Here is a 72089-nt window from a genome sequence, read left to right as displayed (position 1 = left end):
GGAGTCGGGCCATAGGTCTTGGGTGAAGGAACCGTTGGTTTTCTCAATGTCTTTGAGATAACAATTCTTTTCTATTTTATATAAATTTTTTAAATATGGGTTCATTTCCAAATACATGCTAACACCCTTATTGTTGAATAAATGACATGAAACTAGTTTCACAGAGTAACGTTGCCTTTTTCTCCTATTGGTGGAAGGATAATAGGTCGATTATACCTATAGGGTAGTTTTAAGTGTGACAACGAGACTAATTTTTTTTTAGTTAAAAATTAGAATTATAACAATCTGCCTAAAACCCTCAGACTAATTTTGCTTCATTTCTAAATGCAAGCCGACAAAGTAGAAAAATGAAAACATGTAAATTGTAAACTCAAACATTTCAAAGAAATAAATAAGTTTTGATGGTACCAATGCTAACCAGAAAACAATCAACCAAATTTATTTCGAACATAGAAAACTTTATGTCTCCATCTTGTAAAGCAAATAAATCAAAATAAAAACATGTAAATTGTAAATTCAAACATTTCAAAGAAATAAATAAGTTTTGATGGTTCCCGTGCTAACCAGAAAACAATCAACCAAATTTATTTAGAACATAGAAAACTTCATGTCTCCATCTTGTAAAGCCAATAAACCAAAGGGCCTAATATAGTAGAGAAATAAAAAAATGTTACCCTCATCTGTGTTGTGTTGTTTCATAAGTGATCGATGGATGTTGACTTTTCACGAGTGACTAATATGATTATTAGTCAACTGAGTTAAGTGGAAATAAATTTTGAAGATGAAATTAAAGTATTAATTTTGATGTCGTCTTTACCTGAGTTTTGGGATATTGTTATTAATGAGATTCAATCTAATGCCATTAGTAATTCACAATGATAATATTCAAAATACTTGACAAAAAAGAATGGTCAACGTAAGATATTTGAAACAAATAAATATTTTGTCCTCTGTGATATATCAAATCACTCATTTGAAATTCCTTAATAATAAACCTGAAGTCTTACATCTATAATAGTGAAAAGTTCCTTAAATAGAAGTCTTATTAGATACTTCTAAGCATTTAGAGATCAACTAGACACAAAGCTAAACATTCTAAAAACGATTAGGGGTTAAACTTTTAAGTTAACTTAATTTAAGAAACTTATGATTTTTATATTATCAAGAGTTTAATTGAGCTACGTCAATTCAATTTAGTGGACCCAAGAATTGAATCAAACCAAACCAACTAGTTAGTAACATGATTTAGTGGAAGCATTTTCACGCAAAGTAGAAGCAATAATGGAGGGTTTGAAATAATATAGTTTTCACCCCTTGTTTCTCGAGTGAATATTGAAATAATATAGTTTTCATGTTAAGTTTTACACGGAAGAAAGAAAGACGGGGATGTAAAGTATTATTTCAATTTGTTTGTAATATACAACAATATATAAATTAACTATAAGAAATATATAAAATTACATGTTCTCCCAAAAGCTTCAATCAACACCGGAGGGTTACTTCTGCAACCACTCTAAAGGTGCTCAAGATCACAACGAGTTAGATAAGACAGCTCTAGAACTTTGAATCCAATAACTTGAGTTTGACTCATGATAGGATCTCCCTTCTTGTGGAATCGGCATAAAATAGGAAAACCATTCCAAAATAAATTTTTACAAGGGGTTCTATGGTGTAGTGGTTAGCACTTTGGACTTTGAATCCAACAACTTGGTTTCAACTCCCGGTAGGACCTTTATGAAATGACCTTGATGTGAAAACACAGAATAAGGAACGACAACACAAGACATTTTAAAACAAAACGTTGTTACCACTTCCCATGAGTGCATAGGTGGCGTTGTCATAAGACATTTTAAAACAAAACGTTGTTACCACTTCCCATGAGTGCATAGGTGGCGTTGTCATAAGACATTTTAAAACAAAACGTTGTTACCACTTCCCATGAGTGCATAGGTGGCGTTGTCATAAGACATTTTAAAACAAAACGTTGTTACCACTTCCCATGAGTGCATAGGTGGCGTTGTCATAAGACATTTTAAAACAAAACGTTGTTACCACTTCCCATGAGTGCATAGGTGGCGTTGTCATAATCGTGGCATCCTGCTAGCAAATCGTGGTGTAGGCTGCTCTCATCTCACCTAAAGAGAAATAGGGGCCTCTATGCATAATGTCTTGGGTCAAGCTTGGAACTTATAAGTTCTTAGGAAATAGCGGCTGCTCTCATCTCACCTAAAGAGAAATAGGGGCCTCTATGCATAATGTCTTGGGTCAAGCTTGGAACTTATAAGTTCTTAGGAAATAGCCCAGCATGATATTGTGCACGTAGTATCTATTAAGAGCAAGGGTACATCTGTGGAATCTATTATTTTAGGGATACCACTTTAGTTATCCTAGGAGGTAAAGTCATATGGATCGTCCTGAGCATTTTCTCCCATATATTGGTTTCGCTAACTTCCAATAACTCCCAAACGTCATTACCTTATATAACCTCTCGGGAAAAGGATTCATACAACATTTCATAAAATAAGATCTACTGAGAAAACCCGAGAAAAGGTCAACTTTTGAGTTGACTTGGACAGTTCAGTTGAACTGGCCGTATCATCGTTTTCTTCCTCTTTACAGGAAGAAGATGCACATTTTTCGCATCGCCGCCATCTGAAACTCGGCCTGTATAGCCACATTTACAGTGTTTCTCTCCTCGATTTCTTCGTGAAACTTAAAGATGGATGTTACAAGAAAGGGCTCGGAATTTATTTGATAACTTCTCGTGGATCATAGCCTAAGATATTCGCTACAAAAGTTCATCCAAAATCTGATTTATCGCTGGAGATAAAACAAAGGATTTCTTATTGGGTAGCCGATTCTAGGGGTTTCAACGCCCTATTTCTTCATTGAACCTCTTCCATATCCTATCTTTAGGCTAAAGGAATTGGTTTGGAGGAACGTCTTTGAGTGTAGGACCTTAATTTCCAGAAATCGTTCTCGGTATGCAACTCACTCGAAACGCTAGATTTTCAATCTCGTGGGTAGCTTATTCTACGACGTTTCAGCTCTGGATTCCTTCATCAAGTTTACTCAACTTCTTCCTCTGAAGCTAGAGGAATCCTTAATTTGAAGGAAAAGAGATCGTAGATAGGAATTTTAACTCTTATCCCCAATTTAATTTTGAAACCTATTTCCTTCAATTTGGCACGCTCTCGAGGTTATTTTTCTTCGTGGTCTTCTATGGAAGCATTCCTTGGAGGTACAGAAACTGATTGGAATCATTCTTGCTCGACGAGTCATCATGTATCCTCGGGTTGGATTTTCAAGTTTTTCTTGAAGTTCTTCAATGGCGGATTGAATTGGGGGAATGGTTTCTAGGCACTTTCAGCACTCTATTCCTTCATAGAACTTGTGGGTAATCTTGTTGAGAAACGGTAGGAATAAGTTTGAAGAGATATTGTGGAGGATTGCTCTCGAATTTGGAAGAAATCTGAGAGTAGGAGACCCATAATCTAAACGCTTATTGCCTTCGATTGGGGGATCGACCTTTCTCGATTCTTATTCCATATTGTTGCTCCTACTTTAGACTTTATAGGAGGAGCTTAAACCGACATTGAGAGCTCCAGATTCTTCGTTATTTAGAAGTTTGAAGTGAAATGGTGGAGGATTGCTCTCGAATTTGGAAGAAATCTGAGAGTAGGAGAAACACAATCTAAACGATTATTGCCTTCAATTCGGGGATCGACCTTTCTCGATTCTTATTCCGTATTGTTGCTCCTACTTTCGACTTTATAGGAGGAGCTTAAACCGACATTGAGAGCTCCAGAATATTTGTTATTTAGAGATCGATCTTTCTGGATAATTTTTTGGTGATATCAACTCCGATCATGGCCTTATCGACCTTGGCTTTGCATACTAGTCGTTGGATGTGATGATCCGTGCGTGTTCGTTCTAGATCATATCAAATTTTGGAGGAGATCCGACGGTTGAGATTTGAGTTCGAAAGATTTTGCTCGGATGGTCACGGTAGATGCTCTGATTCTAATTAGAGTGGCATTTCTGTAATTATCCATTCTTCTAGCGGTATTTTGGTAATTTTCCACTTTTTGAATATTTTATTATTATTTTTCTTGAAAAATCCAAAAAATTTCTACAAATTTCTCATCGCTTTTTTATCATTTTTCCCTTTTTTTTTTTGAATCTTGAGATTCCTTCTAGATAAAGAATTACAAATCAAGAAAGATTTTTGATAATTGATAAAATAACTTTTTTGCCCTTTTGATTTACTTTTTGGTTTCCAATCTTTTTCAAAAGGCCTTTAACTCCGTGAAATCATTTGTTAGGGTACACGAGTGACTTGACTAAGTTCTTTGTTCTTGCTTAATCCTTTAATTTTTTTTCTTTCTATCCATTGGGTCTTTCATGAGTGGCTTATTCTTATGGGAGATAATTTCCTTCATTTTTTTGGTGTTACATATACATACTCGTTACAAACACAAAATAAGAAACGAATTAGTGGAAATTTTTTGTGTTACATATACATACTCGTTACATATAATTTCCTTCATTTTTTTGGTGTTACATGTTTGATCCATGTTCACCACACATGGTTCACGGTGCATAATTTGACTATTCAATCTAACATTAGTGATTATTTCTTTCTAACATTTCAATTAATTAGTGGAAATACCTTTACTTAAAACTTAAAAACTTTCATTTTTAATGTTAGCGGGGATAGCTCAGTTTGGAGAGCGTCAGATTTAAGATTTGAAGGTTACGTGTTCGATCTCCACGTTCACCGTACCTGTTTCTTTTTGCATAACCTGACTATTCAATAAAAAATTAGTCATTATTTCTTTTTAAAATCTCAATGAATCAGCGAAAATACCTTTACTGATGAATTTTCATTTCCAAATATTGCGGGGATAGCTCAGTTGGGAGAGTGTCAGATTGAAGATCTAAAGGTCACGTGTTCGATCCACGTTCACCGCATTTTGTTTAGGTTGTATAATTTGTCTATTCTTTCTAAAATTGGTGATTATTTATGTTTAAAATATAATGAATTAGTGGAAATACCTTTACTTATGAATTTTCAATTTTAATATTAGCGTGGATAGCTCAGGGAGAGCGTCATATTGAAGATTTAAGATCCACGTTCACTGCATTAGCGATTATTTCTTTTTGAATTTTTAATTTTAATATTAGCGTGGATAGCTCAGGGAGAGCGTCATATTGAAGATTTAAAGGTAACGTTTGATCCACGTTCACTGCATTAGCGATTCAGGGAGAGCGTCATATTGAAGATTTAAAGGTAACGCTTGATCCACGTTCACTGCATTATCGATTATTTCTTTTTGAATTTTTAATTTTAATATTAGCGTGGATAGCTCAGGGAGAGCGTCATATTGAAGATTTAAAGGTAACGTTTGATCCACGTTCACTGCATTAGCGATTATTTCTTTTTGCATTTTTAATTTTAATATTAGCATGGATAGCTTAAGGAGAGCGTCATATTGAAGATTTAATGGTAACGTTTGATCCACGTTCACTGCATTAGCGATTATTTCTTTTTAAAATCTCAATCTCAATGAATTAGTAGAAGGAAGATTTAAAGGTAACGTTTGATCCACGTTCACTACATTAGCGATTATTTCTTTTTAAAATCTCAATCTCAATGAATTAGCAGAAGATCTGTTATTTCTTTTTAAAATCTCAATGAATTAGCAGAAGATCTGTCACGTTTTTTATCCAACTGGCATAAGTTGACTAAGTTGCATAACTTTACTATTCAGATGTGATTATTTATTTTTATGTTATTTAGGATGGCTTAGTTGGGAGAGCATCAGATTGATTATTTATACCTTTACACATGAATTTTGATTTTTAATGTTAGCAGGGATAGCTTAGTTCGGACTGAATATCTGAAGGTTACATGTTTACTCCACGTTCACCGCACTTGGTTTACGTTGCATAAAAAATAAACTAGTTATTATTTATTTTTAAAATTTCAACGAATAATGAATTAGCAGAAATACTTTTACACATGAATTTTGATTTTTAGTGTTAGCAGGGATAGCTTAGTTCGGACTGAATATCTCAAGGTTACATGTTTAATCCACATTCACAACACTTGTTTTACGTTGCATAAGTTCATTAAGTTGCATAACTTTATTCAATCTAAAATTAGTGATTATTTATTTTTAAAATATAATGAATTAGCAGAAATACCTTTACTTATGATTTTTTTTCAAATATTAGCTAAGATAACTTAGTTTTGAGAGCGTCAGACTGAAAATGTGAAGGTCAGGTGTTCGATCCACGTTCACCGCACCTGATTCAAGTCACATAACTTCACTCGTGACTATTCAATTTAAAATTAGTGATTATTTCCTTTTAAAATATCAATGAATTAGCTAAATACTTTACTAATGAGTTTTTATTTTTAATGTTACCCGGGATAGCTTCGTTGGGAGAGCATCACTAAAGATCTCAAGGGCACGTGTTTGATCCCACCTGATTCAAGTTGACTAAGTTGCATAACCTGGCTATTCAATCTAAAATTAGTGATTATTTCTTCTTAAAATCTCAATGAAGTAGTGAAAATATCTTATTAACCCATGAATTTTTATTTTTAATGTTAGCGGGGATAGCTCAGTTTGGAGAGCGTTCAAGTTGGCTAAGTTGCATAACCTGGCTATAAAATCTAAAATTAGTGATTATTTCTTTTTAAAATCTCAATCAAGAAGTGAAAATATCTTAACCGATGAATTTTTATTTTTAATGTTAGCGGGGATAGCTCAGTTTTGAGAGCGTCACTGAAGATCTGAAAGTCACGTGAGAGCATCACTGAAGATCTGAAAGTCACGTGTTTGATCCACGTTCACTGCACCTAATTCAAGTTGACTAACTTGCATAACCTAAATATTCAATCTAAAATTAGTGACTATTTAATCTAAATTTAGTTATTATTTCTTTTTAAAATTTCAATGAGTTAGCGTAAATAACTTTACTGATGAATTTTCATTTCAATGTTAGCGTGATAGCTCAATTGGGAGTGCGTTTGTAGATAGCGTGGATTCCTAATTCTTTATTTGACTATAAATGCTGTATAAGACATTTATTAAAATGACTCATTTTATTGCATGGACCAATAAAATTGATCTTCCCTTAGAATTGTCAATACATAATACTCTCAATGTTGCTAAGTTGAGTCCTTCTAATGGAGGTGATGATTTTTCTTATTCGAGGACGAATCCTAAAGAGGGGGATGATGATAAGAATCACAGTGTACATTCTACTCTCAATGTTGCTGAGTTGAGTCCTTTTGATGTAGGTGATGATTTTTCTGATTCGAGGACGAATCCTATTGAAGAAGGGGAATGATGATAAGAATCACGGTGTTCCAACTGGACCTATTACACAACCCAAAGCCAAGAAAATTCAACAAGTATTCATACTTCATCTACAAAATTGGATAGGCTAGGTTCAACCATCATTTCATGTGTGACAAGCTGATTCATTTGAGTCAAGACCATTTGGAGATTCAAAAGTAAATATTTGCATGGTTGAAGTAGCGGATGAAGTTGCAAGCATCATTTCATGAGTGGTTAGAAAACTTTATTTCTTATTTTAATTTCATAAAGTTTGTAATGCTCAAATTGACTTCGTCTTCTGTGGAGATCGAAAGGGATCGAGATTAAATCACGGCCACTAACTTCTTTTGTGGGGAGACTATAAATACCCACACATTATTATGTAAAAGCATATTTGTGATCAATGAAATTGATCTCTCAAGTTGAGATGATCCCCGTGTAGAAATTCGAGTATATCTTTGTCATTTCTAAGTTTTATGCAATTCTTGTGATACATTGCATCTGAGTCATTGAATCAAGCCTTGATCAAGTTCGATTGTGGAGTGACTCAATTTAGAAAAAGGTTTCATAATCTAATTCTAGCTTTATCTCTAGGTTGATCCAAATTTTGTATAAGAAGGAGCGTCGATTGCATCGATTCCATCAACAGTCTTCCCATGAGTTTATGGTGCATGACCCATTTTTTATACCATTCACCTTCGAGCGCCACCATAGTTTTGCATCGTCCATGAGATGCATTGCGACCAACGTAACTCTTAGGTCCTATGAGCAAGTTCAAGTAACCTTCAAGTATTGTTCTACGTCAAAAATAAAGCTTTTTAATTCCTTAGCATCCCGGTTTCCATTTAAGGGGTTGTGTTCTTGGATTTTAAGTTTGTTAAGCCCACATGAACTTGGCTTGGGGTGTGGTTCTCTACAGCCCAACTTGTCAAACTCACTCAGGTGCTCATCTCAATCATGATGCCGTTCAACAAGAGAGACCTCGAAAACGACTGGATTATCGCATTAACCATTTGAATCACCTGCTCATCTCAACCATGACGTCGTTCAACAAGAGAGACCTCAAAAACGACTGGATTATCGCATTAACCATTTGAATCACCTGCTCATCTCAACCATGACGTCGTTCAACAAGAGAGACCTCAAAAACGACTGGATTATCGCATTAACCATTTGAATCACCTGCTCATCTCAACCATGACGTCGTTCAACAAGAGAGACCTCGAAAACGACTGGATTATCGCATTAACCATTTGAAATTGAACAAAATATCTATAACATAACTCTAACAAAGGTACGAAGTTCATAAAAGTCTTTTTAGTCTAAGATAGAAACTGTAAAATAAAATGAAATAATAAAATAATAGTCCATTACAAGGAATTGAACCCGGGTCTCGTGGGTGAAAGCCAAATATCCTAATCGCTGGACGACAATGGATTTTTGGTGTAGATGTCCTGAAGTCTTTTGTCAGATCGCTGAAGAGTTTTAGCATGATCTTTTGCTTAATGTCTAACTCTTCGACACGTCCTTCCCTGTGTGTGTTAGAGTTCTCAGGGCTATCGTGACGTTTCAAGCTGTTCGATTGTGTGGCTCTTTCTTCAAAAGAGTCAATATAAAATGTTAGGTCTTTGATTGGCAACCCATCCAGGGGAGTGTCGATTGCATCGATTCCATCAACGATCTTTCCATGAGTTTATGGTTCATGACCCATTTTTTATACCATTCATCTTCGAGAACTACCATAGTTTTGCATCGTCCATGAGATGCATTGCGGCTAACGTAACTCTCAGGTCGTATGAGAAAGTTCTTGTAGCCCTCAACTCTCAGGTCGTATGATAGAGTTCTTAGAGCTTCCGCGACATTTCGAAGACATTGGGGATGCTCTAATCCTCAGCGTGGACAGTTCGATTGAATCCTGGATTTTGGATTCAGGTGCATGTTTTCATTAGTCTCCAAATAAAGAGTTGTTCTGAAATTTCAAGTCTGGAAATTTCGAGAAGGTGTATCTTGCCGACAACAAAGATTTGGAGATTAAAGGAAAAGGAGATGTCTGCATAAAAACTCCAGCAGGAAATCAGTGGACATTAAAGGATGTCAGATATATTCCTGGTCTCTGATGGAACCTGATCTCTATTGGTCAGTTGGACAGCACAGGTTATGCAACAAAGTTAGGGAAGAGTTCGTGGAAGATTATGAAGGGTGCTACGGTGGTAGCACGTGGCTCAAAATATGGAACCTTATACACCACTGCAGCGTGTACGTTGTTGTGCGATCCTAACAGGCCCTTCTATCTTGGATAGAAATTTGTTACATTTTTTGAACCGACATTATGTCTAAGGGGTCACTAAGGTTAAAATCCTACAAAATAGATCCATGGCTCAATGGTAGAGAATTTGACCAGTCACCCGTTTGAACTTGGTTGGACCCTTTTATTTTGGAGAGACACTTTTTACACTTTTAGACTGACACTCTGTAGAAGGGGTCATTAAGGTTGAAATCATGCAAAATGGGTCCATAGCTCAGTGGTAAAGCATTTGAAGGAACCCTTGGTTTTCTCATTGTCTTTGAGATAACAATTCTTTTCTATTTTATATAAATTTTTTAAAGATGGGTTCATTTCCAAATGCATGCTAACACCCTTATTGTTGAATAAATGACACGAAACTAGTTTCACATAGTAACGTTGCCTTTTTCTCCTATTGGTGGAAGGATAATAGGTCGATTATACGTATAGGGTAGTTTTAAGCGTGACAACGAGACTAATTTTTTTTTTTTAGTTAAAAATTAGAATTATAACAATCTGCCTAAAACCCTCAGACTAATTTTGCTTCATTTCTAAATGCAAGCAGACAAAGTAGAGAAATGAAAACATGTAAATTGTAAACTCAAACATTTCAAAGAAATAAACAAGTTTTGATGGTACCAATGCTAACCAGAAAACAATCAACCAAATTGATTTCGAACATGGAAAACTTCATGTCTCCATCTTGTAAAGCCAATAAACCAAAGGGCCTAATATAGTAGAGAAATGAAAAAATGTTACCCTCATATGTGTTAGTGTTGTGCCATAAGTGATCAATGGATGTTGACTTTGACCAATTCCTACTATTTTTTTTTTCTATATTTTGAAACTATTTTAAACACTTTTTTCTTGTACTCCTTATAATTTTAACTTTTAAGGTTGTAAATATTTGTGCACGGGTGACTATTATGATTATTAGTCAACTGAGTTAAGTGGAAATAAATTTTGAATATGAAATTAAAGTATTAATTTTGATGTCATCTTTACCTGAGTTTTGGGATATTGTTATTAATGAGATTCAATCTAATGCCATTAGTAATTCACAATAATAATATTCAAAATACTTGACAAAAAGGAGTGGTCAACGTAAGATATTTGAAACAAATAAATATTTTGTCCTCTATGATATATCAAATCACTCATTTGAAATTCCTTAATAATAAACGTGAAGTCTTACCTCTTTTATAGTGAAAAGTTCCTTAAATAGAAGTCTTATTAGATACTTCTAAGCATTTAGAGATCAACTAGACACAAAGCTAAACATTCTAAAAAAAAATTAGGGGTTAAACTTTTAAGTTAACTTAATTTAAGAAACTTATGATTTTTATATTATCAAGAGTTTAATTGAGCTACGTCAATTCAATCTAGTGGACCCAAGAATTGATCCAAACCAAACAAACTAGTTAGTAACATGATTTATTTCAATTTGTTTGTAATATACAACAATATATAAATTAACTATAAGAAATATATAAAATTACATGTTCTCCAAGAGCTTCAATCAACACCGAAGGGTTACTTCTGCAATCACTCTAAAGGTGCTCAAGATCACAACGAGTTAGATAAAACAGCTCTAGAACTTTGAATCCAATAACTTCAGTTTGACTCATGATAGGATCTCCCTTCTTGTGGAATCTACATAAAATAGGAAAACCATTCCAAAATAAATTTTTACAAGGGGTTCTATGGTGTAGTGGTTAGCACTTTGGACTTTGAATCCAACGACTTGGGTTCTACTCCCGGTAGGACCTTTGACAACACAAGACATTTTAAAACAAAATGGTGGTACCACTTCCCATGAGTGCATAGGTGGCGTTGTCATAATCGTGGCATCCTACTAGCAAATCGTGGTGCAGGTTTCTCATGGTACATATACCATAGCATCCCACCTAAAGAGAAATAGGGGCCTCTATGCATAATGTCTTAGGGTCAAGCTTTGAACTTAAAAGTTCTTAGGAAACTTATAAGTTCTTAGGAATAGCGACCAAGGGTACATCTGGGGAATCTATTACTTTAGGGATACAACTTTAGTTATCCTAAGAGGTAAAGTCATATGGAACATCTGGGGAATCTATTACTTTAGGGATACAACTTTAGTTATCCTAAGAGGTAAAGTCATATGGATCAAGGGTACATCTGGGGAATCTATTACTTTAGGGATACAACTTTAGTTATCCTAAGAGGTAAAGTCATATGGATCAAGGGTACATCTGGGGAATCTATTACTTTAGGGATACAACTTTAGTTATCCTAAGAGGTAAAGTCATATGGATCGTGATGAGCATTTTCTCCCATATCTTGGTTTCGTTAACTAAAGTTTTCCAATAACTCCCAAACTTCATTACCTTATATAACCTCAGGAAAAGGATTCATACAACATTTCATAAAATAAGATCTACTGAGAAAACCCGAGAAAAGGTCAACTTTTGAGTTGACTTGGGCAGTTCAGTTGAACTGGCCGTATCATCGTTTTCTTCCTCTGAACAGAAATAAGATGCACATTTTTCGCATCGCCGCCATCTGAAACTCGGCCTGTACAGCCACATTTACAGTGTTTCTCTCCTCGATTTCTTCGTGAAACTTAAAGATGAATGTTACAAGAAAGGGCTTGGGATTTATTTGATAACTTCTCGTGGATCGTAGCCTAAGATATTCGCTACCAAAGTTCATCCAAAATTTGATTTATCGCTGGAGATAAAACAAAGGATTTCTTATTGGGTAGCCGATTCTAGGGGTTTCAAGGCCCTATTTCTTCATTGAACCTCTTCCATATCCTATCTTCAGGCTAAAGGAATTGGTTTGGAGGAACGTCTTTGAGTGTAGGACCTTAATTTCCAGAAATCGTTCTTGGTATGCAACTCACTCGAAACGCCAGATTTTCAATCTCGTGGGTAGCTTATTCTACGACGTTTTAGCTCTGGATTCCTTCATCAAGTTTACTCAACTTCTTCCTCTAAAGCTAGAGGAATCCTTAATTTGAAGGAAAAGAGATCGTATATAGGAATTTTGACTCTTATCCCCAATTTAATTTTGAAACCTATTTCCTTCAATTTGGCACACTCTCGAGGTTATTTTTCTTCTGGTCTTCTATGGAAGCATTCCTTGGAGGTACAGAAACTGATTGGAATCATTCTTTCTCGACGAGTCATCATGTATCCTCGAGTTAGATTTTCAAGTTTTTCTTGAAGTTCTTCAATGGCGGATTGAATTGGGGGAATGGTTTCTAGGCACTTTCAGCACTCTATTCCTTCATAGAACTTGTGGGTAATCTTGTTGAGAAACGGTAGGAATAAGTTTGAAGAGAAATGGTGGAGGATTGCTCTCGAATTTAGAAGAAATCTGAGAGTAGGAGACCCATAATCTAAACGCCTATTGCCTTCGATTGGGGGATCGACCTTTCTCGATTCTTATTCCATATTGTTGCTTCTACTTTAGACTTTATAGGAGGAGCTTAAACCGACATTGAGAGCTCCAGATTCTTCGTTATTTAGAAGTTTGAAGAGAAATGGTGGAGGATTGCTCTCCAATTTGGAAGAAATCTGAGAGTAGGAGAAACACAATCTAAACGTTTATTGCCTTCAATTGGGGGATCGACCTTTCTCGATTTTTATTCCGTATTGTTGCTCCTACTTTCGACTTTATAGGAGGAGCTTAAACCGACATTGAGAGCTCCAGAATCTTCGTTATTTAGAGATCGATCTTTCTGGATAATTTTTTGGTGATATCAACTCCGATCATGGCCTTATCGACCTTGGCTTTGCATACTAGTCGTTGGATGTGATGATCCGTGCGTGTTCCTTCTAGATCATATCAAATTTTGGAGGACATACGACGGTTGAGATTTGAGTTCGAAAGATTTTGCTCGGATGGTCACGATAGATGCTCTGATTCTAATTAGAGTGGCATTTCTGTAATTATCCATTCTTCTAGGGGTATTTTGGTAATTTGCCACTTTCCGAATATTTTATTATTATTTTTCTTGAAAAATCCAAAATTCTTCTAGGGGTATTTTGGTAATTTGCCACTTTTCGTCTGGTATTGCTTTGACATTCCCATTGAAAATGTCCTAGCTTGTGACAGTTATAGCACTCCACTATGGCCTTGTTGAAGGTCTGTCTGCCTCGTCCCCTTCCTCTGCCTCTAAAGCTTCCACGACCTTGACTCCGTCCTCCAGCAGACTGCACAACTGGACTCTCCATCGACATACTTTTATTATGACACACGTAGAAGACTGCTGCTTCTAGTTTTAACTAGTTTAGGGCATGACTCTGATACCAAAATGTTAGGAACAGAAAAAGAAAACTGGAAAGATCAGAAGAATCGGGAGAAATCTCTCATCCAATTGAAGAATGACTAAATCAAATCTAATTCAAATAACTAGATAAAATCTAATCCAAATAACTCGATCAAATCTAATCCTTACAGTTATCATATCTATTTGGTGTCATATTTATGTCTCGTATCTATATCTCATTTTTATTTTTGTGACTCTGAGATATTTTGCTTTTATAAATAGATATCTTCACGAAAATAAGTTTAATTTATGTTGAGATGGAGAATAAAAATTGACACTTAAGGACGTTGATACTTGGGACTTTGATTCCTCTTGGTGTGAAGCTTGCATCTTGCAATTACTTGGGTAGAGAATGTGTTTCACTTAAAATTCACAAAGAGAAAATAATCAAATAACTGCCCAGTGGGTGCCAATTCTACCAATTTATGACCTACCAGGCGATCGGTTATATAAATAGGCAAATGGGCCCTTATGAATAGAAATAGTATGCCCCATGTGGGTATAATGGTAGATGCTCCGTCCGGACCAAGTTACTATTCTTTCTTTTTCGACCAATTGGGGCCCTCCCTTCACCACCGCCATGGGGTTCTCGTCTACAGGGTTCATAAGTACTCCTCTTACTACGAGACGCTTACCTAGCCAACATTTAGATCAGGCTCTACCCAACCCACACTTTTCTGGGTTACCCCAACATTCCCCACTTGTCCGAATATTGCTGAGCCAGCCATTTTCAGATATCAAACGTACCTCCCCATAAGAGAAGGTGTAATTTGAATGTGGTTGATTTCCCCTCTTTTGCAATCCGCCATATTTGAGAGAGGATAACTTTTTTTTTTTTTTAATCTTCGAGAAATAAGAAAGAATAAAATTTAAACATGGCAGGAATGACATCTTCTTGAATCTTTGTTTTGTTCTCTTAAATGTATATAAAAAAAAAAAATAATAAATCTTATATATTTTTAGATATAATTTAAGTACCTATTTAATAAAACTCCATCCAAACTTCTACTCATAAATTTAATTTTTATTTGTATACAACTGTTAATATGTAAGAAAATACACGTACAAAATGTTTATACTATTGGTAATACACTAGTCTCGGTTGTTTGACTAAAACAATGCAACCATTGTCCAAACTAAAGAATTTGATTCGAGGCTATCTCCTAATAGAGTGAGGCTCAATTAGACTTTGTTGTAAGATTCGACCATATCAATTTGAATAGCGTTCTCCAACTATAAATATTGAACTCCAAAGTATTCACGAGCAAAGTAAGTTTGTTGAAACTATCTATAAAAGTGTTCCAAAGTGAGTCGTGGAGAAGATTTGCCTTAAAATCTAGTTCCAATTAAGGATGTCAATGATGAAGAAGTGCAAGCTGTTGGAAGGTTTGCCGTGGAAAATTTCAGGGGTGGTAGATATAATTTAATTTACAAGCGTGTGGTGAATGGTCTTTTCAGTCCCATATAGGCCTTGACCCCAAATTTTATAGTATTGTGATAGAAGCTATAAATGACAATAATATAAATTGGTCAGATATTGCAATTATGAAGAAGTTTCGTCATATGCATCGGACGCTACTAGATTGCTTTCTTTACTTACAATAAGTCCTCCCTCTATATGTGCTTGTGGGACATTACTCTCTTTTATTTATAAAAGTGGCATAGCCGTAATGATATAATAATCCTTATATAAGTATCTTTCCTTTCTCTATATGTGCTTGTGGGACATTACTCTCTTTTATCTATAAAAATGGCATAGCCATAATGATATAATAATCCTTATATGAGTATCTTCTCTTTTTCTCTCGTATCCACGGATACATAACATGTTAAATTAACTCATACTTAAAAAAATAATTTCTGTCTTTTGGAGATGCGGGGTATCGATCGCTGTACCTCTTGCATGCTAAGCGAGCGCTCTACCATCTGAGCTACATCCCCACAATTTTTGCATCACAAAATCCTAAATTTCCCGTCATCAATAATAGTGAAAATGAAGAAATATTGCTACCCAACATGTCATGAATAAGGAAAAATTGAAAAGAAATAATATATTTAATAATAAATAGTCTTATTTTTTGAGGTGTGGGGTATTGATCCCCGTACCTCTCACATGCAAAGGAGCGCTCTACCATCTGAGCTACATCTCTACAATTTTTATGTCACAAAACCCTAAACGTCTCGTCATGAATAATAGTGAAAATGAAAAATATCGCTACTCATTATGTCATAAATAAGGAAATATTGAATAGAAATAAAATAGTAATAACGAATAGTTTCTTTTGGAGATGCGAGAGCTCTCGCATGCTACAATCCCACGATTTTACATAAAAAAACTCTAAACTTCCCGTCATCAATGATATTGAAAATGAAAAACTATCCCCGCTCATTATGTCATTAATAAGGAAAAATTTAAAAGAACTAATATATTTAGTAATCGTTTCCTTTGTTGATGCATGGTATCGATCCCAGTAATTCTCACATGGGATGCAAACGCTCTACCATCTAAGCTATATCCTCAAGATTCTTACGTCACAAAATCCTAAACATCTCGTCATCAATAATAGTGAAAATAAAAAAATAACGCTATTCATTATGTCATAAATAAGGAAAAATTGAATAGAAATAAAATAGTAATAACGAATAGTTTCTTTTGGAGATATGGGGTATCGATCCGATCCCCGTACCTCTTGCATGCTAAGCAAGCAATCTACCATCTAAGCTACATTCCCACAATACTTATATCAAAAAACCCTAAATGTCTCGTCATCAATTCTAGTGAAAATGAAAAAATATCTCCGCTAATTATGTCATAAATAAGGAAAGGTTGAATAGAAGTAAAATATTAATAACAAATAGTTTCTTTTAGAGATGGGAGATATCCCCTTACCTCTAACATGCTAAATGAGCTCTACCATCATAAGCTACATCCCACCATTCTTGCATCATAAGACCCTAAATTTCCGATCATAAGCTACATCCCCACAATTGTTCCCACCATTCTTGCATCATAAGACCCTAAATTTCCCATCATAAGCTACATCCCCACAACCCCACAATTGTTGCTACATCCCCACAATTGTTCCCACCATTCTTGCATCATAAGACCCTAAATTTCCCATCATAAGCTACATCCCCGCTACATCCCCACAACCCCACAATTGTTGCTACATCCCCACAATTGTTCCCACCATTGCTACATCCCCGCTACATCCCCACAACCCCACAATTGTTGCTACATCCCCACAATTGTTCCCACCATTCTTGCATCATAAGACCCTAAATTTCCCATCATAAGCTACATCCCCACAACCCCACAATTGTTGCATCATAAAACCCCCTAAATTTCCCATCATAAGCTACATCCCCACAACCCCACAATTGTTGCATCATAAAACCCTCAAATTCTCATGCAGGGTATGATCCCCATACCTCTCTCATCATAAGCTACATCCCCACAATTCTTGCATCATAAGACCCTCAAGTTCCCATCATCAATAATAGTGAAAATGAAGAAAATCTAGAGATGCAAGGTATTGATCCCCATACCTCTTGCATGCAAAGCGAGTGCTCTACCATCTAAGCTATATCCCCATAATTCTTATGTCACAAAGTCCTAAACATCTCGTCATCAGTAATAGTGAAAATGAAAAACTATCCCGGCTCATTATGTTCTAAATAAGAAAAAATTTAAAAGAAATAATATATTTAGTGATCGATTCATTTGGAGATGCAAGGTATCGATCTCCGTACTTTCCACATCCGAAGCGTGCGCTCTACCATCTGAGCTACATCCCCACGATTCTTACATTAAAAAATCCTAAACCTCCCGTCATCAGTAATTGTGAAAATGAAAAATATCTCCGCTCATTATTTCATAAATAAGGAAAGATGTAATAGAAATAAAATATTAATAACATAGTTTACATATGTGTCACTTGTGTTATTTTAATGTATTTATTTACTTGGTAAATGTCTTTCATACTACAATCTCTTGAAGGGGCATTTTGAGAATCGAACTTTCATAGCACTAGACCAAATGCCCTTGTTATACCACTTGAAATGTATGTATGAAGCCTTAGGCCTAGGTATTAAGGGCGTATTGCAGGAAACACGTGCAGTCCTCGGATGTAGAATTTGTCTTGGAGAATAAAGCCTTGGGATGGGATGTTAAGAAAGACTATGAGTATTAAGAGCATGATGGTAAGTGTAAAATGTCGAATATGAAGTTAAGTTGATTTCGTATATGAAGTCCTTAGATAAGAAAAGATTTAGACATAGGCGCATTTCAAGAATTGAACTCAAAACAAATGCCTCTTCTTAAACACCCAATATTTTTAGCTTCTACTCAAATATATTTTTCTCTTAGTAGTTGGAGGGCTATAAAACGAAAAGTTCAATCGTTATAATATACAAGGGTTATCAAATAAACCAACAACCCAACAAAAGAAACAAACTAATCAATTTTGGTTGGACTGATTCGGTTCAGTTCATTAGCTTGTTTGATTTAATTTTTCTATTTTGCCTCGTATGACAAGAAAATAAAGTTGTATTGAATGCACCTTAGTTTCATTTATGACAAACTCATATGAAACATAATTGCATTAATAGTACTCACAGTTGGAGTCTATAAGCATTTCATGAATTTCAGTGCAATTCATGCTTCATTAAAGATGAGATAAACTTTAGTTAGGTAAGGGGAACTTTAAATTACTTCATGTGGAGCTTCAATTAGTATATGCTAGTTACAATCTTTAGGATTGACTAATTGGACACGAATTCATGGATTTAAGGAAACTTTTGTGTAATTATCAACTACAACTTATGTTTTCAAATTTTGAGGACATAATTTAGGTAGTTGTTTTGATGAGTCGTAAACTTGTTCCTTTGTATAAAATGGATTTAGTTGAACTATTATTATCGATAAGATGGAGAAAGAAATTGTCTTTGAATTGACTAATAGACCTAGGTTCATCGTTGTTGTCTTTTAACTTGTGATTTTGCAAAAAGCTTAACTAATATGAACTGTCATGTCACAAGAACTTTAAGGTAAATCAAGAATATACCCTACACATCATTCAAGATGGCAATAAAATTTAGTTAAATTGAACGCACTTTAGTTTCATGTTTGGTGTGCTCAAGATAAAACATAATTGTATTAATGATATTGAGCCTGGAGTCTATAAGAATTTAATGATCTTAGAAATTACTGTTTTATTAGAGGATACCAACTTTATTTATGGTACTAGGAGTTCAAGAATCTAGATTTGAATCTGGTTAAGGAACAGTAAGATTTGAGAGTTTTGAATTAATTTACAACATTTTCTTATTTTATATTAATTTACTTTTATTTTTATTTATTTTCACTCTCAATTTTAGTTTTTATTTGAGTTTTGAACCCTTAAAAGTTGGGTTGTGACAGATTGGTATCAGAGAAGCCATATTTTAAATTATATAGATTTTTTCTTAGGATAAAGAGTCGTATATCTCTATGACTCAGCTCGATGACACGTCTCTCCGCGACCAAGTAAGCAGTATATGATATGTTGTAAAACTTGTATGAATTTATTGTATGTTTTGATTTTCGTGGTAGTTATAAAATGTCCTTGGACGTTAAAGAGTGAACGTTAACTATATAAGACAATACTGGATCAACGTTATAATGTCTAGATATGGTGAGGAGGAAAAGAGTGGTCATGAGATATATGACTAGCCTTAGAAAAACAGAGAGTTGTCGTTGCACAGGGCTAGACCTCTAATCCATGAAATTTTGGTACTAGAAATGAAGAAACTGGAGATGGTCCCTAAACGTCTGTATGGACCATTTCCAATCGCACTTTCTTTGGTTCCCTGACAGTGTCAACCAGATTAATCCTACGGCGTGACAATCCTTGAGCTTCCACTCCTCCGTGGTCATGGTATCCAGCTTCACCCCCAAAATGGGTTCCTGAATATCTTTCTCGTACAGATAATCTTCAATCTGCATCTTCTAGAAATTGATATCGAATCCATCAAACTTTTCAATTCCAATCTTTGAACTTTCCATCTTCACATATCGGGGTGAATCTCTCCTCGCTCTGATACCAGTTATTAGAATCACACAACAATGCACACACTTGATCTAAATGAACACAAAGAACGTGATAGAGAAAATGTAAGAAGAAATATTGACTATTGGAGAAGAAATATTGACTAATGATTTTGTATTAATGACTTCTGGTATGCAAAGAGAGGATATGGAGAATGAGAAATGTACATTTAGGAAGCACTGACTAATGGGTATACATATGATTTCAGTTTATTATATATAGCTTCACTATATGTAACCGCCTACTATATAGAATTATTTAGTATATATATCTCTATCAGATTTTTACTATAAATAGTCATCCTTCATATCCAACCTTCTAGAGCCCAAATAGTCAGGAATTGACATCCTGCTAGAACACAAAGTCATGTACATGCCCCTAGAAAAATGCCTAGTAGTAACGGAGTCTAACCCAACGATCATTCAGACAAACATCCATCAACCAAGAGGGGTGAAAATGATGATGATAGTACAGTTGAGAAAGAATCTTAGCCATGATGAATCTACACTTGCTGCCATTGTTGTATTTGAAAAGGGGAGCTCAAGTGTGCCAACCTCAACAAAAACTTTATTGCCACTACATGAACACCACGACCCAAAACAAGAAGGTCAGATATTGGGTTTAACCCCACCAAGAGAGATAAATCACAAGATTAGTTTTATGTCGCCTACCACAAATAGATGTCATGCGGCTCAGCCTGAGCTAGTTGAATTCTACAAATAGCAAAATGGCATGTTCACAGTCGGGTTTATTTGACCTGCAAAGGCTCTTGTCAGTGATCACTCAAATGCTTGGCAAAGCCACCAAGCCAACACCTCTACTGAAGAAGGGAGACAAAAACAAACCACTAAAGCAACACATGTTCACGCAAAAATACCATCCAGACGGATGTAAAGAAGGGTCGACCACGATAATTTCAAAGCAAATAGAGAGTTATGATAAGTTAAGGTCAGATCAACTTTGAGTTCAAAGCAACAAGAACCAAAGACTGGTGCGAAAATTCTATGGACTAGTCAAAGTTATCCACAAGATTAGGAAGACATCATATAGGATCCAATTGCTCCTATAGATACAGACTAACCCTGTTGTCCACGTCAGTAACTTGAAACGTTATTATTCCGACCAAGAAAACATCAAGTAAAAGCAGGTGGTATAACATCATGCAAAGAAGAAATTGTTTCAAGCGAAGAAAGTAGGATAAACACCAACAGAGAAGACTTGATGAGTTAACAAACCGAGAAGTGATTTTCAATAGCTCCTAGTAGGTTGGAAAAGACTCCTCAATACTGTGATCAGCTAGAAGTGCGTCGGGAGACCTAAAGTCAGCCTCATCCTACAACGTTGAGTTTATGAAGAGCTGGTTGATAGAGATATTGACAAATTGTGTAAGGGCAGATGTCACGGTCATAATTGGCTTGGTTGGTGGCTTTTTTAGATGTCTTCTTCAGTAGAGGTGTTGGCTTTGGGTTCGTATCTCTATCAACCAAACTTTGGGCTAGTGAGTCTTGAATTTGGGTTCGTTTGAAAAAATTTGGTTCGTTTTTTAGTTCAAACGAACCCAAATTAAACCTACTAGTTTCTTCTTCATTGCACGACTCACTCCTATTCTCTGTTCTGCCTCTTCTTGCTCTCTGAAACTTCTTTAAAGGCTATTGTTCACCGATTATTTGGGAGCATCTTCCTTAAAAGAATTGTGACCATAGAAGACCTATGTAGAAAATTTGTACCCCCTTTCCTAAAACATTTAGCGGATAACATACCCAAAACAGATGCGCTGACAAGAATGCGCTACACCTCGTAGAAAATTTGTACCCCCCCCCCCCCCCCCCGGAGCAAATGGATCCACCCAATCGATGAACACTCAAACCAAACTCGCCCATCCTTTTTGGCACAGGGACGCGAGAACCAATCCGAGTAATCTACAGTGAGGAGACCCCTTAAAGTAACAAGCAAGAATGGCTAGGTTGATAGCAGGGTTAAAGAAAAGGCGAGTATGAAAAGACGTATCGCATAACCGTCCCTGTAAGCAGCTTCATTCTTTCTTGATCTATGAACCGACTTTATGAAAAAAATCAGTCTTTCGGCTGAAAGTGTGACTGTTGGGTATAGATAAGCAGGACCTCTTGGTTCGAGGGAAACCGGAGATGTTGGTTAAGAAAGCTAAGCAAGCAAGTACAAGACGGACAAAATGCACATACAAATTGATTGACATGATCCTCTCCCTCTCTCTTTGGCTAGTTGGCTAGTTGCACGATAAGCGGAAAAGCATACCAGGTAGGGAAAGAAAGGTTGCTCGATCTCCTGTAAGACACACCCTCAACGGCGAGCTCACCAGGCAATGCTATAAGTCTGATAGAAGTCCAAGATTTCGTCTACTACGGACCAGGAAGCTCTTGGAGGAGCTAACATGAAATGAGAAATACATTCGATTACAGCAACTAATAGATAGCGAACTTTTTGGTAGAAACTGAATGATCCCTTGGCTCGGGCAAGAAAAGGAAAAGGTAGTCGTACTCCTACCTTTTCCGTCGGACGATAGGAAAGTTTGAGCTGAAAGATTGAATCACACCTGGTAAGAAAGGCACGCTTAGCAGGTTTCTCCAAACGTATAAACAAAAAGAGGAAGCAACCGGTCCTAAAGAGGTCAACGCATATGTGCTTTTTCCTTTCGTTTAGCGAGATAGCTTACCAGCTCTTTCGGCTCATAGCAGCAGTATGAAAAGCGAAATCCTCATCCTAAGTCGAGTCCACATTGCCATACGAACCAACATCGGCTAAACCAAGAGCTACTATTTTTTCTTTAACGAAAGCGGATCTAACAGTTTCGAAAAACCCAACCTCTTTTAAAGAAGGAGTCGCTCTGCCTTGATCACTGTGGAGATATGCAGCTCCCGCTTTACCTTTGCCTACCGTGAAAAGGAAAGTTCCCTCATGATAGGCCCTCCCAGCTCCCGAACGTCTTTCTATCAATCGAGAGAGGTATAGAATAGTACAACAAACCAACAAGACAAGAATGGACTCATAAGATGGGCGGTCAGGGAAACGATTTCATTTGTGTTATCCGCCAAGGAAATGATCAAGAAATTCTCTATACACGGCTGAGAGATGACCGTATTGTTGCACATCCTGAATAAAGTACCGTAGGCAAGCGAAGCTTTTGAAAATGAAAGCGTGTAGAACTCAGATCCATTTTCTCTTCGATTCGTAAACTTCGGATCTGATCATCCTTTCGTCTCCAGGTGACTGAGAGAGAATTTAGGCCTGGCGTGCATCCGATTCGGTCAACAATAAGGTACAAAGCGGATTGATAAAATGGGCTTGAAGTTCCATTGTCGTTAGGTCGAAGATCTCTACTAGGTTTAGTGCACTTTGGTAGTTGCGAATGTTTCCGTAATCGAATGTCTTCTCATTCGACATTCTCTCTTACCATGCACTCATACTCGCCAGGGTTGAGGAGATAGTCCGTGAGCTAATTGGGTTTCGAGATTGCATATACAAAAAAAAGAGCTCGCTTTCGACTTTCTCCTCGGCGTTTTATGCCCGATTCTGGTTCAGGAAAGGGTCTCATCTCTTTCATTGGAGCACATTGATGCCGAAGGAGTCTTCGGAACCGGTGGAGAGGCTATGATGACTTCAGGCTATTCAAATATCATGGCTGATACCACAAAGAAAGGGTATCTAAGTCACACTAGTGGAATAGATTTTTCATAATAATTATCTCGATATATGATACCAAAAACCTGCCTGATGACTGATAAGGTAAGGGGTTTCAAAAGACAAAAGAATGACAATTCTACGTGTGATAGAAAAGGAGATCTTTTTTTTTTCAGTGTGCGTGGTTCGCCTGCCTTCCTGGCCAGGGATAGGCTGTGGGGATTTGCACTTCGGCCCCTTAGAATACCACATCAAGGTGACAGGATTCGAACCTATGGCTCTCTGAAACTTCTTCATCGGTTATTTGGGTGCATCTTTCTTAAATAGATTGTGACAACAGATGACCTATGTGACAACAGCGGACCACATGCCCGCCTTCCTGACCACGGATAGACTACGGGGATTTGCACGTCGGCCCCTGATAATACCACATCAAGGTGACAGGATTCGAACCTATGGCTCTCTGAAACTTCTTCATCGGTTATTTGGGCACATCTTTCTTAAATAGATTGTGACGACAGATGACCTATGTGACAACAGCGGACAACATGTCTGCCTTCCTAACCACGGATAGACTACGGGGATTTGCACGTTGGCCCCTAAGAATACCACATCAAGGTGACAGGATTCGAACCTATGGCTCTCTAAAACTTCTTCATCGGTTATTTGGGCGCATCTTTCTTAAAAGAATTGTGACGACAGATGACCTATATGACGACAGCGGACAACATGTCTGCCTTCCTGACCACGGATGGACTACGGGGCTTTGCACTTCGGCCCCTGAGAATACCACATCAAGGTGACAGGATTCGAACCTATGGCTCTCTGAAATTTCTTCATTGGTTATTTGGGCGCATCTTTCTTAAAAGAATTGTGACGACAGATGACCTATGTGACGACAGCGGACAACATGCCTGCCTTCCTGACAACAGATAGACTACGGGGCTTTGCACTTCGGCCTCTGAGAATACCACATGGTGACAGGATTCGAACCTATGGCTCTCTGAAATTTCTTTATCGATTATTTGGGCGGTGACAGGATTCGAACCTTTGGCTCTCTGAAACTTCTTTATCAGTTATTAGGGTGCATTTGACGACAAATGAAAAGTTCCTATAAATAATACAACAATTTACAATGCTCTTTTTGAAGTCCAGCGCTTCCAAGAATATGTTTCAGTCTCTATTCTCATCTTCTTGGTTTAATGTTTAAAAACCACATTTTAAATCATATTATCTTGCATAATTCATTTTGATATAATATTGTTGGGGGCATTTTGAGAATCGAACTTGAGACCTCTCACACCCAAAACGATAATCATACCACTTAGACCAAATGCCTTTGTAGTAGATTTATAATTCTTAGTTGCTAGTCTATATATTTTCCATGCCTCAATATATGAAAAATTTATAGAAGTTGAAGGTGGGTTGCACCGCATTCCTTTGGGTTAGGCCCCATTGATAACTATTTTGTTTTTTTGTTTTTTTTTCTTTCAAAATTGTGCTTTTTTTCTTTTGGAGGGGCATTTCGAGAATCAAACTCGAGACCTCTTGCACCCAAAGCAAGAATCATACCACTAGACCAAATGCCCTAATTAATGACTATATATTAAGTTGTTTATGGAATGTATCATCATTATTTCATTTATTTTCTTTGTTAATGAAATCCACGAGCAATTATTATTATATCTTTTAGATCTAGACCGCTGTTAAATTATTTACATAGGGTTTGCGATAATTACTGTAGAGAGAAGAAAAAAGAATATAAGTTAATTAAAGAATAGAAGTTAATTAGGGTAGAGAGAAGAAAAAATAATAGAATTACTATAGAGAAAAGAAAAAATAATAGAATTACTGTAGAGAGAAGGAAAAAGAATAGAAGTTATTTTTATTTGATAGAAGTTAATTACGGTAGAGAGAGAAGAAAAAAGAATAGAATTACTGTAGAGAGAAGAAAAAAGAATAGAAGTTATTTTGGAGTTCTTAATTTTTATTTTTTATTTTCTCGTGTAAGTTTTAGTTTGATAGTTTCATTTGAGACATATATTACACAAGTAAATGATATTAAGCGCATTGTCATTAAATGATAATATACTAGGTTGAGACATATATCATGGAGTACACAAGTAAATGATATTAAAAGAGCATTGTCATTAAATGATAATATACTAGGTTGAGACATATATCATGGAGTACACAAGTAAATGATATTAAAAGAGCATTATCATTAAATGATAATACACTAGGTTGAGACATATATCGTGGATTTTTTATTTTCTAGTGTAAGTTTTAGTTTGATAGTTCCATTTGAGACATATATTACACAAGTGAATGATATTAAGAGCATTATCATTAAATGATAATACACTAGGTTGAGACATATATCGTGGAGTACACAAGTAAATGATATTAAAAAAGAGAATTATCATTATAAATGATAATACACTAGGTAGTCTCATCTTTTGATGACATGAACATAGGGGCATTCCGAGAATTGAACTCGGGACCTCTCGCACCCTAATCGTGAATCATACCACTAGACCAAATGCCCTTTCTAAAAAAAATGCAACATTTTTAGCTCCTACTCAATATATTTTTTTCTCTCAAGTTTGAAATCTATTTTCTTGAGCGGTTGTTGGACTATAAAACAAAGAGTTGATGGTCTAGTATTTTACTTGTATGTAAGGCTTGTAATATTGAATTGTTCTAATATGCAAGTGTTATCAAATAAACTACAACCCAACAAATGAATCAAACTAATCAGTTTGGGTTGGGTTGGATTTATTCGGCTCAGTTCATCAGTTTGTTTGATTTAATTCTTCTATTTTGCTTCGTATGACAAGAAAATGAAGTTGTATTGATTGTACCATAGTTTGATTTATGACAAACTCATATGAAATATAATTTCATTAATAGTACTAAGAGTTGGAGTCTATAAACATTTCATGAACTTAAGTGCAACTTATGCTTCATTAAAGACGAGATAAACTTTAGTTAAGTAACTGGAACTTTAAATTACTTCATGTGGAGCTTCAATTACTCTATGTTAGCTACTATCTTTAGGATTTACTAATTGGACAGAGTTCTTGGATTCAGGGGATTGTTTTATGTAATTTTCAACTACAACTTATGTTTTCAAATTTTTAGGTCATAATTTAGGTAGTGGTTGTATATTATGGATGAACACTAGAGTTTCTATCCCGTTCACCACAACTATTCTAGTTTTTGTTTGAAGGCTACAATTGTCATCTATGTTGTATGGCAATAAAATTTGTTTAGATAAAATTTTAGTTAAAGTTTCATATTTTACTTCTTGCGAGTAAAAAATTTGTTTCTTCGCATAATATGAATTTAGTTGCAAAGTTTTTAGGAATTAGATGGAGAAAGAAATTTTCTTTAAAATAATAAATAGACCCAAGTTCATCTATGTTGTTGTCTAATTGTGATTTTGCAAAAAGCTTAACTAATATGAAATATCGAGGTAAATCAAGAATATATTCTACACGTCATTCAAGATGACAATAAAATTGAGTTAAATTGAACGCAGTTTTAGTTTCATGTTTAGTAGGTTCAAGATGAAGCATAATTGTATTAATGATATTGAAGAGAAATTCGTGTTTTATTAGAAGAGACCAACTTCATTTAAGGTACTAGGAGTTTAAACTACTTCCATTGTAATTTCAATCACTCCACAATGATTACAAATTTAGGGTGGGCTAATTGGACATCAATTATCAACTTTAGGTTATAATTTAGGTAGTAGCCATTATAATATTGATAACTCTCTAAAAGTAGAGTTATATCAAGTCTTTTTATAGTTAATATTGCACCCTTATTCACAATTTTCTCATTTATTACCCATTTATTGTACTTAGTGAGCATGAAATCGTTTATTGCGGTCTAACATGAAAAAAAAAATATGATTTGGCATAAATCGATCTTAATTGTATATTTAATTGAGTTATATGGTAAAATTTCAGACATTTATGCTAAACCATGTGGGAGTAGCAAATTTGGAAACAAATGGGGGATGACATGAAAATTTTAAATTCACATCATCAGTCCAAGTGGGTCATTGACTACCCAATGAGGAACATCCTATGTGGACTACTTATTCCTTTTCAGCCCTAAAGGGGAACGCATGCTCAATATAAAAGGAAAAGAAAGACCAAGAGGAGAGGAGACACATTTTGGGGGAGAAAATCGAATTACACACCAGCAGCCTCTGCTGTGAAACCAGAGAAGAAGAAGAAAACACTTATCCAACTAATCCAGCAGCTGTTGACAGCAGAAAGAAAAGGAGACCAACAAGGATTGATTAGGGCAAAGAGGTGGACGTGAGAGCTCAAGAGAAGGGAACTTCCATTGACGAATGGCAACAAACCGGGATAACTCTCTATTTTCTTATTCCATCAATTTTACATGATGAAGATGCGGATTCCTCTGTTTAATTCAGTTTGTATGGAGAGCTAAACTTAATAGGGGAGGAGAGAGAGTTTTATATAGTTTAAGTATGTTGACGGTATGATTTTAGTTTATTAAAGAGTTGTTGTTAATAGCCCTAAGCAATTCTCCTAACGTTCTATTAACCACCTTAGTTTGCTCGTTAATCTGAAGATGACATGTAGTTGAAAACAATAATTTGTTACCCAATTTATGACTTAATATTCTTATAAATAATAGCCCTAAGCAATGCTCCTAATGTTTTGTTACCGAATTTATGACTTAGTATTCCAAAAGTGACTTAAAAATTTAACATCCCTATCTTTTTTTGTGCAGCAAACATTGGCAACATTGACTACAAAACTTATAAACATCATGCTTCATGGCAAAGGTCATATGGATCGTGATGAGTATTTTCTCCCATATCTTGGTTTCACTAACTAAAGTTTTCCAATAACTCCCAAACTTCATTACCTTATATAACCTCTTGGGATAAGGATTCATATAACATTTCATAAAATAAGATCTGCCGATGAATTTCATAGCATTTGAAGGTCAGGTCATGAACCGAAGGTAAATTACCTTAGGGGCACTATGGTCATTTTACACGCTTTCTTGGTTTACCTACTTATCCTTATCTAATGACCACCAAATTTCATATCTGATCTCAACATACTATAATATGCCCAGTATTAAAATTTGATAGGCAGCAGAGCTCATATAGTGGGTTATTTTAACGTTACTTAAATCTCGAGCTATTTGATCGGTTTGGGGTCTTAACTCACGGTTCTTTGGGTTTTTCTTTCATATATCCTTAATTCATACTTGGTTTAGGGTTCATATGAAAATCCAAGCGATTTATACAAGTATTTCTTAACAAAAAGTCCAAGGTGGCTACTTGCCTCGTCGTCGACGTTTGGGACGTCTATTCTTGAGCTTCCAGTATCTAAATTACTTCAAAATTTCCTTCCACGTACTCCTTATTGTGTCTAGTTTCTGAAACCATAAGATTTTCTATGAGAATCGGTCTAGAATGGGGTTAAAATTGAGAAAACCCGAGAAAAAGTCATATTTTGAGTTGACTTGGACAGTTCAGTTGAACTGGCCATATCATCGTTTTCTTCCTCTGAACAGGAAGAAGATGCGCATTTTTCACGTCGCCGCCATCTGAAACTCGGCCTGTACAGCCTCATTTACAGTGTTTCTCTCCTCGATTTCTTCGTGAAACTTAAAGATGGGTATTACAAGGAAGGGCTAGGGATTGATTTGATACCTTCTCGTGGATCGTAGCCTAAGATATTCGCTTCCAAAGTTCATCCAAAATCTGATTTATCGCAGGAGATAAAACAAAGGATTTCTTATTGGGTAGCCGATTCTAGGGGTTTCAAGGCCCTATTTCTTCATCGAACCTCTTCCATATCCTTTCTTCAGGCTAAAGGAATTGGTTTGGAGGAACGTCTTTGAATGTAAGACGTTAATTTCCAAAAATCATTCTCGGTATGCAACTCACTAGAAACGCCAGATTTTTCGATCTCTTGGGTAGCTTGTTTTACGATGTTTCCTCTCTCGATTCCTTCATCAAGTTTACTCAACTTCTTCCTCTGAAGCTAGAGGATCCTTAATTTGAAGGAAAAGAGATCGTAGATAGGAATTCGACTCTTATCCCCAATTTAATTTCAAAATCTATTTCCTTCAATTCGACACGCTCTCGAGGTTACTTTTCTTTGTGGTCTTCTATGGAAGCATTCCTTGGAGGTGTAGAAACTGATTGGAATCATTCTTGCTCGACTAATCATCATGTATCCTCGGATTGGATTTCAAGTTTTTCTTGAAGTTCTTCAATGGTTGATTGAATTGGGGGAATGGTTTCTAGGCTCTTTCAGCACTATATTCCTTCATCGAACTTGTGGGTAATCTTGTTGAGAAATGGTAGGAATAAGTTTGAAGAGAAATGGTGGAGGATTGCTCTAAAATTTGGAAGAAATCTGAAAGTAGGAGACACATAATCTAAACGCTTATTGCCCTCGATTGGGGGATCGACCTTTCTCGATTCTTATTCCGTATTGTTTCTCCTACTTCAGACTTTATAGGAGGAGCTTAAACCGACATTGAGAGCTCCAGATTCTTCGTTATTTAGAAGTTTTAAGAGAAATGGTGGAGGATTGCTCTCGAATTTGGAAGAAATCTGAGAGTAGGAGACCAACAATCTAAACGCTTATTGCCCTCGATTGGGGGATCGACCTTTCTCGAATCTTATTCCGTATTGTTGCTCCTACTTCAGACTTTATAGGAGGAGCTTAAACCAACATTGAGAGCTCTAGAATCTTCGTTATTTAGATATCGAACTTTCTGGATAATTTTTCGGAGATATCAACTCCGATCATAGCCTTACCGACCTTGGCTTTGAATACTAGTCGTTGGATGTGATGATCAGTACGTGTTCGTTCTAGATCATATCAAATTTTGGAGGAGATCCGACGGTTGAAATTTGTGTTCGAAGGATTTTGCTTGGAGTGGCATTTCTGTAATTATCCATTCTTCTAGGGGTATTTTGGTAATTTTCCACTTTTCGAATATTTTATTATTATTTTTCTAGAAAAATCCATAATTTTTCTACAAATTCCTCATCGCTTTTTTATCATTTTTCGCTTATTTTGAATCTAGAGAAGAACGAAAAATACTAGATTAAAAATAGAGGTTAGTCCATGGCCCACACTCCAAAGTCCAATCTCATCCACGACCAACTCTTAGTTACTTGAAAAAAAATGATAAACATGGATTGAGTAAAACTTAGTAAGTAGCCTACTCGTAGGTTCTTAATCGCGACCTTAAGCTAGGATATTACTTCTTGTTATGTTTTCAGGATCTTAGAACTTAGAGGTCATCGTGTCATGTATCATATACTGATCCTGAAAACCTTATGCTAAAATAACCTTCAATTTTCTCCCCATGAACACATGAGTGGTGTCGTCATAATCATGTAATCCTACTGGTAAATCGTGGTGCAGGACATCTCGTTTAGCTGATGGGAAAGGTAAGCCTATCATAACATCCATCTCATGATACATATTGCAGGACATCCTACCTAAAGAGAAATAGGGGCCTTTTAGTACACATCATAATGCAGATACTGGTTACTTATGGGTATGGATCCTAGCAACTTATTTAGCATGTTATTCACATAGTTCTAGGTACTTGGTACATGGATTATTGATGAACCTAGGTTTATACATAATGTCATAGGTTAGGCTTTAGGAGTTGAGGTTTTAGCTTAGGAAAACATTAGAGGGTAACCTAACGTGGACTAATTCGTGTGAAAACCTACTAGCACTTTGAGGACCTCTTTCCTTCACCAAACTTATGGGTAAACTTATTTAGAAGGTGCAGGAACAAGTTTGGAAATGAATAGTGGACTATAGTTCTCGAATTCTAGGTAAACCCATGAACACGATACCCCAAAACAAAAAACTTGTATCTCTCGATTGGGTACTCGATTAAGCTTGCTTCTTGCCCCTAATAGTCTACCCTTATTCATAATTTATAGACGGATTTTCCACTACCATTGAAACGTCTAGAATTTCTATAATTTCATTCTTGATTTTTCTGAATCTTCTGCCAAAAAAGTCTTCTCCGATCGGAGCCTTCCTTTTTTAAGCAACTTGTAATTCTTATTCTATAAAAAATTTAATGATTCGGGAAGTTTATACAAATTAGAAAAAGTATCATTTTCTCAATGTTTTTTCAATTTTACTTGTTCTTTACTTCTAGATACAACCTAGTAGGGATTATACACTGTCTCTTATTGGTGACCTTGAGTGTTGCAAATTCTCCTCTCCTTTGAAAACTTTCAGTCAACAAAAGTGTTTATTCTAAAATAGGTCAAGGTAGAAGGTTATTCTTTGCCTTCTGTTTCCCAAGTGGCTTCTTTTACTCTATGATTCTTCCATAGGACCTTAACAAGAGAGATTTCCTTGTTTCTCAATCATTTGACTTTCTTGTCTATTATTTTAATCGGGTCTTCTTTATACGTTAGGTCATCTCTCAAGAAGAGAGTTTCATGAGCCAGTACGTGTGAACGATCTAGGGTATACTTCCGTAGTATGGATACATGAAAGATATTATGTACTGCAGACAAGTTTGGGCATTGCCCGATTCTATAGGCCACAGATCCAATCCTTTCTAATATCTCAAAGGGACGGATAAACCTAGGGCTTAGCTTCCCCTTTTTACCCTACCTGAGCACCCCTCTCATGGGGTGCTACCTTTAGGAATATATGATCCCCTATCTACAATTCCATGTCCTTGCGCCTTAGGTCTGCATAGCTTTTCTCTCGGCTTTTTGCGGTTTGTATCCTAGCTTTAATCTTCTGAACTGCGGCGTTGGTACTTTGCACCAACTCTGGCCCAATAGTTGTCATTTGCCCCCCTTCTTCCCAAAAGATAAGGGATTGAAATCTTCGTCCATAGAGAACATCGTATGTGGCCATTTGTATGGTAGCTTGGCAAGTATTATTATAAGTGAATTTCATAAGGGGTAGGTACTTATCCGAGCTTCCTGCAAAATCCATCACATATACCCTCAACATGTCTTCCAATATTTTCTTGAGCATTTCTGTTTGACCATCTGTTTATGGGTGGAATGTCGTACTATAACTGCGTACCCAATGCCTTGGAAAATTTTAAATCTGGCATCTCGATCTAATACTATTGCCTTTTGTTGAATTTCTAGAAGCGTACCTAATACCTTTACTGATAAATATTCATTTTTAATGATAGCAAGAGTAGCTGAGTTGGGAGATTGTTCGACTGAAGATTTGAATGTCACACGTGTTTTATCCACGTTCAACACACCTAATACAAGTTTATTACCTGACTATACAATCTAAAAACATAACTTGCTTATTCAATCTAAAATTAGTGATTATTTCTTTTTTAAATATAATGAATTAACGAAAATACCTTTACTTATGAATTTTTATTTTTAATATTAGCAGGGATAACTCTGTTGGGAGAGCGTCAGACTGAAGATTTGAAGGTCACGTGTTTGATCTCCACGTTCACCGCACCTGATTCTAGTTGCATAACCCGACTATTCAATCTAAAATTAGTCATTATTCCTTTCTGAAATCTCAATGAACTATCGAAAATACCTAACGTGTTCTAGTTCACCGCACCTTAAACAAGTTGGATAACTTGAATATCTTATTAAAAATTAGTGATTATTTCTATTTAAAATTTCAATGAATTAGCGAACCAAAGTAGTTCAGGAGCTGATCCTCCAGTTTCCCCATAGTTAGAAGCTCCAGCTCCGTATCAAGGTCACGGTCGATATCGTCCGCATCTTACTGTTCAATCTAATCTGTCTCATTCATCTTTCGGTTCGGCTTTACAGTGAAAGAAAGAAATCCGGGATTTACTCATGAATTTTTATTTTTAATGTTAGTGTGGATAGCTCAGTTGAGATAGCGTTAGATTGAAGGTCTCGTGTTCGATCCATGTTCACCACACATGGTTCACGGTGCATAATTTGACTATTCAATATAAAATTAGTGATTATTTCTTTCTAACATTTCAATTAATTAGTTGAAATACCTTTACTTAAAATTTAAAAACTTTCATTTTTAATGTTAGCGGGGATAGCTCAGTTTGGAGAGCGTCAGATTTAAGATTTGAAGGTCACGTGTCCGATCTCCACGTTCACTGCACCTGTTTCTTTTTGCATAACCTGACTATTCAATAAAAAATTAGTCATTATTTCTTTTTAAAATCTCAAGGAATCAGCGAAAATACCTTTACTGATGAATTTTCATTTCCAATGATTGCGGGGATAGCTCAGTTGGGAGAGCGTCAGACTGAAGATCTGAAGTTCACGTGTTCGATCCACATTCATCGTACTTTGTTCAGGTTGTATAATTTGAATATTCTTTCTAAAACTAGTGATTATTTATGTTTAAAATATAATGAATTAGTGGAAATACCTGTACTTATGAATTTTCAATTTTAATATTAGCGTGGATAGCTCAGGGAGAGCGTCATATTGAAGATTTAAAGGTAACGCTTGATCCACGTTCACTACATTAGCGATTATTTCTTTTTGAATTTTTAATTTTAATATTAGCGTGGATAGCTCAGGGAGAGTGTCATATTGAAGATTTAAAGGTAACGTTTGATCCACGTTCACTGCATTAGCGGTAACGCTTGATCCACGTTCACTACATTAGCGATTATTTCTTTTTGAATTTTTAATTTTAATATTAGCGTGGATAGCTCAGGGAGAGTGTCATATTGAAGATTTAAAGGTAACGTTTGATCCACGTTCACTGCATTAGCGATTATTTCTTTTTGAATTTTTAATTTTAATATTAGCGTGGATAGCTCAAGGAGAGCGTCATATTGAAGATTTAAAGGTAACGTTTGATCCACGTTCACTGCATTAGAAATTATTTCTTTTTAAAATCTCAATCTCAATGAATTAGCAGAAGATCGATTATTTCTTTTTAAAATCACAATGAATTAGCAGAAGATCTGTCACGTTTTTTATCCAACTGGCATAAGTTGACTAAGTTGCATAACTTTACTATTCAATCTAAAAGATGTGATTATTTATTTTTTATGTTATCTAGGATGGCTTAGTTGGGAGAGCATCAGATCGATTATTGGAAGATCTTGTGTTCAATCTGCATTCATTCGCACCTTATAGTTTTATGAATTTTTATTTTTAATGTTAGCGGGGAGAGTGTCAAACTAAAGATTTGAAGGTCGCATGTTTAATCTCCACGTTCACAGCACCTGTTTCCATTTGCATAAGCTCACTATTCAATAAAAAATAAACTAGTTATTATTTATTTTTAAAATTTCAACGAATAATGAATTAGCAGAAATACTTTTACACATGAATTTTGATTTTTAGTGTTAACGGGGATAGCTTAGTTCAGACTGAATATCTGAAGGTTACATGTTTAATCCACGTTCACCGCACTTGGTTTACGTTGCATAAGTTCATTAAGTTGCATAACTTTATTCAATCTAAAATTAGTGATTATTTCTTTTTTAAAATATAATGAATTAGCGGAAATACCTTTACTTATGATTTTTTTTTCAAATATTAGCGAAGATAACTTAGTTTTGAGAGCGTCAGACTGAAAATGTGAAGGTCACGTGTTCGATCCACGTTCACCGCACCTGAATCAAGTCACATAACTTCACTCGTGACTATTCAATTTAAAATTATTGATTATTTCCTTTTAAAATATCAATGAATTAGCTAAATACTTTACTAATGAGTTTTCATTTTTAATGTTAGCCGGGATAGCTTCGTTGGGAGAGCGTCACTAAAGATCTCAAGGGCACGTGTTTGATCCACGTTCACTGTACCTAATTCAAGTTGACTAAGTTGCATAAACTGGCTATTCAATCTAAAATTAGTGATTATTTCTTTTTAAAATCTCAATGAAGTAGTGAAAATATCTTATGAACCCATGAATTTTTATTTTTAATGTTAGCGGGGATAGCTCAGTTTGGAGAGCGTTCAAGTTGACTAAGTTGCATAACCTTGCTATAAAATTTAAAATTAGTGATTATTTTTTTTAAAATCTCAATGAAGTAGTGAAAATATCTTAACCGATGAATTTTTATTTTTAATGTTAGCGGGGATAGCTAAGTTTGGAGAGCGTCACTGAAGATTTGAAAGTCACGTGAGAGCATCACCGAAGATCTGAAAGTCACGTGTTTGATCCACGTTCACCGCACCTAATTCAAGTTGACTAACTTGCATAACCAAAATATTCAATCTAAAATGAGTGATTATTTCTTTTTAGAATTTTCATTTTCAATGTTACAGGGGATAGCTTAGTTGGGAGAGCTTAATATTGAAGATTTGAAGGTCAGGTGTTGTTCGACCTTCACCACACCTGATTCAAGTAATATAACTTACTATCTTATCTAAATTTAGAGATGATTTCTTTTTAAAATTTAGATGAGTTAGCGTAAATAATTTTACTGATGAATTTTCATTTTAATGTTAGTGTGGATAGCTCAATTGGGAGTGCGTTTGTAGATAGGGTGGATTCCTAATTCTTTATTTGACTATAAATGCTCTATAAGACATTTAGTAAAATGACTCATTTTATTGCATGGAACAATAAAATTGATCTTCCCTTAGAATTGTCAATACATTCTACTTTCAATGTTGCTAAGTTGAGTCCTTCTGATGTAGATGATGATTTTTCTTATTCGAGGACGAATCCTAAAGAGGGGGATGATGATAAGAATCACAGTGTACATTCTACTTTCAATGTTGCTGAGTTGAGACCTTTTGATGTAGGTGATGATTTTTCTGATTCGAGGACGAATCCTTTTGAAGAGGGGGATGATGATAAGAATCACGGTGTTCCAACTGGACCTATTACACAACCCAAGGCCAAGAAGATTCAACAAGCATTCATATTTCATCTACAAAATTGGATAGGCTAGGTTCAACCATCATTTCACGTGTGACAAGCTGATTCGTTTGAGTCAAGACCATTTGGAGATTCAAAAGTAAATATTTGCATGGTTGAAGTAGCGGATGAAGTTGCAAAAATCTCCAAATAGACCAAACGTAACGTGTTGGAATTGTGGAGAAAAAGGTCACTTTCGGACAGGTTGTACAAGACCAAAGAGAAAGAAGAATCACAAATTTGGAGATGTGATGATTCTATAAATTCAGCAGAAGACATTGGGGATGCTCTAATCCTCAGTGTGGACAGTTCGATTGAATCCTGGATTTTGGATTCATGTGCATCTTTTCATTCGTCTCCAAATAAAGAGTTGTTCTGGAATTTCAAGTCTGGAAATTTCGAGAAGGTGTATCTTACCGACAACAAAGATTTGGAGATTAAAGGAAAGGAGATGTCTGCATAAAAACTCCAGCAGGAAATCAGTGGACATTAAAGGATGTCAGATATATTCCTGGTCTCTGAAGGAACCTGATCTCTATTGGTCAGTTGGACAGCACAGGTTATGCAACAAAGTTAGGGAAGAGTTCGTGGAAGATTATGAAGGGTGCTACGGTGGTAGCACGTGGCTCAAAATCTGGAACCTTATACACCACTACAGGGTGTATGAACATAGCTGCTGTTGCTGAGAGTGCTTCAAATTCAAGTCTACAGCACAATAGACTTGAACCTATGAGCACGAAAGGAATGAAGAGGCTGGCTGCGAAAGGAGTTTTAGAAGGTCTGAAATCTGTTGATGTGGGTCGTTGTGAGAACTACGTTATGAGCAAGCAGAAACGAGTTAGCTTCACAAGGACCGCCAGAGAATTGAAGAAAGTGCGATTGGAAATGGAACCAGATGTGGAGCACGGTTCCAAGACCACAAAGAAAGTGGGAGTTGAGCTTGAGTTGCAGGGAAACTCACCTAGTGATGTTGTAGCAGATACTCAAGAAACTCCTGAGACCACTGCTGAGGAACCAGATGTGGAGCAAGGTTCCAAGACAACAAAGCAAGTGGGAGTTGAGGTTGAGTTGCGGAGAAAATCACCAAGTGATCTTGTAGCAGATACTCAACAAACTCCTGAGGTTGTTGCGGAGGAATCAGCAGTGGAGCAACTGACACTTGAACTAGTGTTGAGAAGATCATCCTGTACTATCAGAGTACCAGATATGTATGTACCTTCATTACACTATCTGTTGCTGATGAAAGGGAACCACAACCCTTTGATGAGACCCTACAGTTGGAGGATACAACCAAGTAGGAGCAAGCCATGGATGATGGGACGTCTAGGCTTCAAAAATGCGTTGTACTGACATTGAGTACGTGGCAATAGTTGAAGCTGGAAAGAAGACGATATGGATGATTGACTATCTGGAAGAATGGGCAAGAAGCAGCACGAAGATTCTTAACATAAATAGTCATAGTGTCATACAGTTGGCGAAGGAACCCGGTCTATCATTTAAAGAGAAAACACATAAGACGATACCATTTCACTTGCAGGTTAGTGAAAGATGGTGATGTGTTTGGAGAAGATAGAGGGTGCAAAGAATCCAGCAAACATGTTGACAAAATGTGTTGATGTTGGAATATTGAGGTTGTGCAAAGTCTCAATTGATATGGTGCCATGAAGACCATGAAGATGCTCATGGTCGTTTGAAAATGAAATTCTTGGTTGACTAGATCAGTCTCCAAGTGGGAGAATTGTTAGGTTATGGAGCCAGCGGCTTATTTATAGCTTGGTCAACGGTTATATCCGGTGAAGCTATATTTGGTAAAACTATATCCAGTACAGCTATATTTGGTAAAACTATATCCAGTAAACCTATATATGGTAAATAGCTATATATAGTAGATGGTTAAATCGAGTAAAACTATATATAGTAAATGGTTATATATAGTAGATGGTTAAATCTGGTAAACTTATATATAGTAAACTGAACTATATATAATATACCATCAGCTTTGAAAAGTACTTTCTATTCTCTGTAATTCTCTCTTACTGTACATACGTGAAGTCATCAATAGAAAAATTCTTTTAGCCAGAGTTCTCCTTGCAGTTTTCTCTATCTTGTTCTTTGTGTTCATCTAGATCGAGCGTGTGCGTTGTTGTGCGATCCTAACAGGCCCTTCTATCTTGGATAGAAATTTGTTACACTTTTTGGACCGACACTATGTCTAAGGGGTCAATAAGGTTAAAATTCTACAAAATGGATCCATGGCTCAGTGGTAGAGAATTTGACCGGTCACCCGTTTGAACTTGGTTGGGCCCTTTTATTTTGGAGAGACACTTTTTACACTTTTAGACTGACACTCTGTAGAAGGGGTCACTCAAGTTGAAATCATGCAAAATGGGTCCATAGCTCAGTGGTAAAGCATTTGACTGCAGATCAAGAGGTCACCCATTCGAATTTGGTTGGGCCCTTTTATCATTTTTGTGAATGTTTGCTGAATCCACCACACTTAAATGGTGGTGAGAGTTCTCTTATTTATAATCATTTACAGAATACATAAATATGGTTCGAATTTGGTTGGGCCCTTTTATCATTTTTGTGAATGTTTGCTGAATCCACCACACCTAAATGGTGGTGAGAGTTCTCTTATTTATAATCATTTACAAAATACAGAAATATGGTAAAATACAAATAATATGGAAATAGCTATAAAAAGAAAGAATAATAAATGAATACAATATATTTGCCTCTAATAAAATGGCAAATATGGTAACCCGTAATGTAAGGCAAATATCTAGATATTTGCCTTATAATGAACGGTCAACTATCCTTAACACCCCCCCGCAAGTTGAGCGTCGGATTTGAACGAACGTGAAGCTTGGATCTGAAAAATTCAAAGAGAGGTCAAGAAATACTCTTTGTGAAGATGTCAGCAACTTGGAGATGAGAGGGTACATATTGTGTGCGAAGTTTGCCAGCGATAACAAGTTCTCGAAGGAAATGATAATCTAGTTCAACATGTTTGGCCCGCTTGTGAGAAACGGGATTAGAGCTAAAAAAAAATAGCACTTTTGTTGTCACATAAGAGTAAGGGCTGCTGTAAGATAGGGACCTTGAGGTCATGCAAAAGATGCGTAACCCAAAGAAGTTCAGCAGCAGTTGTGGCAAGAGCACGATACTCAGATTCACAGCTGGAGCGTGAGACAGTAGGTTGCTTTTTGGCACTCCAAGAAACGAGATTGTTACCAAGGTAAATAGAATAGCCGGATGTAGAACGACGAGTATCGGGACAACCAGCCCAGTCAGCATCCGAATAAGCGACTAGCGTACTAGGAACAGTGAATGGACGAAAGGTAAGACCAAAGTGAAGTGTACCTTTGACATAGCGAAGAATACGTTTGACAGCAAGAAAGTGATCTGCAATAGAGGCATGCAAGAATTGACTGACAGAATTGACAGCATAGGCAATATCTGGACGCGTAATAGTCAAGTATTGAAGGGCGCCAACAAGAGATCTATAGAGAGTAGGATCAGAGAAAGGAGAACCATCAGCAGTTAGGTGTTAAGAAACAACCATGGGAGTGTGAACTGGTTTGCTATCGAGCAACTGAGCACGAGTAAGAATATCTCGATCATATTTTAATTGACTAATAAAGAGACCATCAGGAGTGGGTGAAGCTTCAGTGTCCAAAAACCAATCAGCAGCATCGGGTCCAGCAATAGAACATGACGTGTTAAAGGCTTCAGCAAGGTGAGCATGAGAAGAATCAGGTCGAACATACCGTTGGTTGCAGCGGTCAGCATAATGGCCCTCTTTGCGGCATATTTGGCAGTGAGGTGGTCGACGACCCTGACTTGAGTGGGTTCGTCCTCGATTAGAAGAGTTGTTTTTGTGAGAATAAGAACGACCTCGTTGGTTGGTAAAGGAAGCAGGGTGGCTTCCATGGGTGCGACCACGATTAGTGGCTGTGAATGCTGTAGGAGTGGTGTCAGAGGACTCAAGGGAGCGTTGAAACAACTCAAAACTTTCAGCTTTAGAGACTAAATCTGCAAAACAGGGGATAGGCGTGAGAGCCATCTGAGCAGTAGAAAACGCTGAAAATTCGGTGCCGAGTCCACGAAGTAACCAGTGCACTTTATCAATGTCCTCGACGGGTCTGCCAATGGCATGAAGTTGGTCACAATTTTTTTGAAGGCACGGGCATACTCAGCAACAGGTTTGGTGCCACGTTTCATCAACTGCAAGTCATCCTTGAGTCTCAGTTCACGAGCTTTCGACTTATCGCTGAACGTAGTTTCCAACGCAAGCCAAACATCACGTGCAGTAAATAGACCAACGACAACAGCCATGGCTTCCTCAGTGAGAGAGGAGAGCAGGAGACAGAGAAGTCGTTGATCGGCTGCTCTCCATGCCAAATATTTGGGGTTGATTGTTGAGGAGGAAGAGGAGGTTTCTGGTTCAAAGCGAGGTGGTGGAACCATAGTTCCATCGACATAGCCCCGCATGTCTTGACTCTCAAGGAGAGGGAGAAGTTGGCTTTTCCAGAGAAGATAATTGGAGGAAGAAAGTTTGATGGTGATCATATGAATTAGAGTATTGAAAAGAAGATGATGATAAGAAGATTCAGAAGCCATAGAGAAGACAGGATCAGGTTGTTAAACCGAAAGGGCTCTGATACCATGTGAATGTTTGCTGAATCCACCACACCTAAATGGTGGTGAGAGTTCTCTTATTTATAATCATTTACAGAATACGGAAATATGGTAAAATACAAATAATATGGAAATAGCTATAAAAGGAAAGAATAATAAATGAATACAATATATTTGCCTTTAATAAAATGCCAAATATGATAACCCGTAATAGATATTTGCCTTATAATGAACGGTCAACTATCCTTAACAATTTTACTTTGTTTTCAACCTCTCTTTTAACTTGCAATCCGTGCTTGGAGAACACACCGAAATGTGAGTTTGTAACCCATCCGTTAGGGTTCTTGGAATGATTCTCTAGATTATCCCTTCCATGTTGGGAGTCGGGCCATAGGTCTTGGGTGAAGTTGAGATAACAATTCTTTTCTATTTTATATAAATTTTTTAAATATGAGTTCATTTCCAAATGCATGCTAACACCCTTATTGTTGAATAAATGACATGAAACTAGTTTCACATAGTAACGTTGCCTTTTGCTCCTATTGGTGGAAGGATAATAGGTCGATTATACCTATAGGGTAGTTTTAAGCGTGACAACGAGACTAATTTTTTTTTTTTTTTTTTTTAGTTAAAAATTAGAATGATAACAATCTGCCTAAAACACTCAGACTAATTTTGCTTCATTTCGAAATGCAAGAAGACAAAGTAGAAAAATGAAAACATGTAAATTGTAAACTCAAACATTTCAAAGAAATAAACAAGTTTTGATGGTACCAATGCTAACCAGAAAACAATCAACCAAATTGATTTCGAACATAGAAAACTTCATGTCTCCATCTTGTAAAGCCAATAAACCAAAGGGCCTAATATAGTAGAGAAATGAAAAAATGTTACCCTCATATGTGTTGTGTTGTGACATAAGTGATCAATGGGTATTGACTTTGACCAATTCCTACTATTTTTTTTTTCTATATTTTGAAACTATTTTAAACACTTTTTTCTTGTACTCCTTATAATTTTACCTTTTAAGGTTGTAAATATTTGTGCACGGGTGACTATTATGATTATTAGTCAACTGAGTTAAGTGGAAATTAAAGTATTAATTTTGATGTCATATTTACCTGAGTTTTGGGATATTGTTATGAATGAGATTCAATCTAATGCCATTAGTAATTCACAATGATAATATTCAAAATACTTGACAAAAAAGAATGGTCAACGTAAGATATTTGAAACAAATAAATAGTTTGTCCTCTATGATATATCAAATCACTCATTTAAAATTCCTTAATAATAAACTAAGTCTTACATCTTTTATAGTGAAAAGTTCCTTAAATAGAAGTCTTATTAGATACTTCTAAGCATTTAGAGATCAACTAGACACAAAGCTAAACATTCTAAAAAAGATTAGGGGTTAAACTTTTAAGTTAAGTTAATTTAAGAAACTTATGATTTTTATATTATCAAGAGTTTAATTGAGCTACGTCAATTCAATCTAGTGGACCCAAGAATTGAACCAAACCAAACCAACTAGTTAGTAACATGATTTAGTGGAAGCATTTTCACGCAAAGTAGAAGCAATAATGGAGGGTTTGAAATAATATAGTTTTCACCCCTTGTTTCTCGAGTGAATATTGAAATAATATAGTTTTCATGTTAAGTTTTGCATGGAAGAAAGAAAGACGGGATGTAAAGTATTATTTCAATTTGTTTGTAATATACAACAATATATAAATTAACTATAAGAAATATATAAAATTACATGTTCTCCAAGAGCTTCAATCAACACTCGAGGGTTACTTCTGCAACCACTCTAAAGGTGCTCAAGATCAGAACGAGTTAGATAAAACAACTCTAGAACTTTGAATCCAATAACTTGAGTTTGACTCATGATAGGATCTCCCTTGTTGTTGAATCGGCATAAAATAGGAAAACCATTCCAAAATAAATTTTTACAAGGGGTTCTGTGGTGTAGTGGTTAACACTTAGGACTTTGAATCCAATGACCTGGGTTCAACTCCCGGTAGGACCTTTATGAAATGACCTTGATGTGAAAACACTGAATAAGGAACGTAGTATCTATTAGTAAAGTCATATGGATCGTGATGAGCATTTTCTCCCATATCATGATTTCGCTAACTAAAGTTTTCCAATAACTCCCAAACTTCATTACCTTATATAACCTCTCAAGAAAAGGATTCATACTGATTTCGCTAACTAAAGTTTTCCAATAACTCCCAAACTTCATTACCTTATATAACCTCTCAAGAAAAGGATTCATACCGTGTTTCTCTCCTTGATTTTTTCGTGAAACTTAAAGATGGATGTTACAAGAAAGGGCTTGGGATTTATTTGATAACTTCTCGTGGATCGTAGCCTAAGATATTCGCTACAAAAGTTCATCCAAAATCTGATGGCTTGGGATTTATTTGATAACTTCTCGTGGATCGTAGCCTAAGATATTCGCTACAAAAGTTCATCCAAAATCTGATTGCTTGGGATTTATTTGATAACTTCTCGTGGATCGTAGCATAAGATATTCGCTACAAAAATTCATCCAAAATCTGATTTATCGCTGGAGATAAAACAAAGATGGATGTTACAAGAAAGGGCTTGGGATTTATTTGATAACTTCTCGTGGATCGTAGCCTAAGATATTCGCTACAAAAGTTCATCCAAAATCTGATTTATCGCTGGAGATAAAACAAAGGATTTCTTATTGGGTAGCCGATTCTACGGGTTTCAAGGCCCTATTTCTTCATTGAACCTCTTCCATATCCTATCTTCAGGCTCAAGGAATTAGTTTGGAGGAACGCCTTGGAGTGTAGAACCTTAATTTCCAGAAGTCGTTCTCGGTATGCAACTCACTCGAAATGCCAGATTTTCGATCTCGTGGGTAGCTTATTCTAAGACGTTTCAGCTCTGGATTCCTTCATCAAGTTTACTCAACTTCTTCCTCTGAAGCTAGAGGAATCCTTAATTTGAAGTAAAAGAGATCGTAGATAGGAATTGTGACTCTTATCCCCAATTTAATTTTGAAACCTATTTCCTTCAATTTGGCACGCTCTCGAGGTTATTTTTCTTCGTGGTCTTCTATGGAAGCATTCCTTGAAGGTACAGAAACTGATTGGAATCATTCTTGCTCGACGAGTCATCATGTATCCTCAGGTTGGATTTTCAAGTTTTTCTTGAAGTTCTTCAATGGCGGATTGAATTGGGGGAATGGTTTCTAGGCACTTTCAGCACTCTATTCTTTCATAGAACTTGTGGGTAATCTTGTTGAGAAACGGTAGGAATAAGTGTGAAGAGAAATGGTGGAGGATTGCTCTCGAATTTGGAAGAAATCTGAGAGTAGAAGACCCATAATCTAAACGCCTATTGCCTTTCCGAATATGCTCTGATTCTAATTAGAGTGGCATTTCTAATTAGAGTGGCATTTCTGTAATTATCCATTCTTCTAGGGTTTTTTTTGTTAATTTACCACTTTCCGAATATTTTATTATTATTATTTTTTTAAATCCAAAATTTTTCTACAAATTTCTCATTTTTTTTTTTTTTTATCATTTTTCCCTTTTTTTTTTTTATCTTGAGATTCCTTCTAGATAAGGAATTACAAATCCGGAAAGATTTTTTATCTTGAGATTCCTTCTAGATAAGGAATTACTTTTTCGTTTCCAATCCTTTTCAAAAGGCCTTTAACTCCGTGAAATCACTTGTTAGGGTACACGAGTGACTTGACTAAGTCCTTTGTTCTTGCTTAATCCTTTAATTTTTTTCCTTTCTATCCATTGGGTCTTTCATGAGTGGCTTATTCTTATGGGAGATAATTTTCTTCATTTTTTGGGTGTTACATATACATACTCGTTACAAACACAAAATAAGAAGCAGACTTAAAAGAAGAACAAAAAATACTAGATTAAAAACAGAGGTTAGTCCATGGCCCACACTCCAAAGTCCGCTCTCATCCACGACCAACTCTTAGTTACTTGAAAAAAAATGATAAACATGGAGTGAGTAAAACTTAGTAAGTAGCCTACTAGTAGGTTCTTAATGGCGACCTTAAGCTAGGATATTACTTCTTGTTATGTTTTCAGGATCTTATACTGATCTTGAAAACCATCTCCTAAAATAACCTTCAATTTTCTACCCATGAACACAATTTTCTCCTCATCTATCTTTTTTTAAACACTTTTGAAAATTACGTAGTTTTGAAGTTTTTTTTTTTTTTTTTTTTTTTTTTTTTGAAAATTCAACCATATTTTTTTAAAAAACAAATTAATAGTTTCTATAGATTTTTTTTTTTAAAGATTAAGTGTATTATTGAAACTTCTAAAAAAATTATGAGTATTTTTTTAGATAAAGTGCAAAGTTCAATGGTATTTTTATTAATTTAGCTTATAATTTAAAAAAAAAAAAAACAAATTTTTGTTGATTAAGTTAATATTAATTTTATTAAAATACATAACACAACATCAAAATTAATTTATTAGGAATAAAATTAAAACTAAAAAATCAATTTATTTTAAACTAAAAAATTAATTTATTTTAAAACTAAAAAGTTAATAAAAGAGTAATACATCCACAAACACACATATATATTTCGAGAGAGAGGGCTTTATTATAAGTAGAGATAGCATTCTAGTAGTTGTATTGCTACTTGGGGACAAGGAACTCGAGAACTTCTTTAAAAGTTCTGCACCTTTGTAATAGAAGACCAAGGAATATCATCGTTCTTTATAACTTCTATCACAATAATATAAATTTTGCGAGGACAACGTTCTCTAGTCATACCAACCAGACCGTTCATCACACGCTTGTAGATGAAACGATGTCCACTATTCTCGTTATTCTTTTCAACTACGAACCTTCCTGCATTCTGCACTACTAGGATATTGACATCCTTAATTGGTACTAAAGCATCTAAAGGCAACCCTTCCACACGGCTCATTCTAACACCTTTGGTAAATAGTTCCAAGAGACATTGTTAGGCCGATTTTGTTCATGAATACTTAAGAATTTGATATTTATAGTTGTAGTTGAATGCTACTTAAATTGATGAAGTGAAATCTTACAATAGAGTCTAATAAAGCGTTTGTCCATTAGAATAGGTTGGAATTAAATTCTTTATAGTTTGAGATAATAGTTGTATTCTTTAAGTCATTGAGACTAGTGTTACTAGTACTTGTTAGTATATTTGAGTATAAATATTAAAATGATTAGTTATTAAATATTGTTTGAATTAAAGCGTTTATAATTCAAATGATCTTCATAACCTAATTCATAAAAAAAAAAAAAATAATTAGGAAGCATTTATGTGCTAGATTAAAATAAGATGCATAAAAAGAACTTGCCATAATTACTTTATTCATGAACTTTTAATCTTAAAAGTAACTTAAAATATTGCAATATTGTGATTCAATAGCCTATTATGAAATTAGGCCCGAACTAAAAAAATAATATTTTTAAAAGATGGAAAAATTCATGAGCCAACCAAAATATGTATTCAAGGATGAAGAATTCACAACAACAATCACAAACAATATTATTAGCATCTTGTGTTTTTGTTTGTCACATTTCCAAACATGAACAAACCTCAATTTCGAGTCCGTGAGTATTATGGATCATAATCAACAGTACTTTGCAAGTAGCTTTGAGCATTCACAAAAGGTCGAAAGTTGAATTTCTTTAGAATGGTAACCAAATAACCGATGATTATTGTTGAATTTCCAAAAAATACACCACAAATTTCATTTATAGATATAAATGGAACCATTGATATAAAACCGTGATTATATAATTGCATCATCACTAACAAACCCACCTCAGAGTGATCATCTTCACCGAGGCTGCAAATTAAGAAGCCTTCCAGGATTACTCAAAAGTGAACTTTTAAGACAAATGAAGCTATATTTGAGCAAGAAAAATCATGTTACATGTGTCTGGGATACCACAGAGACACCAATGCAAGCAATCGCTACCACCCGAAGTTTCTTTGATATTGTAGTTGGATCTTTGAGACTCATCCCTCAGATGTGAAAGAGTAGTTATATCCAACATTCTTAATTGTGTGCCTCTTACAGTACTCTCAACAAATGGATCGTTTGATCTATTCTACTCTACTTTACTTCCTCTTGATAACGGTGTGGTATTGACACAACTCATATTGCTGATAATCATCACTTACATCCAAAACAAGAGTATAGCGGTCGACTATCGTCAAGGACCCATTCACCATTTCCATTCCTACCGACGGAAAAGTTTTATTACATTCATTTCTTTCTCCTTTCTAACTTCTTCATTCTCACATTAAACTTTTTTTTATTTCAAAAAATAAATAAATAAACGTGAAAAGGGAGAAAGAAGGAAGAAGAAAAGAGAAAACCCTTCATTTTGAAAGCTTATCAAATACTCTTTGACCGATGTAAAGAAAGCTCGAGAATAATTTATTCTCACGTCCCTCTTAGACACTTGTTGGATATATATCTGTCCTTCACACGTCGTATCATAATCATATCATGTCGTAAAAACTTCGTGATTATATCCTTCCCTAATTTATCATAGCCTTAACGTCCTTAGACATATCATAGTTGTGTCGTTACCTGAACGTACCTTAGTCTTAACGTTACAGGAACGTATCCTAACGCTATCGTTCTATCAATCTATCATAATCCTATCCCTTTCTACCCAGAACCTAATCGTATTGTTTTATGAATCCATCGTGACCATATCGTTGTTATCAATCTGTCATACCCATAACACTTCAATACGTAACCAAACCATAACGTTTCATGAACATGTCTTACTCCTATCGTTACATTACGTTTAGTGCATCCTTCTCGTATCCTATCTCAAATATACCATTGAACACATGCTACCGTAAGTATTATCATACAATTCACATATTATAACATATCATAAGCATATCGATTCACAAACATTTCATACATATCAATATATATGACACTTGCAGAACCACGAGCACAGTCAACATCAAATATAACCATACGGATGGTAAGGCCACCTACCTGATTAGCTTAGGCTGGTGTCCCCAATTTATCCTTAAGAAAGTTCGATTTATCTTTTGTATTAAAGTCAACCTATGTGAACATGACATCAATTTCAATCATTTCTCTAAATTTTATGATGCTCTAGTGTTAGATTTCATGGGAAAATTGCACGAGTAAGATCTTGAAATGTCTATATATCAAAACTATTTAACACTTTCCAAATCTTGATTTTTTGGCTGTTTGTGTGTTTTTTTTTTTTTTACTTGTGTTCCTAATCTTACTCTGATGTGTTTGTTACATTTTTTTTTTTTAATTATGTTAGCAATTAGCCAATTTAATCAATTCATCCTTTATGTTTTTTTTTTTTTTTTCAATTATGTTAGTCATTACTTTTCGCTAATTTAATGTATTCTATTTATTTTATTTTTTTTTATTTTTTTGCTATTGATGGACGTATCTTTCTAAAAACATACTAAATAAAACTAAATAATTGGTTAAGAGAGGATATGAGATATAACTTAAGGTTAAATCTCTTTCCATATGAGAATAACTCATTCTCATGTCCATCTTTGCTACCATGTACTAAATTAATGATTTTTTTTTCTCTTGGGTCAAAACCATCTTTAAAGCACAAAATTGAAGTTGTAGTTAGTCAATTATAATATTTTACATGCTAGTTTTCAAACTACTTTAAATGGGTGTAAAGAGAGCATGAGAATAACTTAGTTTCACTAATCTGACACGTGTTGGCCATGTACTGAATACTTGTTAATACAATGGATACATTACAAATTTATAATCCATCGTATCAGACACTTGACTTTGAATATATTTTGAGAGTGAAACATACATTAAGCTTTTTTTAAGTATACAAATATATAAACTTATTTATATGAATTTATTTCTAATATAAAGTTGATAAATTTTTTGAAATAAAAGAATGACATGTTACTGTTAGTAACAGAAAAAGAAAACGGTAAGATCAGAAGAATTGGGAGAAATCTCTATCCAATTGAAGAATGACTAAATCAAATCTAATTCAAATAAATAAATCTAATCTAATCCAAATAACTCAATCAAATCTAATCCTAACAATCCCTCCCTTAAACTGAACACGAATAGTAATCAGTTTATATCTACGACCTCATACCAAACTTCCACCAGGTAACTTCATCAATTCCCATGTGCCATTTCTATTTATTGCTCCAGATCCCTCGCTTGCCTCCATTTCTCACTCTTCAATACTTCTCTAAAGTTTACAAAGTTTGGAGATTCAGTAGGGGTAAACATGGCTGAGCTTCATCATCTTCTTTACAAAAAAAAACTTCTCCTATTGCATAGTCTCTCATCCAGACTGGTGGTCTCTTAATCCTTGCCTTATTCGAGCTAGGAGAGCTTGCTTCAGCCAAAGAGCCAGATGAAATATTTTCCTCTGCAGTATTTTCATCTGCCGCTTCTATATCATTATTTTCATCTGTCGCTTCTATATCCTTATTTTCATCTAACGTTTCTATATCATAGAGTCTGTAAGCTTTTGACTCTTCACTAACTCCCAGCAAAACATAACTCAAACTCTTATCATCTAGCTTAGTTATCTGAGCTGCCTTCTCTTTTTGTCTCTGAATCAACTCGAGCTCACAATATTGTTCTTCTCCCTTCCGCTGCAGCTCCAGAACTAATCGTCGCTGTGCTTTTTCTACCCTTCTTCTATTCTCTTCCAGCATTTTATCTAGCTCTTCTCTCTCTTTTCGTGCTTGTTCTTTTATTTTTCTTGTAGCAGTAAGAGCGGCTTCTTTCTCTTTCTCAAGCTGCACATCAACATCATCAAACAACTTCGTGCGACCTTCCTCTATTTGCCTCTATATTTCTAATTTAGTCTCTTCAGAGATTAGCCTTTCTTCAACATTCTTCTGAATTAGTTCTTTCATCCTCCTAGCTGCATCTTCTTCTAACTTCTTCAACTCTGTTTCACGCCTTTTCTTCTCTTTTTCCTCTTTCTTAAGCTTCTCTATGGAATGATTCCGATCAGTGGATGCACGACTAGGACTGGAACTGGACGATTTGGGGAAAGGAGATAACGAGGAAGACCTACTTCTGCGTTGGCGGCTGAGGGAACTTGAACGGCTGCTTCTCCTGGAATTGGTAGTGGAATGATAGGGGGAAGAACTTTGGATCCCTTCTGCTTCTCTGACTATGGCGATAGGAATTGGAGCGGTGAGTGTCTGACAAAGACCTTGAACCACTTTTCCCCAAAAGTTTCAATTGAGTTTGAACGGCTGCTACAGGCTGAGATATAGCATGCAATACGAACATTCGATTCAAAGACATCTTTGTCTCCATGATTAAGCCTCTCTCAGGATGAAACACCTTGCATGTTCCATTTTGAAACAAAAAGGTAACGCCTTTGCTTGCAATTTACCAATACTCAACAAATTGTTCCTCATGTCTGGCACATAGAACACTCCTGTGAATATCATTATGATTCCATTCACTTCCAGCAGTACATTACCCTTTCCAGTTACAACCATGCTTGAGTTGTTGCCCAGCTTCACTGAATCTCTGAAACTTCCATCAAAATCTGAAAAATATTCCTTCTTCCCACACATATGATTGCTACATCCCGAGTCAAGGAACCACATATCTTCTCTATTGGCCTTATTCATATTCACGTAAGCCTCAGCGACATCTCTTCTTGACTCTCTGCATAGTTTGTCTCCTTCTGCTTGCTTTGACATTCCCATTGAAAATGTCGTAGCTTGTGACAGTTATAGCACTCCACTGTGGCCTTGTTGAAGGTTTGTCTGCCTCGTCTGGTATTGCTTTGACATTTCCATTGAAAATGTCCTAGCTTGTGACAGTTATAGCACTCCACTATGGCCTTGTGAAGGTTTGTCTGCCTCGTCTGGTATTGCTTTGACATTCCCATTGAAAATGTCCTAGCTTGTGACAGTTATAGCACTCCACTATGGTCTTGTTGAAGGTTTGTCTGCCTCGTCCCCTTCCTCTGCCCCTAAAGCTTCCACGACCTTAACTCCTTCCTCCAGCAGACTGCACAAGTGGACTCTCCATCGACATACTTTTATTATGACACACGTAGAAGACTGCTGCTTCAAGTTTTAACTAGTTTAAGGCATGACTCTGATACCAAAATGTTAGGAACAGAAAAAGAAAACTGGAAAGATCAGAAGAATTGGGAGAAATCTCTCATCCAATTGAAGAATGACTAAATCAAATCTAATTCAAATAACTAGATAAAATCTAATCCAAATAACTCGATCAAATCTAATCCTTACAGTTATCATATCTATTTGGTATCATATTTATGTCCCGTATCTATATCTCATTTTTATTTTTGTGACTCTGAGATATTTTGCTTTTATAAATAGATATCTTCACGAAAATAAGTTTAATTTATGTTGAGATGGAGAATAAAAATTGACACTGAAGGACGTTGATACTTCGGACTTTGATTCCTCTTGGTATGAAGCTTGCATCTTGCAATTACTTGGGTAGAGAATGTGTTTCACTTAAAATTCACTCAAGAGAAAATAATCAAATAACAAACCATATTTGAGAGATGATAACTTTTTTTTTTTTTAATCTTTGAGAAATAAAAAAGAATAAAAATTAAAACAGGGCAGGAATGACATCTTCTTGAATCTTTGTTTTGTTCTCTTAAATGTATATAAAAAAAATAAAAAAAAAAGTAAAAATCTTATCTATTTTTAGATATAATTTAAGTACCTATTTAATAAAACTCCTATCCAAACTTTTACTCATAAATTTAATTATTATTTGTTTATACTATTGGTAATACACTAGTCTCGGTTGTTTGACTAAAACAATGCAACCATTGTCCAAACTAAAGAATTTGATTCGAGGCTATCTCCTAATAGAGTGAGGCTCAATTAGACTTTGTTGTAAGATTCGACCATATCAATTTGAATAGCGTTCTCCAACTATAAATATTGAACTCCAAAGTATTCATGAGAAAAGTAAGTTTGTTGAAACTATCTATAAAAGTGTTCCAAAGTGAGTCGTGGAGAAGATTTGCCTTAAAATCTAGTTCCAATTAAGGATGTCAATGATGAAGAAGTGCAAGCTGTTGGAAGGTTTGCCGTGGAAAATTTCAGAGGTGGTAGATATAATTTAATTTACAAGTGTGTGGTGAATGGTCTTTTCAGTCCCATATAGGCTTTGACCCCAAATTTTATAGTATTGTGATAGAAGCTATAAATGACAATAATATTCATTGGTCAGATATTGCAATTGTGAAGAAGTTCCGTCATATGCATCGGACGCTACCGCCATCCTATAAGCTCTTATCTTTTGAGGAATTCATCAAATTCCCTCTTCACAAGTAGCAGTATAACTACTAGATTGCTTTCTTTACTTACAATAAGTCCTCTCTCTATATGTGCTTGTAGGACATTACTCTCTTTTATCTATAAAACTGGCATAGCCATAATGATATAATAATCCTTATATAAGTATCTCTACAAGTATCTTTCCTTTCTCTATATGTGCTGGTGGGACATTACTCTCTTTTATCTATAAAAATGGCATAGCCGTAATGATATAATAATCCTTATATAAGTATCTTTTCTTTTTCTCTCGTACCCACGGATACATAACAAGTTAAATTAACTCATACTTAAAAAAATAATTTCTCTCTTTTGGAGATGCGGGGTATCGATCCCCGTACCTCTTGCATGCAAAGCGAGCGCTCTCCATCTGAGCTACATCTCCATGATTTCTACATCATAAACCCTAAATGTCCCATCATCAATAATAGTGAAAATAAAAAAATATCAAAATATTAATAACAATAGTTTGGTTTGGTGATGCGGGGCATCGATAATTGTGAAAATGAAAAAATATAATAATAAATTAAATACTTTCTTTTGGAGATGCAGGTTATCAATCCCCGTACAACTCGATCCTCAAGATTCTTACGTGGGATGCAAACGCTAAATGTCCCATCATCACATGGGATGCAAACGCTCTACCATCTAAGCTATATCCTCAAGATTCTTACGTCACAAAATCCTAAACATCTCGTCATCAATAATAGTGAAAATAAAAAAATAACGCTATTCATTATGTCATAAATAAGGAAAAATTGAATAGAAATAAAATAGTAATAACGAATAGTTTCTTTTGGAGATATGGGGTATCGATCCGATCCCCGTACCTCTTGCATGCTAAGCAAGCAATCTACCATCTAAGCTACATTCCCACAATACTTATATCAAAATACCCTAAATGTCCAGTCATCAATTCTAGTGAAAATGAAAAAATATCTCCGCTAATTATGTCATAAATAAGGAAAGATTGAATAGAAGTAAAATATTAATAACAAATAGTTATTTACCATCATAAGCTACATCTCCACAATTGTTGCATCATAAAACCCTCAAATTCCCATCATCAATAATAGTGAAAATGAAGAAAATTTGGAGATGTAGGGTATTGATCCCCATACCTCTCGCATGCAAAGCGAGTGCTCTACCATCTAAGCTATATCCCCCAATTCTTATGTCACAAAGTCCTAAACATCTCGTCATCAGTAATAGTGAAAATGAAAAACTATTCCAGCTCATTATGTCCTAAATAAGAAAAAATTGAAAACAAATAATATATTTAGTAATCGATTCAAATGGAGATGCAAGTATTGATCTCCGTACTTTTCACATGGGAAATGAACGCTCTACCATTTGAACTACAGCCCTATGATTCTGACATCAGAAAACCCTAAACGTCCCTTCATCAATAATTGTGAAAATGAAAAAGTATCTCTGCATATTATGTCATAAATAAGGAAATATTTAATAGAAATAAAATATTAATAATAAATAGTTTCTTTTGGAGATGCGAGGTATCGATCCTCGTACCTCTTGTATGCTAAGTTATACCTCTCTTATGCTAAGCGAAGCTACATCCTCACAATTCTTGCATCACAAAACCCTAAATTTTTCATCATCAATAAGTGAAAATGAAGAAATATCGCTACTCAACCTATCATGAATAAGGAAAAATTGAAAAGAAATAATTTTCAATAATATATTTAATAATAGATAGTTTTATTTTGGAGATGCGTGGTATCTATCCCCGTACCTCTCGCATGCAAAGCAAGCGGTCTACCATTCGAACTACATCCCCACGATCTCACGTCACAAAATTCTAAACATCTCGTCATCAATAATAGTGACATGAGAAATTATCCCTGCTCATTATGTTCTAAATAAGAAAAAATTTAAAAGAAATAATATATTTAGTGATCGATTCATTTGGAGATGCAAGGTATCGATCTCCGTACTTTCCACATCAGAAGCGAGCGCTCTACCATCTGAGCTACATCTCCACGATTCTTACATTAAAAAATCCTAAACCTCTCGTCATCAGTAATTGTGAAAATGAAAAATATCTCCGCTCATTATTTCATAAATAAGGAAAGATGTAATAGAAATAAAATATTAATAACATAGTTTACATATGTGTCACTTGTGTTATTTTAATGTATTTATTTACTTGGTAAATGTCTTTCATACTACAATCTCTTGAAGGGGCATTTTGAGAATTGAACTTTCATAGCACTAGACCAAATGCCCTTGTTATACCACTTGAAACGTATGTATGAAGCCTAATGCCCTTGTTATACCACTTGTATGTATGAAGCCTTAGGCCTAGGTATTAAGGTCGTATTTTGTCGTATTGTGAAGTCCTTGGATGTAGAATTTGTCTTGGAGAATACCTTGGAGAATAAAGCCTTGGGATGAGATGTTAAGAAAGACTATGAGTATTAAGAGCATGATTGTAAGTGTAAAATGCCGAATATGAAGTTAGGTTGATTTCGAATATGAAGTCCTTAGATAAGAAAAGATTTAGACATAGGGGCATTTCAAGAATTGAACTTAAAACCTCTTGCACCCCAAGTGAGAATCATACCACTAAACCAAATGCATTTTCTTGTATACCAATTATTTTTAGCTTCTACTCAAATATATTTTTCTCTTAGTAGTTGGAGGGCTATAAAACGAAAAGTTGAATCGTTATAATATACAAGGGTTATCAAATAAACCAACAACCCAACAAAAGAAACAAACTAATCAATTTTGGTTGGATTGATTCGGTTAAGTTCATTAGTTTGTTTGATTTAATTTTTCTATTTTGCCTCGTATGACAAGAAAAAATAAAGTTGTATTGAATGCACCTTAGTTTCATTTATGACAAACTCATATGAAACATAATTGCATTAATAGTACTCACAGTTGGAGTCTATAAGCATTTCATGAAGTTCAGTGCAATTCATGCTTCATTAAAGATGAGATAAACTTTAGTTAGGTAAGGGGAACTTTAAATTACTTCATGTGGAGCTTCAATTACTATATGCTAGTTACAATCTTTAGGATTTACTAAATGGACACGAATTCATGGATTTAGGGAAATTTTTGTGTAATTATCAACTTCAACTTATGTTTTCAAATTTTTAGGACATAATTTAGGTAGTTGTTTTTATGAGTCGTAAACTTGTTTCTTTGCATAATATGGATTTTGTTGAACTATTATTATCGATAAGATGGAGAAAGAAATTGTCTTTGAATTGACTAATAGACCTAGGTTCATCGTTGTTGTCTTTTAACTTGTGATTTTGCAAAAAGCTTAACTAATATGAACTGTCATGTCACAAGAACTTTAAGGTAAATCAAGAATATACCCTACATATCATTCAAGATGCAATAAAATTTAGTTCAATTGAACGCACTTTAGTTTCATGTTTGGCGTGTTCAAGATAAAACATAATTGTATTAATGATATTGAGCCTGGAGTCTATAAGAATTTAATGATCTTAAGAGAAATTACTGTTTTATTAGAGGATACCAACTTTATTTATGGTACTAGGAGTTCAAGAATCTAGATTTGAATCTGGTTAAGGAACAGTCAGATTTGAAAGTTTTGAATTAATTTACAACAGTTTCTTATTTTATATTAATTTACTTTTATTTTTATTTATTTTCACTCTAAATTTTAGTTTCTATTTGAGTTTTGAACCCTTAAAAGTTGGGTTGTGACATATTGGTATCAGAGCAGCCATATTTTAAATTATATAGATTTTTTCTTAGGATAAAGAGTCGTATATCTCTATGACTCAGCTCGATGACACGTCTCTCCGCGACCAAGTAAGCAGTATATGATATGTTGTAAAACTTGTATGAATTTATTGTATGTTTTGATTTTCGTGGTAGTTATAAAATGTCCTTGAACGTTAAAGAGTGAACGCTAACTATATAAGACAATACTGGATCAACGTTATAGTGTCTAGATATGGTGAGGAGGAAAAGAGTGGTCATGAGATATCTGACTAGCCTTAGGAAAACAGAGAGTTGTCGTTGCACAGGGCTAGACCTCTAATCCATGAAATTTTGGTACTAGAAATGAAGAAACTGGAGATGGTCCCTAAACGTCTGTATGGACCATTTCCAATCGCACTTTCTTTGGTTCCCTGACAGCGTCAACCAGATTAATCCTATGGCGTGACAATCCTTGAGCTTCCACTCCTCCGTGGTCATGGTATCCAGCTTCACCCCCAAAATGGGTTCCTGAATATCTTTCTCGTACAGATAATCTTCAATCTGCATCTTCTAGAAACTGATATAGAATCCATCAAACTTTTCAATTCCAGTCTTTGAACTTTCCATCTTCACAGATCGGGGTGAATCTCTCCTCGCTCTGATACCAGTTATTAGAATCACAAAACAACGCACACACTTGATCTAAATAAACACAAAGAACGTGATAGAGAAAATGTAAGAAGAAATATTGACTAATGGAGAAGAAATATTGACTAATGATTTTGTATTAATGACTTCTGGTATGCAAAGAGAGGATATGGAGAATGAGAGGATATGGAGAATGAGAAATGTACATTTAGGAAGCACTAACTAATGGGTATACATATGATTTCAGTTTATTATATATAGCTATACTATATGTAACCGCCTACTATATAGAATTATTTAGTATATATATCTCTATCAGATTTTTACTATAAATAGTCATCCTTCATATCCAACCTTCTAGAGCCCAAATAGTCAGGGATTGACATCTTGGTAGAACACAAAGTCATGTACATGCCCCTAGAAAAATGCCTAGTAGTAACGGAGTCTAACCCAACGATCATTCAGACAAACATCCATCAACCAAGAGGGGTGAAAATGATGACGATAGTACAGTTGAGAAAGAATCTTAGCCATGATGAATCTACACTTGCTGCCATTGTTGTATTTGAAAAGGGAAGCTCAAGTGTGCCAACCTCAACAAAAACTTTATTGCCACTACATGAACACCACGACCCAAAACAAGAAGGTCAGATATTGGGTTTAACCCCACCAAGAGAGATAAATCACAAGATTAGTTTTATGTCGCCTACCACAAATAGATGTCATGTGGCTCAGCCTGAGCTAGTTGAATTCTACAAATAGCAAAATGGCATGTTCACAGTCGGGTTTATTTGACCTGCAAAGGCTCTTGTCAGTGATCACTCAAATGCTTGGCAAAGCCACCAAGCCAACACCTCTACTGAAGAAGGGAGACAAAAACAAACCACTAAAGCAACACATGTTCACGCAAAAATACCATCCAGACGGATGTAAAGAAGGGTCGACCACGATAATTTCAAAGCAAATAGAGAGTTATGATAAGTTAAGGTCAGATCAACTTTGAGTTCAAAGCAACACTAACCAAAGACTGGTGCGAAAATTCTATGGACTAGTCGAAGTTATCCACAAGATTAGGAAGACATCATATAGGATCCAATTGCTCCTATAGATACAGACTAACCCTGTTGTCCACGTCAGTAACTTGAAACGTTATTATTCCGACCAAGAAAACATCAAGTAAAAGCAGGTGGTATAACATCATGCAAAGAAGAAATTGTTTCAAGCGAAGAAAGTAGGATAAACACCAACAGAGAAGACTTGATGAGTTAACAAACCGAGAAGTGATTTTCAATAGCTCCTAGTAGGTTGGAAAAGACTCCTCAATACTGTGATCAGCTAGAAGTGCGTCGGGAGACCTAAAGTCAGCCTCATCCTACAACGTTGAGTTTATGAAGAGCCGGTTGATAGAGATATTGACAAATTGTGTAAGGGCAGATGTCGCGGTCATAATTGGCTTGGTTGGTGGCTTTGTTAGATGTCTTCTTCAGTAGAGGTGTTGGCTTTGGGTTCGTATCTCTATCAACCAAACTTTGGGCTAGTGAGTCTTGAATTTGGGTTTGTTTGAAAAAATTTGGTTCGTTTTTTAGTTCAAACGAACCCAAATTAAACCTACTAGTTCCTTCTTCATTGCACGACTCACTCCTATTCTCTGTTCTGCCTCTTCTTGCTCTCTGAAACTTCTTTAAAGGCTATTGTTCACCGATTATTTGGGAGCATCTTTCTTAAAAGAATTGTGACCATAGAAGACCTATGTAGAAAATTTGTACCCCCTTTCCTAAAACATTTAGCGGATAACATACCCAAAACAGATGCGCTGACCAGACTTCGCTACACCTCGTCTCACCCCCCCCCCCCAGAGCAAATGGATCCACCCAATCGATGAACACTCAAACCAAACTCGCCCATCCTTTTTGGCACAGGGACGCGGGAACCAATCCGAGTAATCTACAGTGGGGAGACCCCTTAAAGTAACAAGCGAGAATGGCTAGGTTGATAGTTAAAGAAAAGGCGAGTAAGAAAAGACGTATCGCATAACCGTCCCTGTAAGCAGCTTCATTCTTTCTTGATCTATGAACCGACTTTATGAAAAAAATCAGTCTTTCGGCTGAAAGTGTGACTGTTGGGTATAGATAAGCAGGACCTCTTGGTTCGAGGGAAACCGGAGATGTTGGATAAGAAAGCTAAGCAAGCAAGTACAGGACGGACAAAATGCACATACAAATTGATTGACATGATCCCTCTCTCTTTGGCTAGTTGGCTAGTTGCACAATAAGCGGAAAAGCATACCAGGTATGGAAAGAAAGGTTGCTCGATCTCCTGTAAGGCACACCCTCAACGGCGAGCTCACCAGGCAATGCTATAAGTCTGATAGAAGTTCAAGATTTCGTCTACTACGGACCAGGAAGCTCTTGGAGGAGCTAACATGAAATGAGAAATACATTCGATTACAGCAACTAATAGATAGCGAACTTTTTGGTAGAAACTGAATGATCCCTTGGCTCGGGCAAGAAAAGGAAAAGGTAGTCGTACTCCTACCTTTTCCGTCGGACGATAGGAAAGTTTGAGCTGAAAGATTGAATCACACCTGGTAAGAAAGACGGGCTTAGCAGGTTTCTCCAAACGTATAAACAAAAAGAGGAAGCAACCGGTCCTAAAGAGGTCAACGCATACTTGCTTTTTCCTTTCGTTAGCGAGATAGCTTACCAGCTCTTTCGGCTCATAGCAGCAGTATGAAAAGCGAAATCCTCATCCTAAGTCGAGTCCGCATTGCCATACGAACCAATATCAGCCTAACCAAGAGCTACTATTTTTTCTTTAACGAAAGCGGATCTAACAGTTTCGAAAAACCCAACCTCTTTTAAAGAAGGAGTCGCTCTGCCTTGCTCACCGTGGATATATGCAGCTCCTGCTTTACCTTTGCCTACCATGAAAAGGAAAGTTCCCTCACGATAGGCCCTCCCAGCTTCCGAACGTCTTTCTATCAATCGAGAGAGGTATAGAATAGTACAACAAACCAACAAGACAAGAATGGACTCATAAGATGGGCGGTCAGGGAAACGATTTCATTTGTGTTATCCGCCAAGGAAATGATCAAGAAATTCTCTATACAGGGCTGAGAGATGACCGTATTGTTGCACATCCTGAATAAAGTACCGTAGGCAAGCGAAGCTTTTGAAAATGAAAGCGTGTAGAACTCAGATCCACTTTCTCTTCGATTCGTAAACTTTGGATCTGATCATCCTTTCGTCTCCAGGTGACTGAGAGAGAATTTAGGCCTGGCATGCATCCGATTCGGTCAACAATAAGGTACAAAGCGGATTGATAAAATAAGCTTGAAGTTCCATTGTCGTTAGGTCGAAGATCTCTACTAGGTTTAGTGCACTTTGGTAGTTGCGAATGTTGCCGTAATCGAATGTCTTTCTCATTCGACATTCTCTCTTACAAAGCACTCATACTCGCCAGGGTTGAGGAGACAGTCCGTGAGCTAATTGGGTTTCGAGATTGCGTGTACGCAAAAAGAGCTCGCTTTCGACTTTCTCCTCGGCGTTTTATGCCCGGTTCTGGTTCAGGAAAGGGTCTCATCTCTTTCATTGGAGCACATTGATGCCGAAGGAGTCTTCGGAACCGGTGGAGAGGCTATGATGACTTCAGGCTATTCAAATAGCATGGCTGATACCACAAAGAAAGGGTATCTAAGTCACACTAGTGGAATAGATTTTTCATAATAATTATCTCGATATATGATACCAAAAACCTGCCTGATGACTGATGAGGTAAGGGGTTTCAAAAGACAAAAGAATGACAATTCTACGTCTGATAGAAAAGGAGATCTTTTTTTTTCAGTGTGCGTGGTTCGCCTGCCTTCCTGACCAGGGATAGGCTTTGGGAATTTGCACTTCGGCCCCTTAGAATACCACATCAAGGTGACAGGATTCGAACCTATGGCTCTCTGAAACTTCTTTATCGATTATTTGGGCGCATTTGACGACAGCGGACAACATAATGAAAAGTTCCTAGAAAGAATACAATAGAACAATTTACAATGCTCTTTTGTTCCTAGAAAGAATACAATAGAACAATTTACAATGCTCTTTTGTTCCTAGAAAGAATACAATAGAACAATTTACAATGCTCTTTTGTTCCTAGAAAGAATACAATAGAACAATTTACAATGCTCTTTTTGAAGTCCAGCCCTTCCAAGAATATGTTTCATTTTGTATTTCATTTTGTATTCTCATCTTCTTGGTTCCAGCCCTTCCAAGAATATGTTTCATTTTGTATTCTCATCTTCTTGGTTCAATGTTTAAAAACAACATTTTAAGAATATGTTTCATTCTGTATTCTCATCTTCTTGGTTCAATGTTTAAAAACCACATTTTAAATCATATTATCTTGCATAATTCATTTTGATATAATATTGTTGGGGCATTTTGAGAATCGAACTTGAGACCTCTCACACCCAAAACGATAATCATACCACTTAGACCAAATGCCTTTGTAGTAGATTTATAATTCTTAGTTGCTAGTCTATATATTTTCCATGCCTCAATATATGAAAAATTTATAGAAGTTGAAGGTGCATTGCCATGCATTCCTTTGGGTTAGGCCCATTTCGAGAATCAAACTCGAGACCTCTTGCACCCGAAGCAAGAATCATACCACTAGACCAAATGCCCTTATTAATGACTATATATTAAGTTGTTTATGGAATGTATCATCATTATTTCATTTATTTTCTTTGTTAATGAAATCCATGAGCAATTATTATTATATCTTTTAGATCTAGACCGCTTGTTAAATTATTTACATAGGGTTTGCGATAATTACTGTAGAGAGAGAAGAAAAAAGAATAGAAGTTAATTAAAGAATAGAAGTTAATTACTGTATAGAGAGAAAAAATAATAGAATTACTATAGAGAGAAGAAAAAATAGTTAATTACGGTAGAGAGAGAAGAAAAAAGAATAGAAATTACTAGAGAGAAGAAAAAAGAAAAAATAATAGAAGTTATTTTGTAGAGAGAAGAAAAAAGAAAAAATAATAGAAGTTATTTTGTAGAGAGAAGAAAAAAGAATAGAAGTTATTTTGGAGTTCTTATTTTTTATTTTCTCGTGTAAGTTTTAGTTTTAGAGTTCCATTTGAGACATAGAAGTTATTTTGGAGTTCTTATTTTTTATTTTCTCGTGTAAGTAAGTTTTAGTTTGATAGTTCCATTTGAGACATAGAAGTTATTTTGGAGTTCTTATTTTTTATTTTCTCGTGTAAGTTTTAGTTTGATAGTTTCATTTGAGACATAGAAGTTATTTTGGAGTTCTTATTTTTTATTTTCTCGTGTAAGTAAGTTTTAGTTTGATAGTTCCATTTGAGACGTAGAAGTTATTTTGGAGTTCTTATTTTTTATTTTCTCGTGTAAGTTTTAGTTTGATAGTTCCATTTGAGACATAGAAGTTATTTTGGAGTTCTTATTTTTTATTTTCTCGTGTAAGTTTTAGTTTTAGAGTTCCATTTGAGACATAGAAGTTATTTTGGAGTGCTTATTTTTTATTTTCTCGTGTAAGTTTTAGTTTGATAGTTCCATTTGAGACATAAAAGTTATTTTGGAGTTCTTATTTTTTATTTTCTCGTGTAAGTTTTAGTTTGATAGTTCCATTTGAGACATAGAAGTTATTTTGGAGTTCTTATTTTTTATTTTGTCGTGTAAGTTTTAGTTTGATAGTTCCATTTGAGACATAGAAGTTATTTTGGAGTTTCGAGACATAAAAGTTATTTTTGAGTTCTTATTTTTTATTTTCTTTGAGACATAGAAGTTATTTTGGAGTTCTTATTTTTTATTTTCTTTGAGACATAGAAGTTATTTTGGAGTTCTTATTTTTTATTTTCTTAACTTTTGGAGTTCTTATTTTTTATTTTCTTTGAGACATAGAAGTTATTTTGGAGTTCTTATTTTTTATTTTCATTTCTTATTTTTTATTTTCTTTGAGACATAGAAGTTATTTTGGAGTTCTTATTTTTTATTTTCTTTGAGACATAGAAGTTATTTTGGAGTTCTTATTTTTTATTTTCTTTGAGACATAGAAGTTATTTTGGAGTTCTTATTTTTTATTTTCTTTGAGACATCTTTGAGACATAGAAGTTATTTTGGAGTTTTTATTTTTTATTTTCTTTGAGACATCTTTGAGACATAGAAGTTATTTTTTATTTTCTTTGAGACATAGAAGTTATTTTGGAGTTCTTATTTTTTATTTTCTTTGAGACATAGAAGTTTTTTATTTTCTTTGAGACATAGAAGTTATTTTGGAAGTTATTTTTTATTTTCTTTGAGACATAGAAGTTTTTTATTTTCTTTGAGACATAGAAGTTATTTTGGAGTTCTTATGAGACATAGAAGTTATTTTGGAAGTTATTTTTTATTTTCTTTGAGACATAGAAGTTATTTTGGAGTTCTTATTTTTTATTTTCTTTGAGACATAGAAGTTATTTTGGAGTTCTTATTTTTTATTTTCTTTGAGACATCTTTGAGACATAGAAGTTATTTTGGAGTTTTTATTTTTTATTTTCTTTGAGACATCTTTGAGACATAGAAGTTATTTTTTATTTTCTTTGAGACATAGAAGTTATTTTGGAGTTCTTATTTTTTATTTTCTTTGAGACATAGAAGTTTTTTATTTTCTTTGAGACATAGAAGTTATTTTGGAAGTTATTTTTTATTTTCTTTGAGACATAGAAGTTTTTTATTTTCTTTGAGACATAGAAGTTATTTTGGAGTTCTTATGAGACATAGAAGTTATTTTGGAAGTTATTTTTTATTTTCTTTGAGACATAGAAGTTATTTTGGAGTTTTTATTTTTTATTTTCTAGTGTAAGTTTTAGTTTGATAATACTAGGTTGAGACATATATTTTGGAGTTTTTATTTTTTATTTTCTAGTGTAAGTTTTAGTTTGATAATACTAGGTTGAGACATATATCGTGGAGTACACAAGTGAAGTTATTTTGGAGTTTTTATTTTTTATTTTCTAGTGTAAGTTTTAGTTTGATAGTTCCATTTGAGACATATATTACACAAGTGAATGATATTAAGAGCATTATCATTAAATGATAATAACACTAGGTTGGCTCATCTTTTGATGACATGAACATAGGGGCATTCCGAGAATTGAACTCGGGACCTCTCGCACCCTAAGCGAGAATCATACCACTAGACCAAATGCCCTTTCCAAAAAAAAATGCAACATTTTTAGCTCATACTCAATATATTTTTTTCTCTCAAGTTTGAAATCTATTTTCTTGAGCGGTTGTTGGGACTATAAAACAAAAAGTTGATGGTCTAGTATTTTATTTGTAAGTAAGGCTTGTAATATTGAATTGTTCTAATATGCAAGTGTTATCAAATAAACTACAACCCAACAAATGAATCAAACTAATCAGTTTGGGTTGGGTTGGATTTATTCGGCTCAGTTCATCAGTTTGTTTGATTTAATTCTTCTATTTTGCTTCGTATGACAAGAAAATGAAGTTGTATTGATTGTACCATAGTTTGATTTATGACAAACTCATATGAAATATAATTGCATTAATAGTACTAAGAGTTGGAGTCTATAAACATTTCATGAACTTAAGTGCAACTTATGCTTCATTAAAGACGAGATAAACTTTAGTTAAGTAACTGGAACTTTAAATTACTTCATGTGGAGCTTCAATTACTCTATGTTAGCTACTATCTTTAGGATTTACTAATTGGACAGAGTTCTTGGATTTAGGGGATTGTTTTATGTAATTTTCAACTACAACTTATGTTTTCAAATTTTTAGGTCATAATTTAGGTAGTGGTTATATATTATGGATGAACACTAGAGTTTCTATCCCGTTCACCACAACTATTCTAGTTTTTGTTTGAAGGCTACAATTGTCATCTATGTTGTATGGCAATAAAATTTGTTTAGATAAAATTTTAGTTAAAGTTTCATATTTTACTTCTTGCGAGTAAAAAATTTGTTTCTTCGCATAATATGAATTTAGTTGCAAAGTTTTTAGGAATTAGATGGAGAAAGAAATTTTCTTTAAAATAATAAATAGACCCAAGTTCATCTATGTTGTTGTCTAATTGTGATTTTGCAAAAAGCTTAACTAATATGAAATATCGAGGTAAATCAAGAATATATTCTACACGTCATTCAAGATGACAATAAAATTGAGTTAAATTGAACGCAGTTTTAGTTTCATGTTTAGTAGGTTCAAGATGAAGCATAATTGTATTAATGATATTAAAGAGAAATTCGTGTTTTATTAGAAGAGACCAACTTCATTTAAGGTACTAGGAGTTTAAACTATTTCCATTGTAATTTCAATCACTCCACAATGATTACAAATTTAGGGTTGGCTAATTGGACATCAATTATCAACTTTAGGTTATAATTTAGGTAGTAGCCATTATAATAATTATAACTCTCTAAAAGTAGAGTTATATCAAGTCTTTTTATAGTTAATATTGCACCCTTATTCACAATTTTCTCATTTATTACCCATTTATTGTACTTAGTGAGCATGAAATCGTTTATTGCGGTCTAACATGAAAAAAAAATATGATTTGGCATAAATCGATCTTAATTGTATATTTAGTTGAGTTATATGGTAAAATTTCAGACATTTATGCTAAACCATGTGGGAGTAACAAATTTGGAAACAAATGGGGGATGACATGAAAATTTTAAATCCACATCATCAGTCCAAGTGGGTCATTGACTACCCAATGAGGAACATCCTATGTGGACTACTTATTCCTTTTCAGCCCTAAAGGGGAACCCATGCTCAATATAAAAGAAAAAGGAAGACCAAGAGGAGAGGAGCCACATTTTGGGGGAGAAAATCGAATTACATAGCAGCAGCCTCTGCTGTGAAACCAGAGAAGAAGAAGAAAACACTAATCCAGCAGCTGTTGACAGTAGAAAGAAAAGAAGACCAACAAGGATTGATTAGGGCAAAGAGGTGGACGTGAGAGCTCAAGAGAAGGGAACTTCCATTGACGAACGGCAACAAACTGGGATAACTCTCTATTTTCTTATTCCATCAATTTTACATGATGAAGATGCGGATTCCTCTGTTTAATTCAGTTTGTATGGAGAGCTAAACTTAATAGGGGAGGCGAGAGAGTTTTATATAGTTTAAGTATGTGGACGGTATGATTTTAGTTTATTAAAGAGTTGTTGTTAATAGCCCTAAGCAATGCTCCTAACGTTCTATTAACCACCTTAATTTGCTCGTTAATCTGAAGATGACATGTAGTTGAAAACAATAATTTGTTACCCAATTTATGACTTAATATTCTTATAAATAATAGCCCTAATCAATGCTCCTAATATTTTGTTACCCAATTTATGACTTAGTATTCCAAACGAGACTTAAAAATTTAACATCCCTATCTTTTTTTGTGCAGCAAACATTGGCAACATTGACTACAAAACTTATAAACATCGTGCTTCATGGCAAAGGTCATATGGATCGTGATGAGCATTTTCTCCCATATCTTGGTTTTGCTAACTAAAGTTTTCCAATAACTCCCAAACTTCATTACGTTATATAACCTCTTGGGATAAGGATTCATATAACATTTCATAAAATAAGATCTACCAATGAATTTCATAGCATTTGAAGGTCATCTAGGTCATGAACCGAAGGTAAATTACCTTAGGGGCACTATGGTCATTTTACACTATTTCTTGGTTTACCTACTTATCCTTATCTAATGACCACCAAATTTCATATCTGATCTCAACATACTATAATATGCTCAGTATTAAAATTTGATAGGCAGCAGAGCTCATATAGTGGGTTATTTTAACGTTACTTAAATCTCGAGCTATTTGATCGGTTTGGGGTCTTAACTCACGGTTCTTTGGGTTTTTCTTTCATATATCCTTAATTCATACTTGGTTTAGGGTTCATATGAAAATCTAAGCGATTTATACAAGTATTTCTTAACAAAAAGTCCAAGGTGGCTACTTGCCTCGTCGTCGACGTTTGGGACGTCTATTCTTGAGCTTCCAGTATCTAAATTACTTCAAAATTTCCTTCCACGTACTCCTTATTGTGTCTAGTTTCTGAAACCATAAGATTTTCTATGAGAATCGATCTGGAATGGGGTTAAAATTGAGAAAACCCGAGAAAAAGTCAAATTTTGAGTTGACTTGGATAGTTCAGTTGAACTGGCCATATCATCGTTTTCTTCCTCTGAACAGGAAGAAGATGCGCATTTTTCGCGTCGTCGCCATCTGAAACTCGGCCTGTACAGCCACATTTACAGCGTTTCTCTCCTCGATTTCTTCGTGAAACTTAAAGATGGGTATTACAAGGAAGGGCTAGGGATTGATTTGATACCTTCTCGTGGATCGTAGCCTAAGATATTCGCTTCCAAAGTTCATCCAAAATCTGATTTATCGCTGGAGATAAAACAAAGGATTTCTTATTGGGTAGCCGATTCTAGGGGTTTCAAGGCCCTATTTCTTCATCGAACCTCTTCCATATCCTTTCTTCAGGCTAAAGGAATTGGTTTGGAGGAACGTCTTTGAATGTAAGACGTTAATTTCCAAAAATCGTTCTCGGTATGCAACTCACTTGAAACGCCAGATTTTTCGATCTCTTGGGTAGCTTGTTTTACGATGTTTCCTCTCTCGATTCCTTCATCAAGTTTACTCAACTTCTTCCTCTAAAGCTAGAGGATCCTTAATTTGAAGGAAAAGAGATCGTAGATAGGAATTCGACTCTTATCCCCAATTTAATTTCAAAACCTATTTCCTTCAATTCGACACGCTCTCGAGGTTACTTTTCTTTGTGGTCTTCTATGGAAGCATTCCTAGGAGGTGTAGAAACTGATTGGAATCATTCTTGCTCGACGAATCATCATGTATCCTCGGATTGGATTTTCAAGTTTTTCTTGAAGTTCTTCAATGGTTGATTGAATTGGGGGAATGGTTTCTAGGCTCTTTCAGCACTATATTCCTTCATCGAACTTGTGGGTAATCTTGTTGAGAAACGGTAGGAATAAGTTTGAAGAGAAATGGTGGAGGATTTCTCTCGAATTTGGAAGAAATCTGAGAGTAGGAGACCAACAATCTAAACGCTTATTGCCCTCGATTGGGGGATCGACCTTTCTCGATTCTTATTCCGTATTGTTTCTCCTACTTCAGACTTTATAGGAGGAGCTTAAACCGACATTGAGAGCTCCAGATTCTTCGTTATTTAGAAGTTTGAAGAGAAATGGTGGAGGATTGCTCTCGAATTTGGAAGAAATCTGAGAGTAGGAGACCAACAATCTAAACGCTTATTGCCCTCGATTGGGGGATCGACCTTTCTCGATTCTTATTCCGTATTGTTGTTCCTACTTCAGACTTTATAGGAGGAGCTTAAACCAACATTGAGAGCTCCAGAATCTTCGTTATTTAGATATCGAACTTTCTGGATAATTTTTCGGAGATATCAACTCCGATCATAGCCTTACCGACCTTGGCTTTGAATACTAGTCGTTGGATGTGATGATCCGTGCGTGTTCGTTCTAGATCATATCAAATTTTGGAGGAGATCCGACGGTTGAAATTTGTGTTCGAAGGATTTTGCTTGGAGTGGCATTTCTGTAATTATCCATTCTTCTAGGGGTATTTTGGTAATTTGCCACTTTTCGAATATTTTATTATTATTTTTCTCGAAAAATCTATAATTTGTCTACAAATTCCTCATCGCTTTTTTTTATCATTTTTCGCTTATTTTGAATCTAGAGAAGAACGAAAAATACTAGATTAAAAATAGAGGTTAGTCCATGGCCCACACTCCAAAGTCCACTCTCATCCACGACCAACTCTTAGTTACTTGAAAAAAAATGATAAACATGGAGTGAGTAAAACTTAGTAAGTAGTCTACTCGTAGGTTCTTAATCGCGACCTTAAGCTAGGATATTACTTCTTGTTATGTTTTCAGGATCTTAGAACTTAGAGGTCATCGTGTCATGTATCATATACTGATCCTGAAAACCTTTTGCTAAAATAACCTTCAATTTTCTCCCCATGAACACATGAGTGGTGTCGTCATAATCATGTAATCCTACTGGTAAATCGTGGTGCAGGACATCTCGTTTAGCTGATGGGAAAGGTAAGTAAATCGTGGTGCAGGACATCTCGTTTAGCTGATGGGAAAGGTAGGCCTATCATAACATCCAACTCATGATACATATTGCAGGACATCCTACCTAAAGAGGAATAGGGGCCTTTTAGTACACATCGTAACGCAGATAATGGTTACTTATGGGTATGGATCCTAGCAACTTATTTAGCATGTTATTCACATAGTTCTAGGTACTTGGTACATGGATTATTGATGAAACTAGGTTTATACATAATGACATGGGTTAGGCTTTAGGAGTTGAGGATTTAGCTTAGGAAAACATTAGAGGGTAACCTAACGTGGACTAATTCGTGTGGAAACCTACTAGTACTTTGAGGACCTCTTTCCTTCACCAAACTTATGGATAAACTTATTTATAAGGTGCAGGAACAAGTTTGGAAATGAATAGTGGACTATAGTTCTCGAATTCTAGGTAAACCCATGAACACGATACCCCAAAACAAAAAACTTGTATCTCTTGATTGGGTACTCGATTAAGCTTGCTTCTTGCTCCTAATAGTCTACCCTTATTCATAATTTATAGATGGATTTTCCACTACCATTGAAACGTCTACGATTTCTATAATTTCATTCTTGATTTTTCTGAATCTTCTACCAGAAAAGTCTTCTCCGATCGGAGCCTTTCTTTTTTAAGCAACTTGTAATTCTTATTCTATAAAAAATTTAATGATTCGGGAAGTTTATACAAATTAGAAAAAGTACCATTTTCTCAATGTTTTTTCAATTTTACTTGTTCTTTACTTCTAGATACAACCTAGTAGGGATTATACACTGTCTCTTATTGGAGACCTTAAGTGTTGCAAATTCTCCTCTCCTTTGAAAACTTTCAGTCATCGAAAGTTTTTATTCTAAAATAGGTCGAGGTACATGGTTCTTATTTGCCTTCTGTTTCCCAAGTGACTTCTTTTACTCTATGATTCTTCCATAGGACCTTAACAAGAGAGATTTCCTTGTTTCTCAATCATTTGACTTTCTTGTCTATTATTTGAATCGGATCTTCTTTATACGTTAGGTCATCTCTCAAGAAGAGAGTTTCATGAGCCAGTACGTGCGAACGATCTAGGGTATACTTTCTGTAGTATGGATACATGAAAGATATTATGTACTGCAGACAAGTTTGGGCATTGCCCGATTCTATAGGCCACAAATCCAATCCTTTCTAATATCTCAAAGGGGAGGATAAACCTAGGGCTTAGCTTCCCCTTTTTACCCTACCTGAGCACCCCTCTCATAGGGTGCTACCTTTAGGAATATATGATCCCCTACCTACAATTCCATGTCCTTGGGCCTTAGGTCTGCATAGCTTTTCTCTCGGCTTTGTGTGGTTTGTATCCTAACTTTAATCTTCTGGACTGTGGCGTTGGTACTTTGCACCAACTCTGGCCCAATAGTTGTCGTTTTCCCCCCCTTTTCCCAAAAGATAAGGGATCGAAATCTTCGTCCATAGAGAACCTCGTATGTGGCCATTTGTATGGTGGCTTGGCAAGTATTATTATAAGTGAATTTTATAAGGGGTAGGTACTTATCCGAGCTTCCTGCAAAATCCATCACATATACCCTCAACATGTCTTCCAATATTTGCTTGAGCATTTCTATTTGATCATCTGTTTATGGGTGGAATGTCGTACTATAACTGCGTACCCAATGCCTTAGTTGAATTTTCCAGAAGCGAGATTTAAATCTGGCATCTCGGTCTAATACTATTGCCTTTTGTTGAATTTCCAGAAGCGTACCCAATACCTTTACTGATAAATATTCATTTTTAATGTTAGCAAATGTAGCACAGTTGGGAGATTGTTAGACTGAAGATTTGAAGGTCACACGTGTTTTATCAACGTTCAACGCACCTAATACAAGTTTATTACCTGACTATACAATCTAAAAACATAACTTGCTTATTCAATTTAAAATTAGTGATTATTTCTTTTTTAAATATAATGAATTAGTGGAAATACCTTTACTTATGAATTTTCATTTTTAATATTAGCAGGGATAACTCTGTTGGGAGAGCGTCAGACTGAAGATTTGAAGGTCACGTGTTTGATCTCCACGTTCACCGCACCTGATTCTAGTTGCATAACCCGACTATTCAATCTAAAATTAGTCATTATTCCTTTCTGAAATCTCAATGAATTATCGAAAATACCTAACGTGTTCTAGTTCACCGCACCTTATACAAGTTGGATAACTTCAATATCTTATTAAAAATTAGTGATTATTTCTATTTAAAATTTCAATGAATTAGCGAACCTTTACTGATGAATTTTCATTTTTAATGTTAGTGTGGATAGCTCAGTTGAGATAGCGTTAGATTGAAGATCTGAAGGTCTCGTGTTCAATCCATGTTCACCACACATGGTTCAGTGTGCATAATTTGACTATTCAATCTAAAATTAGTGATTATTTCTTTCTAACATTTCAATTAATTAGTGGAAATACCTTTACTTAAAACTTAAAAACTTTCATTTTTAATGTTAGCGGGGATAGCTCAGTTTGGAGAGCGTAAGATTTATGATTTGAAGGTCACGTGTTCGATCTCCACGTTCGCCGCACCTGTTTATTTTTGCATAACCTGACTATTCAATAAAAAATTAGTCATTATTTCTTTTTAAAATCTCAATGCATCAGCGAAAATACCTTTACTGATGAATTTTCATTTCCAATGATTGCGAGGATAGCTCAGTTGGGAGAGCGTCAGATTGAAGATCTGAAGGTCACGTGTTCGATCCACGTTCACCGCACTTTGTTCATGTTGCATAATTTGACTATTCTTTCTAAAATTAGTGATTATTTATGTTTAAAATATAATGAATTAGTGGAAATACCTTTACTTATGAATTTTCAATTTTAATATTAGCGTGGATAGCTCAGGGAGAGTGTCATATTGAAGATTTAAAGGTAACGTTTGATCAACGTTCACTACATTATCGATTATTTCTTTTTAAAATCTCAATGAATTAGCAGAAGATCTGTCACGTTTTT

General features: G+C 35.3%; 7 non-coding genes across 7 annotated transcripts; 5 read left to right on the top strand and 2 right to left on the bottom strand.

Annotated features, from left to right (window-relative positions):
* The first annotated feature begins 4901 nt into the window (after window positions 1-4901).
* Window positions 4902-4974, top strand: TRNAF-GAA (transfer RNA phenylalanine (anticodon GAA)). Its single transcript has one exon. It is a non-coding gene; the product is annotated as a tRNA-Phe (tRNA).
* Window positions 4975-11336: 6362 nt separating this feature from the next.
* TRNAQ-UUG (transfer RNA glutamine (anticodon UUG)) lies at window positions 11337-11408 on the top strand. Its single transcript has one exon. It is a non-coding gene; the product is annotated as a tRNA-Gln (tRNA).
* A 13803-nt stretch (window positions 11409-25211) lies between these two features.
* TRNAP-UGG (transfer RNA proline (anticodon UGG)) lies at window positions 25212-25283 on the bottom strand. Its single transcript has one exon. It is a non-coding gene; the product is annotated as a tRNA-Pro (tRNA).
* A 13676-nt stretch (window positions 25284-38959) lies between these two features.
* On the top strand, window positions 38960-39031 carry TRNAC-GCA (transfer RNA cysteine (anticodon GCA)). Its single transcript has one exon. It is a non-coding gene; the product is annotated as a tRNA-Cys (tRNA).
* Window positions 39032-43173: 4142 nt separating this feature from the next.
* TRNAQ-UUG (transfer RNA glutamine (anticodon UUG)) lies at window positions 43174-43245 on the top strand. The gene has a single exon. It is a non-coding gene; the product is annotated as a tRNA-Gln (tRNA).
* Window positions 43246-64077: 20832 nt separating this feature from the next.
* TRNAP-AGG (transfer RNA proline (anticodon AGG)) lies at window positions 64078-64149 on the bottom strand. The gene has a single exon. It is a non-coding gene; the product is annotated as a tRNA-Pro (tRNA).
* Window positions 64150-71775: 7626 nt separating this feature from the next.
* Window positions 71776-71848, top strand: TRNAF-GAA (transfer RNA phenylalanine (anticodon GAA)). The gene has a single exon. It is a non-coding gene; the product is annotated as a tRNA-Phe (tRNA).
* The last annotated feature ends 241 nt before the right edge of the window (window positions 71849-72089 follow it).

The sequence above is a fragment of the Cucurbita pepo genome, chromosome 10, assembly GCF_057944985.1.
Source record: "Cucurbita pepo subsp. pepo isolate OVF chromosome 10, ASM5794498v1, whole genome shotgun sequence".
Lineage (NCBI taxonomy): Eukaryota > Viridiplantae > Streptophyta > Magnoliopsida > Cucurbitales > Cucurbitaceae > Cucurbita > Cucurbita pepo.
This window is presented reverse-complemented; position numbering and strand designations above follow the sequence as displayed.